The sequence below is a fragment of the Zalophus californianus genome, chromosome 9, assembly GCF_009762305.2.
Source record: "Zalophus californianus isolate mZalCal1 chromosome 9, mZalCal1.pri.v2, whole genome shotgun sequence".
Classification (NCBI taxonomy): domain Eukaryota; kingdom Metazoa; phylum Chordata; class Mammalia; order Carnivora; family Otariidae; genus Zalophus; species Zalophus californianus.
In genome coordinates, this window is record NC_045603.1 from 66,512,925 (window position 1) to 66,585,013 (window position 72,089).

A 72,089-nucleotide genomic window follows, 5' to 3' on the forward strand; every position below is an offset into this window, starting at 1 on the left:
AATTTTCCATATTCTGAATTTTGTTGATTTCCAAGACTTTTAAAATGTCATCCTCAAGCTTCAGTAGCCTGCCTTCTTAAAATCTAACCCTTATAAAATTGCTTCTCTTTTAAAGAAAAATTATACCTTGTCATTCCTTTGCCTGTTTCCTTGAGGGTCTTCCAGCCTACATTTTGCTCAATTTTGTCCAAATATCCTCCCTTTTAATACCTATGGCTTACCTAACACTCCTTCCTTTTCTTTTTCTTTTAAAGATTTTATTTATTTATTTGACAGAGAGAGACACAGCGAGAGAGGGAACACAAGCAGGGGGAGTGGGAGAGGGAGAAGCAGGCTTCCCGCGGAGCAGGGAGCCCGATGTGGGGCTCGATCCCAGGACCTCGGGGTCATGACCTGAGCTGAAGGCGGACGCTTAACGACTGAGCCTCCCAGGCGCCCCCTAACATTCCTTCCTGGTAGAACCTGGCCAACCTGAAATGCCCTTCGGTCAGGTTTCAAAATGTGTACCAGCCGCCTCCCCCAGGTGCTTACTCAGCTTTCTCTAAATTGTCTCAAGACAACACCAGTAAACAGTAGGTTGTTTTGATTTTAAAAATTGTGCCACATGACTACTTTCTAAAAAGTACTTTCTGATTACTGACATACACAATATATTTACTAGGAAATTATATACTTGGGATTTGCTTTAAAATAACGGAGGAGGGGGAGGGGTGGTTTGGAAGTAATAAGATTGGCCATGATCCATATTTGTTCAAGCTAGATAATGCATCTGTGAGGTTTCACTATTTTATTCTATCTCCATTTGTATACATTTGAAATTTTCCATAATAAGAAATAGAAATGAAATATCATGTATCACCTAAGCTACACAATGAAACATTTCATTTTAGGGGCCTATGTTGTAACACCTTTGCTAAAGATCATAAGAAAATCGTTCCTAAGGAACAACGCACTCACTTTTCCCATTCCATAAGTCTGGTTTGCCTAAAAACAAGTCAGTTTTAAAGTAAAATAAAATAATCATTAAATAATATTTAAATAAAAGGGGGACATGGTTTGGAATGACTGAAAATAGGACACAGGGAGAGGTGCTCCGTACGTTTGTTATTCATCTAAGCTGCCCTTCTTAAGATGCTGGCGTGGCAGAATTCATAGACATGCCCCTATTCTCTACTGCTGACAAAAGACGCCCAGAAGAGGAGTGACCCAGACTACTTGATTATCCCATAAGAAAAAGGTTCTAGAATAGTCTAGAAGGTCACACTTACTAGTTCTCCCTGCTACTATGCCAGAAGAATGTGCAGGTCCTAACTCCCAAGGTGAAAGTCAAACACAGAGCTTTTCAGAGACCTATCAGATTTTAACTTTAGTCTGATTGCTCTTTGTTTTGTTCACCTGTTGAAAAGATAAGCGAATTTAACACCTTATGCTTACATTAGCCATATATACTAGGGGGTGCTTTTTAACAGACATACAGCCTTTATTAATAGTTTTCTATTGTTTCATTAGTATCATATTTAAATGATTTATAAGGGTAATTTTTAACTGTAACCAGCCATGCAACTGCAAAACTCATCACATAAATGGACCTGCTTCATGACATCTTTTCCAAAGTCACGTGAATTTGATACCATGCAGTACATACAAGTCCCAGACAGTCCAGCTGAGGATAATTAAAGGGAAAAGAGTAAGAACTGAGGCTGAAAATGGGAAAAGAGTAAGAACTGAGGCTGAAAATGGAAAGGAGAGATAAATGGATACACAGTAAGAAGAAATGCTTTTGTGTGAAGGCTTGGAACACCTATGTGGAACATAGGGCTTGGGGTCAGGTCTGTTGGGTTCTCGCTTCGAAGGGAGGGAGCTCCAAGCAGTTTGTGCCCTCGATGTAGTTTTCATGTCCCAGGTTAGAAACACCTGCTTTGAGAGACAGAGGAATAGGCTTGAGAAACATCTACACATCTAGGCCGAATAGGTTAATGAAAACTTCCAGAAGTTTCCCCATCTCGAGCATCTACGTTCATCCTGTTTCTGGGCCCACACTGGGAGATAGCAAGCAGGAGACAATGCCTCTAATCCATAAGCTCAAAAAGGCATTAGACTTTTTATGGGAATAAGGCCATACACTAAGAATGGGTCCTGGTAGATGTGTCTTTATGTACAACACAGCAGTATGAGTTCGCAATTGTTGGAACTCTGGGATAGGCTCTAAAGACATTTTTGTGAGCAAAAGGTGAGGAATCTAAATTTAATTGTCTTTATTTTTACCAATTTAAAATATGTAATAACATCATTGGTAATATTTTTACTTTTATGAGAGTAAAAATATTTTACAGATTCACACAGACTTGGCCCCACCATACACTATATCTTCTCTGTAAGCTCTGTAAGGTATTAAGTTACGCAACCTGGAATTCCCTTAAGAATTTGATCCTCTCAACTGGTGTGAGGTTATTCTATACCCAGATCTCCCAGTTCCTCTGAGCTTTTACTTCCTACATAGTCTCTTAAAAAAAAAAAATTAATCAGTATTAAAAAAAAAGCCGATTGGTGCCCCTTTGTAATTCTTTCAGTAAAACTATTGTATCTGTATATATTTCTGTGCTTGTAGATTTGTAAACATTTTAAGTTTTGCAAAAAATTTTAAAAAACAATTCAATAGCCCATGTGAGTACATTTTTCTTACTCTTTTATTCTCCACCAAAATTAATTGAGAAAAATAACAGGGCAGTACACTTTTGAGTAGGAAAAGTAAGGAAATAGTCAGGGATGATGGCTTCAAATTCCATGGGATTTGGGTCACCAAATACACTAACTGAGGCCACAGAAGCCCCAGTTATCTGCCCATCTGACATATAAAGTACAAATAATATTCTCACAATAAATAAGGAAGAAATGTTTTACATTTGCTCCTTAGAAATTGGTATAGAGCGTTTGGGGTTCTTTTTTGGATTCTTCAGCGTTCACTTTTAGTAAATAATCTTCAAACATATATAGAAAATATCAGACCAAATAAAAATAAGGCGTATTTACATATTGTGTTTTGAATAAAATGATAGTCATTAACCCCAATTCTTACATTGCTAGGGTTGTGTCTTCTCTGCCAGAGTCACTATTATGTATTATGTACATCTAACATATTTTTGAATGTTCCTTTAAGAAAAAAAAGTTCTCCTTATCTTAGAAACACACATATATACGCTTTGTGTTGCAGTGGTTGCCATGGCAAGTTTGCATATTTCATTAACTACCAGACCAGGGTAAACAGACATCAGTAGTGCTGGCGGTATCAAGACTTTGTCAGCGTTTCTGTAATAAATATATATTTTTTTCAGGGTTTCCTACACGTGAAATGTTAACTCCGTAACAGGTTCACACAAGACAACAAATGCTGATGCCCGAGAGGCTGAATGTTCTGAGGGGCCCTAAAACAGGAAATAAAAGGAAGCCATTTCTTCTGGAGATCTGTGAGGATTATAAATAACAAAAGTTTGGAGACCATCCCGCACTGTTTACCAGTAGGCCTAGAAATTAAACTTGCCATTTGGTTTTCAGCCAAGAATGCTGACTAAAATTTTTGAATTGTGGTTTGGTTGGTATATGAGAATTATTCTTCTAAATCAAAAATAATCTACTGCTTAAGAGTAGGTTCTCACAGAAGCACGTGGGTGGCTCAGTCGGTTAAGCATCTGCCTTCAGGTCAGGTCATGATCTCAGGGGCCTGGGATCCAGCTCCACATTGGGCTCCCTGCTCAGTGGGGAGTCTGCTTCTCCTTCTCATTCTCCCTCTGTGCTCTCTCTCTCAAATACATAAATAAAATCTTTAAAAATTTTTTTTAAATTTTAAATACCTAGGCTATTTCATGTGGTTCACATATTTAAAAATATACAACCAGCAACAACAATAAATAATGTTTATTTAGCTCTTACTATATCCCAGGCCCTGTTCTAAGCTCTTTACATGTTATTATCTTACTTGCAGAAAAGTAAATAAAGAATACACATGCCTGGGCGCCTGGGTAGCTCAGTTGGTTAAGCGACTTCCTTCGGCTCAGGTCATGATCCTGGAGTCCCGGGATCGAGTCCCACATCGGGCTCCCTGCTCAGCAGGGAGTCTGCTTCTCCCTCTGACCCTCTTCCCTCTCTCGTGCCCTCTATCTCTCATTCTCTCTCTCTCAAATAAATAAATAAAATCTTTAAAAAAAAATCCTAAAAAAAAAAAGAGAATACACATGCCTTCTTCAGTAAGTTACTGGTCTGTGCAAAAAGAAGGAAGGAACTAAAAAATAAAAAGAGGTCTTAATTTACCCATCTACTTATGACATAAAGTGAGGACCACTTTCATAGGATTCATAGAGCTATTGAGAGTGAGACAGACCCTCTAACTACTAAGAGCCCTTGAAAAATTATTTTCTGCCCAAATCTGGTCCATACATGCATACTATCTTATGTATCAATTGTGCCAATTCTCAAATGATTTCAGTGACCATGACAGAATAACTGTGGTTAGGTGAGCTAACTTAAACATTTTAGGTGAAAACACATGCCACAAAGCCAGGTGATCTCATCTATCTCTGCATACTAAAAATGAATCTATTTATACACCTAAATATTCTTCTTGGGTATATCTAAACATTTATGGTAGTATATATAATAAAAACTGAGTGCTTTTATTTGCTGAAATCCCAGGAAAAAGAATAAACAGAGCCCCCAGTTTTTCACTCCAGCTGGAATGATTTAGCTAATTGAGGTCATCATAAGGAGATTTCTCTAAGACATTTGAAAATGTGTTTCATCTTTTTGCCACATATTTCTCAATCCTTGTATTAGTGTAATAAAAATAAGCTGTATTGGCTATTTAAGAAATATTTAAGTAATGTTTCTTGTGATCCAAAACATGACCAGAACGCACTGAGTAAAATCCTAGGGAGTCTTCCAGCAACTCACTGCGGCCTCATTTTCTCTCCTCTTTAATACTGTAGTTCTTGCTCCTATTGTTTCTTTTCTTAATCTGGCTTTGGTAGGGACAGTGGGGCACAGGAGTGATAGAAACATTGTTTACTTATCAATTGCCCCAGGAAAACCAGTCTATACATTGGACAGTGATGAATTCAGCAGACTAGCTATGGTTATCCTACCACCAAATAGCAATACTGATTTTTTTTTTTTAACTAAATTTACCTTATCAAATTTATAAAGTGGGCTGTTGAGACCATGAATCTTAGTAGTCTGGGTAGGTACCAAGCCTAAAGACATCTATATTTCTGTAATAAATATACTTCAGTATTATTCTGTTTTGGAGGACAACAGGGACTTGTGCACGTAAGCATATGCACACTCGTGTGAGCACAGCTCAGTATGTCAGCAACTGCAAGACCAACTGTTTAAAAGGGGAAGAGGTAGAAAGAAAAGAAAATACGAGAGTGCACATCTCTGGCTTCCATCAGTGTTACGCTTATTCACATTTATACCCATTCCACCTGATGGCTAAAAAAACTGGCACGTTTCCCAGCTAGTGTAAGAATATCTTAGAAGAACTCTGAAGATTTTAATCAAGGTTCTTTTTAATTTCTATAAAGCATTCTGTTGGAAAACATCTGCATGTATGTTTCCTCATGTCTAAATCGCAAAGAATGAATCGAACTGGAACTAATAAAGGATTTGACAGCACAGTCTTTTAGACTTCAGTTCAAACTCTAAGCAGTTGTATCCAGGTTAAGCTTGAATTAATGAGAAGTAGCATCTATGCATGCTTGTAAAACTTCTTTGGATGTAAGAAATGTAAAGATGGAAGTTATGGGGTTTTGTTTGATTAAGAAGCTGCCTCAGAGAGCCAGTCATCCACTCACGTTGCCCTCTCATCCATGCACAGATTGATAATGATGAAAAGGGTCTTGCAACTGAATTAAGTGATGATGATTAGACAAAAACTGGGACTGGCCAAGTTGAGAATTAGTACTAAAATGCCCGGCAATCTCAAATCCTAGAGTGTAAGCAAAATGTAGATCACTTACTTTGGCATTCGGAAAATGTGTTCTTGGTATATCTTTGGGTCTTCATGTTTTCTCAGTCTCACCAAAAAGAAAAAATAACCCAAAGCAAAGCCAAACCAACTCCCCCCACACCCCGCCCACCACCACCCCTGAAATCTACAACTAAGTTTACATGTTTAAACACTGCTTCTGAGGACAGGTTCAGGGATAAATATGTACGGTGGTGCTGTTCAGCTTCACAGGTTGGTTAATGTTAAACAAACACATTGCAAATCGTGTCTTCTTACGAGGTTGTTTTCTGAGATTCCATGGGTCAGGGTCAAAACCTGCCGTTTTCTAGCTTTTCTACAGTGCTAATCAATAGCTTAACAAATGGAATAACGGTCTAATTAAACAGTGACAATACGCTTCTAAAGCAACTGTGCTGAAATTATTTCACGATCAATTTTGCTAGTGTCATATCGCCCTTATAAACGAACAGCAAAAAAAAAAAAAAAAACAACCAAAAAACAAAACCCCCCCACATATACCTTTTACGTTTACAATGATTGAATATCCATTATCTCAGTTACACCTCATAGTAACCTGGTATAATGGCTTTTGTCACACCAGTTTTAAAGAGAAAATTGAGTTCCAGAATATTTACATGACTTTACTTATTCAACAAAGATATATGAAGTAGCTACCATGCTAGGTTTTGAAGTTAGAGACAATCCTTTAAATACACAAATACTTACATAATGTTTACTACATGCCACTCTTCTAAATTCTCTACAAATATTAACTTCGTTATTCCTCAGAACAGCAGTGCGAGGTGGGTACAATTATTACCTCCTCTTTACAGATGAGGAGCCTGAGACACAGAAATGGCAAACAGCTCGCCCCAAGTCGGACAGCTAATAAAGGACAGGAATCGATGTAAGTCTAGGCATTCAAGCCCCACAATCTATACTAGTTAACCTTGTGCTATGCTGAATAAGGCACCACACCTGCTCCCAAGGACTTCAAAGTCTAACAGGGCAAATGTGTAGACAAATGTATCCGTGCAGCTCGTAGGAAGCAGAGAGTGCGGAGAAGGAAGGATTCACTCTAACTTGTCTAAAGGCTCTCAGCTGGCAGGCAGAGGAACGAGAATCAGATTCGAACCTGTGACGTTGGACTCCAGAGTCAATGTGTTCTTCCATTTCCTAGGGCAGGCCCATATTTGATAAGAGTTTGGAACGACAGTGAGAAAACAATGCACTTATGGGAACACAGCCTATGAACCAAAGGATAAAGGCTCGGCTTCTTTGAATAGGAAGAAAAAAGCACTGTGGTTCCTAACGGATAAAAATGTAGACCAGAGGGGCGCCTGGGTGGCTCAGCTGGTTAAGCCACTGCCTTCGGCTCAGGTCATGATCCCGGAGTCCCGGGATCGAGTCCCGCATCGGGTTCCCTGCTCAGCAGGTAGTCTGCTTCTCCCTCTGACCCTTTTCCCTCTCGTGCTCTCTATCTCTCATTCTCTCTCTCTCTCTCAAATAAATAAATAAAATCTTTAAAAAAAAATGTAGACCAGATATAGGTCTACAGATCTCCCTCTCTTCTATATAACATAGAAAGCATACATGTGTAATCCATGTAACACATAATATATATGTAGATACCAGCAGAACTCTTATGTATATCAAGTCAACTGTAAAGCTCCAATTATTCTAAGGCTCATGGTCAATCAGAAAAAAAAAAAGAGTCCGACGTTCTGCTCAAAAGTAAAAGGAAAGCCTAAAGACATGGAAACAGTAATGAGCATCATTCTGGGCATATAATAGATGGCTGATTGAATGACTGCTTGATTGACTTACTGAAAACAGGGAAAAGAAAAAGACCGGAGACGAGGCAGTCTCTATTGTTCACCTTTAAAGTTTGGTGAAAATTTTGGTGAGGAGAATTAGTTAAATTGAAACATGTAGAATCAGGATTTTATGTAAACATATCAATTTTATGTCCAACAGGTCTCTCCCGGATAACCATTTTGGTGTTTGACTACTATATAAGTGCGGCTACCAAGTACTTATATTTCTAAGTTTTGTAATCCAAGCAGTGGCCAAAGGAGCTCCACAGGAAGAAATAAATATTTGGTCAGTTTGAACCATAGTTGTGTTTGTAAGTGTGTTCTTGGCACATAGTAGGTCCCCAATAAGTGAATGGGTGAATTTCATTTGGTCCTTACAATGGTCCTGTTATTATCCCAGGAATTATATACTTTTTTTTTTTTAAAGATTTTCTTTACTTATTTGCCAGAGAGAGAGCACAAGTAGGCAGAGAGGCAGGCAGAGGGAGAGGGAGAAGCAGTCTCCCCGCTGAGCAGGGAGCCCAATCGCGATGCGGGACTCAATCTCAGGACCCAAGATCATGACCTGAGCCGAAAAGCAGCTGCTTAACTGACTGAGCCACCCAGGTGCTCCAGGAATTATATACTTTTTATAAATGAGAAAATGAAAACCCAGAGAGTTTACCAACTTGATACTGCCCATAGCTAGTGAGTGAGGGAGTTAGAACCTGAACCCAAATCTCCTGAAAGGTCAGCCAATGTCAGGTGTTAGCATAACAAAAGAACAAGAACTTGTTCAGCCATTCAGATCCTTTGAGGGTCAAAAGCCTTCTGGTGTAGATTGGAAGGGATGAATAGGGACAGTTTCAAGACAAAAAACTGAAGCTCCTTTCAGGCCTCCTCTGAAAAAACTAATGTTAAGGTCTTATGTAAGATTCAAAGGAAATGCCAGCAGCCTTTTAAACCTGAGAGCACAAGCAAAATTGAGTTAATGTGATTGTCTTACACACGTAAATATCAGATCACCTGTAATTAAAAAGTATCAGTCTTCAAGTTGTTACTTATCACACTACACTAGACACTATAAAAAAGGAATTTGACTATAGATGCTTACAAATTAAGGTGTTAATATTACTGGATAAATTACTCATAGTTTACTTAAGCATCAATCTTAAATGTATTTTAAAATAATAAAGTTTAAATATATTGAACCTTAGATTCTAAATTTAAATATAATTTTCAAGTACCTAGGACAGCATAGAAAGAGTCAAGATTTCTATACTTAAAACTTCAATTCCTCTTAAGACGTGTAATTAGCTCCTTTCTCATGTATTTTATACTATTTGAAGCAAAACACCTCACAAACCTAAACTTTTCTGTTCTTAGCCAAATTATGCTACAACAATCCTGACGGTCCAATCACAAAGCGGAGACCCCAACCCACCTGAACACTCTCTCCAAGAATGTAATGCAGGCAAGAATTACCCTGGGCTATACTCTGGTGGGTTTTTTTTTTTTTTTTTTCCTGTTTGCAGTCATCTTTATTATCACAATTTCTAACACATTTTCTTCACGTGTCTGAAATTTTGACACTGCTTGGCTGCTCTTCTTTATGAGCTCATTTGAAACAGAACAACAACAAATAGACGTGGCACCCAATGCCCCCTGTAATCACCTCCTCACCCTCCACACCCCTCCCCCAACCTCTCCCATCACCTGCCTCAGCATTCCAGGAATGGGGTGGGGGGTGGGGGCGGGCAGCCAGGAGCTCCTTCTCGCTTCCTTTGCATTTGCACCCCCTGTCCCCCTGCTGGGGGTCTGCTCCCCACTCTTCTGCTCCTGGCCAGCTCCTGTTTATTCTTTTAGTCTGAGCCCAGCCGTCCCCTCTAGGGCGTCTGGCCCGTCCCTTTCAAACAGAGTTGGGGGCCACACTTTTCCTACCCCGCAATTCCTAGGATCTCTACATAGACACTATAAGGTAGCATCTCACCCGCTACCTTACAGTGTCAGGACCTACGTAAGCAATGGATTCCCTTGGGAGACCAGGGCTTCAGAGAGTGGGTGTTCTTTTCTTACTGTCTCTATTGCCTTAGCCCCTACCACAAAGTCTGGTACGTAAGTGTTCGATGCTATTTATTGAGTGAATAAATGAAAGATGACTCCTTCCACTATAATAGAAATTGACTATCTCACAGCATTATGAAAAAACAATCGATGTCCGTTTTTCTCAACATCACTTTGAGATCTATTAGTGTACCTCCTGCTGGTGGAAAAGAAAAACAATCCCTCCTTTCAGAACAAACTGGACATGTATATTTTTGTCTGGACTCTAAATAACTCCTAAGTGACCATTCAGAATCAAAGATTTTTTTTTTTTTTTAAGAGAGGTTGATTGCTGCTGGTCAAGCACCCAAAATATTCTCACTAAAAATAGACATTCAGCTAGTGGTTAATATCTAGGATTGATTAGCAGTTGTTGTAAAACCTAGGAGAGGAGCTCTTTGTTTCTGTTGCCTTTGTTTTTAATAAATGTTTACCATTTCTCTTATAGGGAAAGTAATCCATAATTTTTTAAAAAGATTTTATTTATTTATTTGACAGAGAGAGCTATAGCGAGAGAAGGAACACAAGCAGGGGGAGTGGGAGAGGGAGAAGCGGGCTCCCCGCTGAGCAGGGAGCCCGACTCAGGGCTGGATCCCAGGACCCTGGGATCATGTCCTGAGTCGAAGGCAGACGCTCGGCTAACGACTGAGCCACCCAGGCGCCCCAGTAATATATAATTTTTAAAGTTTAGTTGCAAATATAGATGAGGGAAAAATAAAAGATTACCCACATTTCCACAATTGGGAAATAACTGCTTATTTATATTTTGATAGGTATACTTTCAGGCATTTTTTTCCTTCCCATGTTTGTATATGTTATATATCCATAATTTTAAAAACATAGGGCTCATATTACTGTTAGATCTTGTATCTCGCTTTTAAAACTTATATAATTTTCCCGTGCCCTTATTCCTTGAATATTCTTTGAGCACATTATTGGTAATTATTGCTTATATTCTGGGCAGGCAGCTCGATATAAAGGAACTAATGCGTATAGTATGACCAGTCATTTTACCATCTCGCCATTGGCTCTGAGCAGAAGGAACTACTGCAGGATCCGTCAGTTGAAATAATTATTACAATGTTGCTTGTTGCAACCTCATATACAAGTTCCAAAGAAAGGTTTTGGATGCACAGATTGAATCAGTGTCCTTGGTAGAGATTTTCATTAATTCAGTATTTATACAGTACCTGTTATAACCCAGGCAGAGGCTAAAATTCATCAAGGTAAACAAGCAAAAGAGTTTGTTTACAACTAATCTAAATTGGCCCTCTAAGACATACGCGAACCCATCCCCAAACCTCCTAAACCACCTGACCCAATGTCTCCAGTTTGCTGCTGTCCTGCTAAGTAAGGTCAAGACATTTACTTTAACAGAGTCAATTTTCCTACATTTAGGGAAAGACTGATGCTACCAACTTTATACCCAGCCCTCCAGGATTTATAAATCCTCACTCAAGTGACCCATAAAGTACAAAAAGCTCGGGTCGTCTTGCTGCGCTGGGCACCGCTAACCCCTGTAGCAAGGTGCCCTGTGAAGAGTTCTGACCATGATAGCCCTGCCCTAGAGTTGCTTACAGCCGGCAGAAGAGATAAGCATGCCTGGCAGAAACCTGTCCCTCTCATTTACCGCACAGACCTGACTCAGGAAATCCTCTGTGTTCACTGAAAACTGTCACTGAGTCACAGCTCGAGGTAACGTTGGGAGTCCCAATGCAAGCAAGAGGGCACCAGGCTTGCAATCTCCAATCACTGATGAAATTACAAAATCAAAATGTATAGAATTTGTTCTGCTAGAGAATTTGCTTTTACAGGGAAGGGATCGATAGGAATATGAAAGAGAGCAATGGAAATTAACGTGTTTTGGCCCCCAAAGAATATAATTTTTAAACCATCACTTGCTATTCATTAGAAAGGCAATCAACTCAAGCTACCATTGTGTTAATACTGCATTCCGTACAAAGAACTTAAATTAACAAGGTCATTAACTGGAAGTGTTGTTATCATTATAGTTACTTACACGTCTCCTTCCTTCCCAGTGCTGTTTATTCAAGCAGGCATCGTAAAGGGTAGGAATCATTCTTTAAAACAAACTTTTAAAAGCTCTAATTTAACATTTAGAATTTCGGTGTATTATTTGAGTTGTAATCAGTCATAAGGCTCACAGTCCTCGTTACTCTTTACCCTGATAGACCTGCTTAGGCAGAAGCCTGGAATGAACTTTTGATACGTTTTTCTCTGCATCATATCAACGCACAATCAAGATAAAATTGGACAAGAATTCGAGTTGCTTCAAAGGCAAATGGCAGAGAACAAAATATCAACGACATGAGCTGTCTTCTAACTAGTTTTTTTTTTTTTCCATCAGCTGAAGCTAAAAGGAATTTTCTCTTTAGATCGGTGACAAAGTCAGTTTGTCCACCTGCACCAAACTTGTTTGCTAATTTTGCAACATAGTAGTTGACTATTCAAACATTTCCAAAACGCTCCATTGTATAACTGTAAAGGCACTTTCAGCTGGGGTGAAGAAAGGGGCATGCCATCGACTAGGCAATTTCCTCAGAATGCAGGGGTCATTGCATTTCTCTTGGCCAGGGAGGTTTATAGAGCAGAAAAGCAAGGCCTCTCCCAGGGGCCTGGGCTGGGAAGACTTTTGGAGCCTCATATTTGAGAGTGTCCTGAATTTAGACTTTTTGAAGGTATCCTCAAATGAGGCTGTTGAAAGTCACTTGTATTGTATGTGCGTTTAGGTGTTAGTTTGCTAAATGGACATGTTGACAATGTAGTACAATTTAGTGACACTGTATTGGATTTAAGTAGATTTTTAAATATATTTGGAGACTCAAAAAAATGGAAGTGGCCTAAGAGTCCACGGATATCTGAGAGGCTGTGCTGAAGGAGAATTAGAAAGGTATTAACCTTTCCTTCTGTGTCTACAATTAATTAGGCAGGTGGCTCTTTGGAGTAATATCCAGTTTTATCTTCTTTTATTCCATATTTTTTATTCTGTAAGTTGAGGTTAATAATTATGTAACCATGAAAAGAGATACCTATAGCAATATCTAAGCTTTCGTCACTCTGCAAATGATACAAAGACTGCAGTAGCACAAGGATATAAGTACTCAACTCACCTGCAGGATAACGTGAAATCCTGCTATTTGAATAATTTAGGAAGATTTCTGTACCATTTCAGAATGGCATTTTTCCCCCTTTTTACATGTATCCATATTAAAAAAGATAAAGAATTTGGAGTGTTAAAGCATGACATCAAAAAAAGATCACAAATTCTCTTCAACACTGTAAGTTTGAAAATCAATATCCAGACGGTAAATCCTATGTCAAAAAGAAGTAATCAAGATCTTGTTTCTAACTGCAGTTGTGCTAGTATCTTTCACTTGGGGGAATGACTTGGTAGATCCAATAGACATTTACCTACAATATGATAAACAGTTGGATTAATGTAAGCGTCCATATTTGGAAGCACTAATATTGACTGTAGGATGACAGACAGATAGTCTTGGGACTTGATCTATTTTCTTAGATTTTGAGTTTTGGAAGCTAACGGCTGAAAATGATAAAAAGTAACTCTTCTTGGGGCACCTTTGTGGCTCAGTCAGTTAAGTGTCCAGCTTTTGATTCCGGCTCAGGTCATGATCTCAGGGTCGTGAGATCGAGCCCCGCATTGGGGTCCATGCCAGACAGGGAGTCTGCTTGAGATTCTCTCTCTTCCTCTCCCTTCCCCCTCGCCACCCGACCCTGTGTGCATGAGCACTCTCTCTCTCTCTCTCTCTCTCTCTCTAAAATAAATAAATAAATAAGTAAATAAATTTTTAAGTAACTCTTCTTAGAAAATAAGACATCACAAAAAGAATGCAGTATAGGAAAGTTAAAGAGAAAGAGAAGAAAAAGGTAGGGGACTTAAAGAGAAGTTGAAGTAGGAGTAAAGAAAAGGAAGTAAATGCAGATACAGACACAATACAAAGTTACTAAAAATTAGGTAATTTGGTTTCTTAGTCATTATTGTTTCTACCCATCATCTTCCAATTTGGCTATAACCAGGTCCTATTTCCAAGTGCTGTTTTGTCCCATGACTAATATTAGAAATTTGGGTGCAGTCCCGATGAGAACAAGAGGTTATCTTTCCCAGGGTCATTGCAAAATGCCATGATGGTCTGGCTAAGGCATTTTTTTTTTAATTGTTGACTCATTTTGCCCTAATCCAGCTGGAACTTTCTCTTTGAGGACATCATTAAAGGTAGAAATTTTAAACAAGATGATCAATGATTTTAAAGATGAGCAAGAAAAATATTAAATCAGTGCACACGTCTGATCTGAATTCATTTTGAGCCACCAGTTTTGTACTTTCAATAGATAACATATTGGGATATACACTCGTTTAAGACCTTCTCTGTACTATTTGAAAATGATACCCCAGATGGATGGAAGGGGTGCTGAAGAGGATGAGTAATCACCATATAGTCTCTTTCAGTACCTAAAGGAAAATGAAGATTTTATTGCAAGTTTCTTGTTTTCCATAGAAGAGTCACATACAATTGGTGGCCTGTATTATGAGCCAGTGAAAGTGATAAATGGAAACAGTACAAGAAAGAATCAAACTACCACTGACCTCAGTCTAAATCCTTTCCATCTGCCTTTTCATTTGCCTATCTGAGAAGAACAGCGGACGTAACCAGAGCCGTACTGGCGCTCAGCCTCCTCACTGTCTTCCACGTCCCTATCTCCATCTCCATCACATCCTCCTACCTGCATCCCTTCCTTCCCTGCTGATGTTATGATTCTTTTTTTCAGAAGCTTTCAAGAGATCCCTGTCACTAAAATCCTGTGCTCCCTAGACTTCGTGGCTTTTGCAGTCTGGACTATTCTATTCTACTCTGTTCCTTTTTCCCCCCGAAAGTCTCTGTTGCAGCCAGACTGGTTCTCACTCTCGCCAGAATATGCTTTAGCCCATCTACAATTTTCACCCAGGATGCCTGTCCCTTTTCTCTGTACCTACTGGGATCTCATGTGGACTTTTAAGGCCCCCCTCAGTGTCCGCGGGCACCCTCATGCCTTCTCGGATGGCCTCTCCAGGGGACTCTTCATCTTCTGGAGTCCTGGAGAATACCGGGCAAATCTGCTGACATTAACTGTGCTGTAGTCTGGGATGCCAGGTATCCCTTTATTTGGACATATCTTACCCTTGGGCCCCCTTTCCCTCTCCGCCTACCCACCCACGCATCTGTTCCTGGTGGTACTTATATGAATTCCTTATATGAAGGATCAGTTAAAGGGTTTGTCGTCTTCTTGTTCAGACTTGCTTCATTATTCACTATCCACATATTTTTCGTTTTATTCATTTTTGTAAGTTGGTACCTATTCTGGTTCATTACTTCTTTCTACAGTGGTCCTGGAACCAAATCAGAGACGAAATTACTATGTTGCATTTGCCATGCTTTAAAAATCAAAAGAGCATAGACCTATTACCAACTGTATATGAAATTACATCATGTATGATTTTAAGAAATAAGCAGAACATTAAACTAGACTGTTAAGTCTGTTTTCCTTATGAATGGAAACTTAAAATGAGTTCTGTCAAGACCAGACTATGCATTTATTCATTAATTAACACAGATAAACATTTCAAAAACTGAGGGAAGAAAATAGACAACAAAATTCCTAAGCTATTTTAATTCAGCTACTTTTGTCAAATTAATTTTCAAGGTATGTATTTGATTTTTAATTGAATATTAGGAAAGTTTGTGATAAGAATTTTGCAATTAGAATAGGTTCAAAAGAAATATAAGACCCTTCATAGAACTCTCTTAAGTGTGCTCTTTATTTTCATCTAATATGCTAATTAACTATAATTTAGCATACTTGAAGATCTAAATTATAAATGAAATCTAAACTCAAAATTTTAAGAGAGGTAAAACTTTAGGTACTTAGACATTTATCTCTATTCTTTTTTATATGAAGATATCATAGTATGAAATTCACATATTAGAATCCTTTTTTTTTCAGTTGACCCACTATGAAATGGAATTTTACTAGAAGACAGGTATTTAATCTTCTAACAATTAGTGCAGGTTTTTGTTTGCTTCATCATTAACTTTGCAAAAAGAAAGAAATATTAAGTAGGAAAGCTCACAATTAAATGATGGAAGTAATTTGAAAAGGAATATTCTTTAAATTTTCCTGAAATTAAGATTAATACATTCATTATATTTTTTTCTTAGACCATAATAATTTTCATCCAATAAAAGACAAATCTACAGAGTAATTTTGAAAAATAAAGAACAAGCTGGGGCACCTGGGTGGCTCAGATGGTTAAGCGTCTGCCTTCAGCTTGGGTGATGATCCCAGGGTCCTGGGATGGAGCCCCACGTTGGGCTCCTGGCGCAGTGGGGAGCCTGCTTCTCCCTCTCCCTCTGCCTCTCCCCCTGCTCATGCTCTCTCTCTCTCTCTGTATCTCTGTGTCTCAGATGAATAATTTAAAAAAAAATCTTAAAAAAAAGAAAAAGAACAAGTTAAGAGAAATATACAAGCAAATATACCATATAAAAGTTAGTAGACCAAATGGGCACATTTGAAAAGAAAATAAGAAATAGGTAACTGGACCTTTTACTTAATATTTAATGCCTTGCATCAGCTTAAGAATTTCTTACTCAAAGAACAATGTTTACTTGTGTTTTTATGGAAATCGGGAGTTGACTCACCTGTTGTAATCCAGCATTTCTTCTGATTGGTCATCAGATTGTTCACTCATGTCATAAATATTTAAAAGGCAAAGAACCCTTAATTCTGGATTGATTTTTAATCTTTTTCTCACCTCACTGATACATTTTCATAACCGAATAAATTATATGCCAACACATTTTAACGCCTTCTCTGATGTTCAGAAAGCCACATAGATTTTTTGAAAAGGACGAAATGTTCATTTAGAAATTCTTTAAAAACTCCAAACAGTGTTTTTGCTTACTCAGCACATTGCCTTTGAAATGGTAACAGTGGTGGATAGAACCGACAATTTTCAATCTTGTGGTGCCTTGAAGAGTTGGTGCCATTTGTAAGAGTCTGTCATTCCATAAAGTTTCCTCTGAATAAGCCAGCAATTCAAAGGAAAATAACTCTTCTCCTCTATAATTAATATTTTCTATGCATTCTGATTATAATGTTTCATTAAACAATCTGACTCCATAACTCTTATTGTTATTGTATTATTATACTTTGCCTTCAGTTTGTAAATCTAGAAATGTTAATTTTCTAAAAGCTTTATCAACTAACCTATAGCATCTTAATGCAGAATGATACCAATCAAGATAAAAATTTCAGTGAGTATTTTGCTGTATAAAAGCCAAAATTCTAAAAACAAATAGAAATTGGTGTAACCGATGTTTAATCCAAATGTACAACAGTAAACTGAGTTAGCTTCTCTCTTTTTTTTTTTTTAAGAGCTGACGCAAGTTGGACAGAGGGAGGTATTGGGGCAAGGTGGTGGTGGTATGATTGGCTTGTCTCATTCACGCCCACTGGTCTTTAAATCATTGTCTAGATCCCCAAAGGTTCATATAAGTCCACACTGTTACAGGGGTCTGCCATTCCAAACAATTCCAGAAAGATTGCACAGGACTGGATAAATAATTAAGGTAAAGCTCTCTTTACATGAATAGTTGCAGAGTTAAAATAATGCTTCCTTTCTTCTTTTTATGGTGTAGAGTGTTTATTTATTACAAGTTAAATGTTTGAAATTTTTTCTCATTTTAAAAAAGATAAATTCAGTATAATGTCAGACATTGAAATGATTTACCCAGGTCTTGATTGCAGCTTTCTTTTGCAGATAATTTTAGGTCTGAGCATAAAATTAGGACAGTGGATAATAGAAAAGGGAAATATAGCAAAAAGAAATTGGTAGGTAACAAGTGTTTAGTTATTTACATCTCCTGGTTAATCACCGAGTAAAGAGTGGACGTAATTTGTCTTAGAAAAAAATATAAGGTTTTAGAAGTACATTCTCAGTGCCATAACATTAAAGATTTTCTTTATCTTGAAAACAAAAATTCCCACAAAAATTAACCAAAGGAAGGCTATCCCATGACTGCAGCAGATATGAATGGCTAAGAGTTTGTGCTGCACCAGGATCACATGAAATAGAAAACAGAGTTGTGACTTACTTTGTCTTCTTATGTGTCCATTTTAATGAAGGAGTATTTTTAGGGTAAATTTATGAGAAGAAACTGGGAAGTTGAATAGAATATAAACATAGCTTTAGATTTGGAAGGACTAGAACCAGTTATCTAAAAATAGAGCTGTATTCCTCAAATTTATCAATTCTAATTGATAGGGGAGAATTCTTGGTGGATTTGAGTACCCCCATATTTTTGGGTATCTTACAGAGCACATAGTCATGGTTTAACTAAGTGCCCAGCTGATAGCAAAGAGTGTTTCCTAACTCAGTGAAAAAAATATCTAGACTGATGATATATTTCGCATTCATGGACAGTTGGCTGAAAGTTTGATTTTTGACACACTCAAGAAATTTAGGTGTGTTTTCTAGAAAAGACTACCATTTATTCTACAGGCCAAGATCCTCCAGTTCTTCAGATTTATATTTAGATCATGTTTTAGGGTTTTCTTGAAAGTCTTTATTTTCCTACTCCTAAGAAGTAGATCAGCAAGTCCTGAGAAGTGTAGTTTTGAGGACTAGACTCTCGAGTTTTCTGTAACTATGTTATACAGGATGCTTTGTAGGTTACTAAAGTTCTTATTTTTAATACGGGAGTTACTTTAGAGAAAGTGAAATAATTTATTTAAAAAAAAAAAAGTACCTCTGGAGGTAGTCCCATATGTATTAGACAGAATGTAGACATTTTAGAATTTACTGCATCCACAATTCAGGTTCTTAAATATCATGCTTTGATACATGAATCATGAAGAGTTCACTATGATAATATCATACATGGTACATATCTTTCTGCATTTCTGGAAACTACTGTTTGGGAACATGGGAACTGAAATTTGTGCACAAATTTAAGATGTTTCTCAGCGTTTAAGATGACTAGAGAATCTAGGTCACCTTCTAAGAACAGAGCAAGAAATGTTATTTTGTTTATATTTCATTTTAGCCTTTATATTATAGTTTATTATATTATATTTTAGCCTTTATACCCCATCAGATGGCTGCTGTAACTCTCATATTAGCAAGTATTTATTCTTCTTAGCAAAAGGAAAAGACCTCAACATAGGGTTATTTCTTTTAACTCTTCTAGTTCTCCCAAGATATTTCTAAGCTATGTCTGAGTAGGGGAAAGGAATGGAAATGCTAGAATATTAGCACCAGCAATAGGAAGTAGTCAAGTAAATGCAGTTTTGCTGTCATTAGTAGTTTCTTTTCTAAGATGTACCTCAGACTGAATGATACTGAGTGTTTTTATGGAAGTTAATTTCTGCGAAAAATCATGCCTCAGACTAACAACCATCTAATTCTTGATGTGTGACTAGACTGCCATTGTTGGGGAAATTGTTCAAAAGAATTTAATATAAAGGTAATATTAGATTGACTTCATTGTTAAAGCTGCATTCATTTACCTAAGGTACATTTGGGATGTGGAGTTAAATCAGTTCCTTGGGTGCAAAGATCATTTGGCTTTTAGAGGTTGTATGACCAGCTACTTCCCACTTGTCCAACCAAAAGGTAAACGACATGGGAAGCGATCTGCTAACTAAGCCTAGATTTCAGAGTAGATTTGTCAGAAATAGGTAGGCATGAAAGGAGATGGTGGGAAATGCTCTGCCAATGTCAGCTTCCTCTTCACATTTGCTTATCAGGTAAAATAAATGTTTGCAGTCACTAGGGAAGGTCGGAACTTTTGCTTCTTGACTCAAGGACAGTTTTGCTTTCCAGATTTGAGGTCTTTCTTTGAAGTTGAACTACCTAAGTAAAATAGAAGTCTGCTTTTCTGAGAAGCCCCCCACCCTACGTTTCCTGAGTACCTATTCGAAGAACAAGACATAATGTTTAATAACTAGAATTTGGCTATCCATTAGGACATTTAGATAGCTCTTAATAAATATGAAGAAACAAAGCCTTCTGACAATGATAGTATTCTAAATACATTTGTTTCAAGTTCTGATTTTTTTTATCTTCATGAATAAGTGAATTGAAACAACAGTGCAGATGACCTATGCACTGAAGATCTCTTTGTATCGCAGAGAAACTTCACTGCATTGAAGAGAAAAGCTAGACTACAGACAGTTCTGACAAACCAAATTTGCTTTTTCTTTTAGAATAATTTTGAACGTTCTTTGTGGAGCAAAGCTGTTCTTTCTCCTGGTAGCCAGAGGGAAACACTTCCATTTCACTTTGAAATATTAACCTTTAAAGGTGTAACAAGAATACGTACTTGTATCTATAAAGGAGAACGTATAAGATGCAATGGTCTTAGTAGAATATAACACCAGGCACTGTGTCACTTGCTGGGAATATGGAGGGTCTACAAACCCAGCACTCTTCCCACCTTCATGAAGCTCTCTGCCTACTAGAAGAGACAGCTATTTATCAAATAATCACATAATTTAAAACGGAAGCACAAAGTGTGATAAGGATGTGAAGGAGAGGAGAATATGGTACCAGAGCATATAACAGGGGATCTAGTTTAGATGGGGGGCCTCTCTGACCACTTGGCATTTAAAGATTTTCAGGTTCTTTTTACTTTGGGAGACACCCGGGTTTAAGAATGTGAAGAAGAACATTCCAGGCAGAGAGAACAGCATGTTAAAAGTTCCCGAGGCGGCAAGGAGAAATGAAAACAGCCCAGTGTATCCAGTGAGTGAGAGGAGGTATGGTTCCATATGGGCCTAATAAAGAGCTATGTGTGGGTTAAAGTATGTAGAGCCTTAGAGCATATTAGGAAATTTGACTTTATTCTAAAAAGTGATGGAAAAAAACCATTTCAGGGCCTTTAGCAGGTAGTCATTTGGAATAACATATTGGTCGTGGAGAGAGAAGTAAATGAATTATTTTTAAATGTTGAAAGAAGGATTGCTAGGACTTGGTGATAGATTGGATGTGGGTAGGGGATTCAGGATGGAGAATGAGCGGTGTCAATACCTATAGCCAGATTTCTCCCGTGAGCAACTGGGTTAACGAAGGTGCCGTGTACTGAGACGGGGAGCAGTAGAAGAATCTCTGCCTATGAAAATTTCATTCTATTATAATGTTACATATCACATATATTACACGTAATATATTTTTCAATAAAGGTGTATGCCAACATCATTCTTTCCTAGCCTACCCATGCAAAGATTCACTGATTCTTAAGTAATTTAGAGAAAAAAAGTAAAAATGTAAATTATGTTGTAATAGTTTGTTCAAAATCTGTTTTTTCTACTAAGTAGTTCGTCAGGTGCAGGGATCCTGTCTTTCTTTTTTAAAAGATTTTATTTTATTTTATTATTATTTTTTTATTTATTTATCAGAGAGAGAGCAATGAGCAGGGGGAGGGGCGGAGGGAGAGGGGGAGAGAGAACCTCAAGCAAACGCCACGCTGAGCACGGAGCCCAACATGGGGCTTAATCTCACAATCCTGAGATCATGACCTGAGCCGAAACCAAGAGTCAGATGCTGAACTGACTGAGCCACCCAGGTGCCCCGTGGGATTCTTTTTATTCCTGCTTTCTCTTTCATAGTTTCTGGCTCATATTTCATTTTCAATATTTGTTGAATGAATAAATACCGTCTGTAAAATACCTCCACACTGAGGTATAATCATGTTAATAAATTTTAATGATTATGATATGGTCTGAATGTCTCAAGGTATGTACTTTGTGCTGCAGGCAAATGATGCAGAATATCTAGTTGCTCATAATGTTCTAATTCTTTTTAAATTTTGTTTTAGCTATTGTTTCCTCAAAATAGGTCAATAATAGAATCTTCAGAGCTAAAGATATAAGTTATGAAAATGTGTTCCAGCTTTTCCTTGGCCAGGGCCAAAATTAGGATTTGGGGCTGAGATCTTAAATCACTGTTTAATACTTCATGGGCTATATCATGTCATAGTCAGAAGAGAACGTAGTGTTTTATATCTGGTATAAATAACATGAGATTAGGTCTCAATTTCCTTATTTGGGAAGCATATCTACCTTGCTTACATTTTTTTGTGAATTTTGAGAATTGTAAAGTCCTCTTTTATAAAAATTGTAGATATGTATATAAAATACTATATATGTTTGCATGCAGATAAAGACAGTAATTAAATTCTGATTATTAAAAGAAAGAAGGGGGTGCCTGTGTGGCTCAGTCAGTTAAGCATCTGACTTTGGCTCAGGTCATGATCTCAGGGTCCTGGGATCCAGCCCCACATCGGGCTCCCTGCTCAGCGGGCAGCCTGCTTCTTCTTCTGCTCCTACCCCTGCTGGTGCTCTCTCTCAAACAAATAAATTTATTTATTTTTTAAAATATATCATTTAAATCCTCACAATGCTGCTTTATGGTAAATGATATTACCCTCATTTTACATATGGTAAGACAGAAAAGTCAGAAGTTAGTTAATTTGGCCAAGATTTATACCCTGTTATATGTATCACCAGAGCCAGAGTTTCTGTTCCGTGTCTGCGCATTAGTTCTCTGTGGTAGAGACGGCAGAACAGAGGTGGCGTAGTAGGGAGGCTACATTACCTCTCTGTGCCTCCATGACTTCATCTGTAAAATGGGAATAAGATTCAAAATAGTACCTATCTCAGAGGGCTGCTGTGAGGATTAAATGAGTTGATAGATGTAAAGCTCTGTAACAGTGCCTGGCATGTAGTAAGTGCCACTGTGTTGGATATATTTTTTTATATATATCCAGGATATATACCAGGTTAGCATGGCTTAATATGAATGAAATTGGTGAGGTTCCTTTGAATAAGTACGAAGTGAAATGGAATTTGAAGCCCCCAGGTCTACTGCCATGTATATTCCTATAGCCCCCTAAAGGGGTTGACTGAGTAAAGCATGGAACGCAGAGCATTCCACGCACTGTGGCTCAGATGTGCAAATGGCCTGAGGTAGTAGAGAACCTGGGCAGTTCCCGAAACTGCAAGAGGGCTACTGTAGCTAGAACATCGAGCTGGGGAGGAGAGGAGACCAGAGAAGAGGGTGGGCCACACAGAGCCTCGTGGGCATGTTGAGAACTTAAACTTTCTCCTAAAAACAAGGAGAACACATGAAAGAGTTTTAAGCAAATAAATATGACCTAAGTTTAGTTTTCAAAGGAACATTCTGAAAAATAAAATAAATAAAAATAAAAAAGGATCATTCTGGCTGTTGTGCAGAAAGTAAATTTTGGGGGAGGGAAGACAAGAGAGGATTCAAGAACATGGATTAGGTTTGCTGCAGTTGATAGAGTAAAAGCAACCATAGTAGTTGGAGAAGAGTGATGGTCGGAGAAATGGAAAGTAGTAGATTAACTTGAGAATATACGTTGACGAGTTGTGGAATCAAACGGACTTTGTAAAGGACTGGATGTGGAGGGTGGGGTAACAGAGGAAAACTTATCATAGAAGATTCGTGCTTCTGGTTTCAGTACCTGGATAAATGGTGACAATATTCTTTGGATAGGAAACATTGGAAGAAGAGGAAACTGTTGCAAGTTAGATTCTGGACACATTGAATTTAAACTGCCTCTGAGATATGCAAGTATATACATCAGTTAGGAGGCTGGACATAGGCGGCTGGAGCTCAGAGGAGAGGCCTGGCCCAAAGATCGACCTCGGGATATGAAGACTTGGGAGTCGATGGTAAGAATGGAGGATTGGGACCTTGTGTTGAGGAATTCAAGCAATGAAGCTTTACACAAAATAATACCTTTTAAAAGAAAAAAAAACCCACAAAAGTTCTAAAAAATAATAGCAGTGTTCATAATAAACACAAGTTTGGAAGAATTCCTGGAAGCCAGAAAGCAGATAGCACTGGAAAATCTGTGAAAGAGAAAAAGAACTGGGTAAACCAGGGTAAAAAATTCACGGGGTAAGTGGGCTTTTCTTCAGAATGAGCCTGGCAACAACTCCAAGTGAAATGAATGTATACAAGGAGAAGGTGTGTCTCATAGGCAAGCAATGACCAGGTTTTCGCCAAGGAACCTCAGTTTGGACATTTTCATCTGTTTGGGCCACCACCTTTGCTCAAAGTTTAAGCCTGTGATCTAGTCTGGAAAGAAAGCCTGACTTGGGGTGCCTGGGTGGCTCAGTCATTAAGCGCCTGCCTTCGGCTCAGGTCATGATCTCAGGGTCCTGGGATCGAGCCCCGCATGAGGCTCCCTGCTCAGCGTAAGCCTGCTTCTCTCTCAGCCCCTGCCCCTCCCCCTGCTTGTTTTCTCTCTTTCTCTCTCTCTCAAATAAACAAAATCATATATATATATATATATACATATACATATGTGTGTGTGTGTGTGTGTGTGTGTGTGTGTGTGTGTATTTAAAAAAGAAAACCCGACTTTACAAATGGCACCGGGGCCTCCACAGCATACAAAGAGGGATTACAAGCAGGAACAGAAGCTCCAACCAAGAGGAAAACACATGAGAGCATTTTGCTCCCATAGAAACCTCTCCAAGAGTGCCTGCTGCATCCGGGAGTGGCGTTCTCCAGGATGCTCCACATAGATATCTGCAGAGAAGCCACTTATGGGACCTACAAGGGAGCAACCCGTTAATGAAATGGGCCTGCAAAATTTAAGAGAAACCCCAAGTACTACCTAAGTTAACCACCATACTCTTCATTCATAAAGAAGAACAGACAACCTAGGATCACTAAGAACTTAAGGAAAACCAGCAAGCGAGAGAGGGACCAAGATGGACAAACAGAATTAACTCCAGAAAAAATACATAATTCAGGGGACAAAAGGAGCTTTTGAAAACTTCCAGTCAATGTCTCTAGAAAGATTTGAGAAAATACTGCCTCTGTAAAAACAAACGAAAAGGGTAGGATGAAAAAGGAGGGAGAAGATGAAGACCAAATTATTACAAATTAAAAACATGATTGTGAAAAATAATTAGTGGACAGGTTGGAAAATAAGATGGATATAGCTTAAAAAGGAACTGTGTTATGCAATGGAATATTATTCAGCCCTAAAGAAGAAGGAAATCTTGCCATTGGCAGCAACACGGATGGAGCTAGAGAGTATTCTGCTAAATGAAATAGGTCTGAGAAAGATACATATCATATGTGTTTCACTCATGTTTGGCATTTAAGAAACAAAACAAACGAGCAAAGGAGGATATCAAGAAGGAGAGGCAAACCAAGAAACAGACTCTCAACTATAGAGAACAAGTTGGTGGTTACCAGAGGGGAGGGGGGAAAGAGGGGGTGGGGATGAAGGAGGGCACTTGTCCTGATGAGCACCGGGTGACATATGGAAGTGCTGAATCACTATATTGCACACCTGAAACCAATATACTGTATGTTACCTCACTGGAAGTTAAATGAAAACTTAACAAAGTAAACTGTTTTTCTACTCTACTCAATACTTCTTCAAACAAAGTTTAAGGGCAAAGTAAAGCTTCTTTTTTTCCAACATGAAACAACTCAGAAACTCTGTTTATAAACCTGGATACATTGTGTGAAAAGAGTTATTCAAGGTGGATTCCGGCACCATGCAAAATGAATTGAAGAAAGGAGATGGAATGGTGTTCAGAAGACATTGGCAGCTGAGTGAGATTCAGAGGGTGGAAAGTAAAAGGATGGAAAATTCACTTGCAAAGTTTTACTGACAGAGGACCTCTAGATCATGTATTATGTAGTCAAATTTACCACTTGATTCTTTAGAGCATACCATTTACACAATCATAATGTTGCCAATGCTGATTGTTGGTTGGTTTTTAGTGTTCAAAAACAACCTACAGAAAATTAGGAGAGACTTCATTGTTTTACAGAATAGTATGGAAGTATTACGAATCTCAACATTGTAAAAGTATTTCATTAACTAAAACAATTAGGAGCTTGTGAGAAGGACGGGTAGAAGGAAGTATGCTAATTTCCTCACTTGTCATTTGTCTAAGTCTAGAATTGATAAACCATGTCAGAGAGGTTTTAGTGAATAATTTAAATTCAGAATAACTAACAAGAACTAAAAATAGAGACGGTCATTCATAGGTCCTGCTCTTCGGTGAAACTGGTCTGTGTGATGGATGGAGGAAACTTTTTTACTCATTTAATACAAGTTTCTATTTCTTCTTTAACAGTAGGCATATCTTCTATCCTCTCCGTTGGCTTTTATAATTTTTCTCTTTATCTTTATCATATCAATGAATATATTCATTTTTATCCCTTCTGCTTGAAATACTATGTGCTTTTTTAAAAATCTTGAGAGCTACTCTCTTTTTTTTGGTTCTGGACAATTCTCTGCCATTATGTCTTTTCTATTTTGATTCTCCCTGGCCTCATACTTTTCTCATAATAAGAGGGCCAGTGGAGTATGTTAGACTTCTTATTCTTGCTTCCCCACCATGTCTCTTAACTTCATATTTGTCTTTCTTTACCTATTTGTGATATAATTGAGTGATTTCCATGGATCTGTCTTTCAGTTTCATGACTCTCCCTTCAGCTGAGTTCTCTTTATTTCAATGACTATTTTTTTTTTAATTTTTAAAATTCCTTTTTTGGCTCTTTTCCAAACCAGCCTGATCATCTTTTATAATGTTCTTATTTTATGGATGTTAGCTCTTATTTTGAATCTTCCTATTAGTTTTTATTATATAGTTTTAAAGTCCCTTTTAGATGGCTTTGCTAGCTCTAGTTACTCAGGTATGAATCTTCTTTCTCATGCTTACTGACACTCATCCTGAGTTTCCATGTGTGTTCTGTGGCTTTTGTACTTTGTGGTTGTGAACTCAGCAAGTGTGAGTTGCCTTCCACAGATGTGCTGCCCAGGGGCCGGATTGCGAAGGCATTCCCATGTGGTTTTATATTTGTCAGGGTACTTTTGGATTTCCTGAGTTCTGGAGCAATTGTTATGTTAGTTTCTGTGCTTGGGATATTCTTACCAAATGGGTAGTGCGTATTCAGAACCACACCTTCCAAAACTGATAGTACTTCTCCCACTATAACAGTTCAACAAGAATTTTATCAACAGCATATGATGGATTCATAGCTTTTTTTTTTTTTTAAACCCAATGCCAGTCCACCCCTTTTCACGTTATAGTTGAGGAAAATGAGGTTAAAAAATAAAGGTGCCTGGGTGGCTCAGTCGGTTACGCATCTGCCTTCGGCTCAGGTCATGATCCCAGGGTCCTGGGATCAATCCCCACATTGGGCTGCCTGCTCAGTAGGGAGTCTCCTTCTCCCTCTGCTCCTCCTCCTGCTCCTGCGCACATGCACTCTTTCTCTCGTGCTCTCTCAAAAATAAATAAAATCTTTAAAAAAAGTTAACTTGTGCTGGGATCCAATGAATTAAAGGCAGAGCAGAACCTAAAAGCTGAGTCTCTTTGCTGTTAAAATGCATTTTAATTTTATATGGATGGTAACAGATGCTGATTCAAAGCTAAACCTGTACTTCCTTTTGTTACATTCTTAGCTTTGGCTTCATGATCCAAGTGCCTGGAAAGCATCTCCCTTGGCATGATCCTACCCTGTGTTGCTTGTCATCAGGCGTTCTGGTGATGTGAATTCTTTTATACCCAATTAGCAAATTCAAGCAGTAATATTCCTATCTTACTGCTGGTAGAGACACTGTTAGATTCTGCCTTGTCAGGTCTTTGTCAACAATTTACTTTCATCTTCTTTTCTTTTAAAATCAGGCAATTTGCTTACAAATTGGAAAGCCTCTTGAAGATGGCTGCCAGGTCGTATTTTTTTTTTTCTTCCCACAGTGACTAGCAGAGCACCTGCCATGTTCATCTACATAGGCACTCTATAAATATCCGATGATTTAGCGATTTATTAAAGGACTTTCCTTCTTCTCTTTGATTTTCTGTTTTTGTATTGGGTAAAGGAACTTGCCAGAAATAAATTTATAGGACATTTTTCAGGAGTGTACTTTCTTTCCATGTTTCTATAGAGACCATACACAAAGTAGGTGATTCATATTCATTTATCTAATTTAAAGAAAATTATGATTTATTTCATGTTCTTCTTGCAGGAAAGAGTGTTCTGAATACCAGCCTAAAGTGGAAGAGCCTGAGGCTGAAGGTGCAGTATACTGTTTACACTGAAGGGACTTGTGTGTGGACAAGAGGTGCTGGCAGCTCAAATGGATCCCATGGAGCTGAGAAATGTCAACATTGAACCTGATGACGAGAGCGTCAGTGGAGAAAGTGCTCAAGATAGCTACACCGGGATGGGTAATTTAGAAAAGGCAGCAATGAGCAGGTATGGGATTAAAAATGACCAGGTTCCATGGAAAAATGACAGGTTTATGGATGTGAAAAACAAGGTTTTTGTCAGGAAGAATTGGACTCATTATCTATTTGCAAGATAACCATGACATTGATGTTCACACATCAACTCTGATCCTGAAGTTCATTATTATATCATCATTATATGTCAGTCTGATTTAGACTGTGTGTGACTAATTTAGAATTGAGGTTACAGTGTTCTAGTCCCCATTAATACAGAACATTCAAAGTTATATAACCTATCACTTCTTTCACCTTTTGGGCTATTTTCCCCTGAGATTCCTCTTCCTTTGACTGCCCCTTCGATGTTGCCGCATCTCCAGAATTCTGTAGCGATTCTTTGGTCACTAAAAATGACCTGTGAGCAAGCTCATTGACAACTCTCACAGTTCCACTCACCGAATGTGTGCCATGTCTTCAGCCTGTTAGACTACTTCTCACTTCGTTTCAGGTCACTCTATCCAACTATCTGCCACACGTCTCTCTATAGGGTGCCTCATGTGTCTGAATTGCCTCATTTAAAAGTCAAACTTGTGATGTCTAATATTGAACTCTTATATTTCTCTTCAAAATCTCCTTTTCGTCCAGTAATTGCCATCATGGTGAAAATCACCACTGTCTTGTAGCAACTCAGTCAAAAGACCCTGACTGTCAACCTCGAATCGTCCCTTTTCCCAGCCACACATCGAGTGTTTGATTATATCTGATTGGTTCTACCTCTTTAAGGTCTCAAATCCACCCTCTTCTCTGTACCCATTCTACTGCCATCTTACTCTAGGACCTCATCATCTGTCACCTGTTAGAACAGCCTTTCCTGTCCCTTGGTCTCCCTGTCCTACATTTTGCTCACCTCCAACTAGCTCTTCACATCCCTGCAAAAGTAATCTTTTACAGTTGAGAGTAACTCAGCTTCCATCCCTTGGTAAAGCCTTTCAGTGGCTTCCCATTAGCTATAAGACAAAGATTGGGCCATACATTGTTTGGCATGTAAGGCCCTTCTTGGTTTGTCCCTGATCTGGCTCTCCTGTTCATATCTTGCTCTGCTCCCTTTTTGTAGGAAAGCCTTGTTGAGCCATTTCCAGCTCCCTGTGCCTTCACTCATTCTGCTCCATCAGCCTGGAATGCCCTCTTTTTGTGTCACTCATCCACCTTCCCCTTCCTCCATTGATACCATTCATCCTCCAAGACACAGCTCAAAGTCAGAACTCCGATGAAGCCCTCCCTCGGGTGAAAGTGACCACCCCTCCTTTGTGTGCCTGCTCTCCTCCATCATTCCACCACAACAGGCTACTGGCTTCTGTGGACCCAGCACATAGCATACTGCCTGGAATGTAGTAGCTGCATAATAGACTTTTGATAAAGGAAATTCATTTCTCACAAAATGGTATAGAACACAAATGATGCATGATTTCAGACACTTAGAAGGAAATGTTTGACCAAATCTAGGCCTGATGTAGAGAATATGACCCTCAAACAAGGACATCTCATTTCATTTCATGACATCGAGGAAAGACCATCAGGAGGAAGCCCTGTTCTCCCTCCATAGAGCCTGTGCAGTCACCTTGTGTGCCGATGGACTAGAGAGATGATGGAGATGTAACTCGTGGCATTTTCTAGGTTGAGCAACTCTTGACAAGGCACAGTGTGGCAGAACACAGGGCTTTGGGATCTGCAGAGTGGTTGCCTACGTTTGGAGAAGATATTTATCTTCTCGTGAGCTTTAGTGAAAAATGCAGCACGAGCAACTAGCACCTACTTTTCTAAGGATTAATTCCATGAATGCCTGAAAGATAGCTGATCCCCAATAAACTTTGGTTCTTTCCCCTTCGCTTGTCACCTCTAGTAAATTGACCAATTCTGAGAGCTCTTGTTTCTGAGAAGGAGGCACGTAGATATGAACTCGGCAGAGGTGGCTGAGCGGAGGGGGACACCATCCCGAGAACAGTCCTACAGGGTCATTCGATTTGGTCCTCTAAAAGCCACAGTGGAAAGACAGGAATGCTTCTGTTAAGCTTCATACAATGTGTTCAGGACTGCTTACAGTGACTTAGCTTTTAACTCCTGACTCAGATCCAGTCATCATTTTGCAATTTTATAATCACTTTAAAAAGATGGGTTTTGCTTATGTTTGGTTGGATTGATCCCTTCAATGTAAATTGTTGGGAAATTGAACATAGTTCATTTATTTGGAATCATTATACTTATGTTTTCAATACATGCTGTGTTCAGTATCAAAACATTTAAGACATTCAAAACATTTCTCATATAGTTTATCCAGTCTTGTCATGTTTTATGATTATAATTCATCTCATGCCAAAATAAAAACATGCAGATGCCTTGAGAGAGAAAAATCTATTTACTTTCACATTTTAAATTTTAAAATCTACTCATGGACTAAAGGATTCTAAGTTATTGATTGAGGTAAAGTAATAGAATGTTGGCATTCCAGAGTTTAAATCCAGATGACACTTTTGTTTGCTAATCCTTAGGCGTGTTTTAGGCTCCATTTTATCTGATTTTGTCTGTTTCCAACTATGAACATTATGTCCCAGTCTCCACATAGCAAGTCTATTAACTACAGACTATTAAAGTAAAGCACAGAAAGGGAGCAGGGGGCGCGGGGTTTCATGCAGGGATGGAAGAAAGCATCGGCGGGCATTATGCTTCCTAGGAGAAAGAGGAGAATGCCGGGAAATGTTCCTAATTTGTCCACAGTGAATATCTAGAAAAGCCCATCAAACTTAGTAACTTCATCTGCTGGTTCTACCTACACTTGACATTGTTCTATAGTCTCCCAAAGTAACCTTGTTATCGCTTTCTCACAAGATATTTTCAAGATTAGCTTGTTATAAAGGATAATTTGTACAGATCTCCTGTGATTACTAGTCAAGCCTTCTGGATACTTGGTTATACTAGACCCATTTCCTCAAACCCCTGGCATATAACCGCAGGACCTGTACAGAATAGCCATGGGCGGTGTCCAACCTCTGCCCAAGTAGACCACAGTCACAGCGTTTGCTGATGGCAAAGGTAGAAAGCCCTACTTCTTCCCAGCTCTTCTACCAAGTCATGGTTTTCCTTAACATTTTTCTCAGTTTCTCATTGTCTAAATGGCTCAAGTATATCTTCAGTCATGAAAATCTGTACACTCACACACAAAAACAACCAAACACAACACAGAGCTACCACTGAACTACATTCCAGCAAGGGATATGTGAATACACAGGTGGAGCCAAGAAAAAAGGAAAACACTAGCTATGGGGTCCTGCCTGGGACTGCAGGGCACCATGGAAGACCCTAGACTTGGAGTTGGGTGGGTGTGGGCATGTTACTTCCCTTTTCTGAGCCAGGGTCACCTCATCTGTAGGGCAGGGGCTTGAAAGTTCCTCTCATAGGGATATTTGAACATCGAATGAGATGAAGATCACATGCTTAGGCACTTAATATTTATTGAATTAATACAATCGTCTGATTATGGTGTGGTAGTAACGGAGAAAACTCAGTCACCACTCTATACCTTCTCTTTGGGAGGGCCCAAAGTGAAAACAAAAATTAGCTGTAATTATTCATTTTTTTTGGGCACAATTCTTGTGGAAAGAAGAAATATGACTTAAAAAATTATTTTCTTCCTTCATAACTTTTCTCCTTCCCAAAGTATATTCATGAATAGAGCTCAGTTGTTGGTCTGGAAGGAACACTAGTATGAAGGAACAAAAGAGAGAAAAAAAAAAAGTTTTAAGTGCCTTGTTTTTCCTCCCCGATTCAGTGACTTAGATCACCAGAAACATAAATATAATTCAGAGCATTTACTTAGCTGTTTTTCCTTCATTTTCTTTTTTGTATGTGCATCCAGTCAATTTACTAATGAAGATGCTGAAAGTCAGAAATTCCTGACAAATGGATTTTTAGGGGAAAAGAAGCTGGCAGATTATGATGATGAACATGTAAGTGAATTTCTGCTTTTGGGCAGTAAACAGGACTCAAGGGTGCCTGATCTACCTAGGTCTCTGTGGGAAAACAATGTGACTGAAATTTTCCAAGGCTTGATCAGCACATTCTCTGTTTATTCAGGCCCTTACTGGAATAAGGACTTGTTTTTCCTGTTCGCCATATGGCTACATAAATCATTTATGAAATTCATTTGTTTTTTGGAGAAATCATTCTAACCCAAATGTAATCTGCAATCAGACATGCTTTCCCTTCTTTACATTACCCAACTTGTATTTTCTATTTTTTCCCTGAGACCCCTGCTGAAACCAAGCATTCCTTTGAAAATTATATGCTTTTATTGAAATAACAGCTTTTTACTCACTTGTGATTTTATCTCACTCTTCAATTTTGAACTGTAAGCTTCTCCAATAAAAGATAATGTGAGAATAAGAATAATTTGAAAAGGGTTCCTCCTTTGGCAAATATTTGCTTAAAATGTGCCCTTTTTTCTTGAAGCATCCTGGAACCACCTCCTTTGGAATGTCTTCATTCAACCTGAGTAATGCCATCATGGGCAGTGGAATCTTGGGGCTGTCCTATGCCATGGCCAACACGGGGATCATACTTTTTATGTAAGTACATCTGGTTCAAAGCCCATGCACACCTGGTGTTCTTTCAATTAACAATCTCAAGTTTGATCTTTGTGAACAGGAATGATCTGAGAAATTATTAGCATATTTTCGGGCATCTAGATAAAACAGCAACCTGAGGACTAATCAGAGCAGACTAATCATGGTGTTTTTTCAACCAGCTGCCCCTAACCAACTGGCAGAAACTATATGTGCTCAACCACCCAAAGTACTGGAACAGCCCTACCAGTTCAAAGAAAGCATTTTACAAAGTGATTCACCGTAAAAAGATCTTTCCCCGAAGCAGATCCGACTGTATCACACTGTGAGGAAAAGAATCCCATCCCAAACCAGGCCTAGAGTCCTGTATGCTCCGGTCCCATCTTGTGCCCCATCCCCTACACCCCCTAGATGCCTGATGCAATGAGCACACTGGCCTTCTCTCCATCCCAGAAGGTGCCATGTTCCCCTCTCACCAAAGGACCTTTGCACAGGGTCCTGGAATTCTTTTCCCTTTCTTCTTCATCTAGTTGACTCCTCATAGCACAGCTCATCCTCACCTGAGTTATGCCTTTGTTGGCCTCCATGCCCAGGACAAACACCTTACTGTACACTCCCCATAATTTTAATATTTTAGTGCAGTAGTCCAATTTATTTGGTTAGTATCTCTCTCCCTTGCTAGATTATAATCTCCAGGGGATTGAGCCCACATCTGTTTTCACTCACCACATGTCTGTATCCCCAAGACCTAGTACAGTGCTTGGCACAGAAATATTTGCAGAGTGGCCAGAGTTTATTCCTAAACCTATGTACTTGGTCAAATGCTGCTTAAGGGTAGCAGGGTCACATGGCCGACCTGGAGGATGGACACCACATCGTCTGTGACAAACAGCCACAGACGTTTGTGTGCATCACGTACAGCCTGGTATTTTCTAAGACACAGTTGGCAGCAGTGGAATTCTTCACAGGAATAGTCTAATATTAGGCAGGCATCAGCGTGAATACAGATCGCCATCCCTAGTGCAATGCTAGAGTGTTAAATAGCTGTCTATGAATGCAATGCTTATGTTATAAATATATGCTATTTATGTTTTGAGCATCATTTATGATTAGATAATCACACAGCTATTTGAGGGCTAAGGAGCAGGCAGGACTATAAATATTTATATTGTGTTACTGCTCTGATCTGTTTTGGGTATAATATTCTTTAGCTGAACGGATTTTTATATCAACGTCATGTTTGAAACGAAGTAGTTTTTTTTTTTTTAATTCTCTGAATCTTAATGGCTTAGAGATGTATTCATACACACAGTTGTATACTTTTGTAATAGGCACTATCTCTAAGGCAGACTGCCTTCTCCAGTTAGGAAGTTATCATCAATCACTGATGAATAGAAATAAGAGACTCTTCCCCCGATCCTAGGCCTAGGGTCACAAGATCATTTTCAAGGGAGTAGAATATTCCACTTTTAAAACCGAGGGCTTCATTTCAGACCTAAACATTTAACAGATTAAACTGTCCAGAGCAATTACATTGTTGGACATCGTGAGGTATGTTCTGTGTATCCAAGAAGCACAGATTGAATTCGGCTAACCCCCTTAACTCACAGCGACTGACACAGGATTTCATTGGTTTTACTTTTAGTATTTTCTGCCAAAGAAAGTATGTGTTTAGAATACAGGGAATGCTCATTATTTTTGCAGGAAATAAAATTCTGTAATCTGAATCTCATCTTTAAAAACAGGTAAGTTCACAAGGCATATGGAAACATATATGAATAAGTCATTGATTAGACAGTTCTGGTAAACATTTTGTGGAAAACAAGAGCACAAGATAGCTAGAGTAGTTGTAAAAATTTGTAACTCATGGCCCAAATATACATTCGCAACATTGACTTCGTCAGGAATTACCGAAGAAGAATTAGATCGATTGTGGGGAAAATGTTTAATGTGTTCTGGTCATGTAAAACAAAGAATAAGGGTTTTATTTTTGTTTTTGTTTTTGCTTTAGATGTCAGGTAAAGTTTAGTATTATTCCTTTATTTGTTATATAGATGCTTTTATTTTTGCTTTCCCAATTCTTGTTTTTGGAGAAACACTGATCACTCTCTGCGTAGAGAATCCGTACATGCCTGTGGACATTGTAGCGGGTCCAGAGCCAGAAATGATTCTTTCTGACCCCAACACAAAACGGCATTTTTCTGCACCCTATCCTTCCCCTTCTCTGTTCTATTATACGGGCAACGGCCTGACCCTCCGGCTCACACGGTATCTTGTTATCTCATGTGCAGGGTCAGTAGTAATGCAGGTTAGACTGCATGCTCCAGCCTCGGTATTTCTAGATTTTTACATTAAGGCTTAGCCAGCTTGTCAAATAGTCCTTCAGTTATAAAAGTTGCTGAGAATAACACCCAAATATGATGGACATATAGCCATATGCTGAATAAGTAGAGAGAGTATTTGCTAATTTTGCTATACATTTAGCATCTAAGTTATGAACCAACCTCGGCTAGAGGGGAACTTCTGGTGGTATGTTTTAGCACATAAAATACAGCACATTCCAGTTGTGTGACAGCACAGGGTATGCGTGGAGTTCAGAAAAGAATTTCTCAGCTTCTCAAAAACCCACATACTTTCGGAAAGTTAATGGTTGAAAGGACCAGTGCGATAATTTATAATATCGAATGTGAGGATGTCTTATTTATTATAGAAATTTACGGTCTACTCTCTGTTCCCTTCCCAGAACCCTGCTGCTTGCCGTGGCAATATTATCCCTCTACTCAGTTCACCTTTTATTAAAGACCGCCAAGGAAGGAGGTATGCTACCCCTCAAGTCCAAGATGTTCCGTTTCGATTCTTGTTAAAGGGTAGTTCAGTCTATTGCTCTCTAACCGTCGGAGGATTTTAGTCAATTTCACATTTCATTTTCTTCTGACCCCAACGACATGGCCTCTCAATGTTTTTAGTAATTAGGTAGCTAAGAGAAGTGAAAGGCAACTGGCTGAGGTTCAAGCCAAATAGGAAAAAGGAGTCTTGATGGATGACAGAAATAACAGTTCTGACTTGCTGCACAGAGCTAAGATGAATGAAGCCATTGCTTCTTGTCTGGAGAACATTTAACAGATTTTGTACTGGCTTCTGAGATTGCATCTTTGGGGTTTATAATTTCTATGTGGTGTTTATGTGCACATTTGAGACTCCAGTGCACAATTATAGAAATATTCTAGTCATTAAAACAATCCTTTTAAAAGGTTGTTCTTTTGTTTTTTTTTGCTTTTACTTCTTATTACAGGATCTTTAATTTATGAAAAACTAGGGGAAAAGGCATTTGGATGGCCTGGGAAAATCGGAGCTTTTGTTTCCATTACAATGCAGAACATTGGAGGTAAGGGCATATAATATTCACTACCACTTGAACTTTCTAAAGAATGTTCAATAAACCAGAAAACTCTTACGGCAATGAACAAGTACTTTAAATACAGAAAAACAGCTGCTTTATATTCAGAAATTTTAAAAATAAGGATTCTTAAGTAGATTTGCTGTCTTTCTTTAATGAAAAAATAACAACATCTAAAAGAATATTATATAGGATCCCACCAAATGAATTCTAGAAGTAAAATAGAAAATAAAAGCTTTCTTGATATCAAATGCTATTGTGGCTTTCATTTAAATTTTAAAAATGAAATCGTTAGTGCTTATTTCTGTCTTTGTCAGAACAGTTGATGTTTCATATGTATGACTGAGTTTATTTCATAAAACTGAAAATTAAGTATCTGAAAGGCATAGCCAAATATGGGGGCGGGGGGTGGTTCCTTGAGACAGCCTTCACAGAGCCAGCCTATTGGAGTATGTCCTGAGAAGTTGTGCTAAAGCAAAAATCTGACTAGGTAGATATTGGGAGCATTATAATAAAACCACCAATTCCTTGGTTCTACAGATTCTTATAATTCCTACTAAATGATAATTTCTAGAGTGGAACCTAGGAATGTGTATTTTTAATAGTGTTCCAGGTGATATGTTTGCCCACCAGCTTCACAGGTCCTATGGAGTCTTTGACCCTCAGAAGGCATCCAGACCCCTAATTCCTATGTCCTACTGCCTGTGTCCTCTTGCACGGCCTGGAGTCTATCATCACACAGTGGTGCCTACTTCTTCACCTCCTCTCCAGTCCCCAAACCTGCTATTCTGTTCTTTCTTTCTTCTCTCGATGAACAATACCAGGAGCCTCCAGTTTTTTGAGCCAAACATGATAGGTGTCATCCTAAACTTCTCCCTCCCTCCTTAATCCTGATCATTCAATCAGATACCTACTCTTGTCCATTCTGTTTCTTACCTGCCTTGAGAAGTTCTCCTCTCCTCTAGTCTCTCTATCACAGTTCAGGTGGTCACTGTTTCTGCTCAGACTCTTGCAGGAGCCTTCTAACTGGGCTTCCTGCCTTGAGTTTCTCCTGCTCCTATCTCCGATTTATCCTCCAAATTCACTTTCTCAAATGCAAATCTAGTCTCGCTTCTCACATGCATAAAATTCTTCAGCATGCCCTCATTATTTTCAGTTTAAAACTTAAACTCCTTGGCTTGTTATGTAAGGATCTTCATCTTTCTTCTGCCTACCTTCCTGATACCTTTCCTACTACCTCCAGACCTAGCTAGCTAGCTAGCTAGCTTTTATATGTCCTGTCATACCGTAACAAACATACTCAGTTCCCCTACTCTGGGAGGCCCCCAACATCCCCCCAAAAGACACATATTCTTTCTGTTTGCTCCCATGACCCATCGCTTCTCTAGACTAGTAGGTACTAGTCCCTCCAGGTTCCCTTGGTCCTGTTTGTATGTATCTGACATGTTACTGCTTTTAAAAAATATTTTAAAGCCCTTGAGTAGAGAATAGACTTCTGGAGTCTGATGCACCTAAATTTGAGTCTGTTTCTGTCATTGTCTGTGACCTTACTCGTCTGAGTCTAATTTTTCCATCTATGAAAATGAGAATTATATTCCATCTCACAAGGTCATTGTGAGGGTGAAATCAGACAACATATGGCACATAAGAAGGGTTCAGCACATCCTTTCCTCCCTAGTTCTCAGATTCAGTGTCTCTGGAGCCCTCCTGGTTATTTTTTAAACGGGCGTTTTTATAATTGTAAGACAAATATATGCTAATTGTGAAAAACTAAAACATTACATAAATATATTAATTGTAAAGAAATATTTATATAAGTCACCCTTAAAAATAGCTACTCCAAGGTTTTCCTCTACGCAAAATTTAATAAATATATTGTTACTGATAAAATTGGACCATCTTATAATACTGATTTGCAGCTTCCTTTTTTTACTTGACAATACGCCTTGAATGTATTTGCATATTATTCTTTTAAATGGCTTTTGAATTTTCCATTGTGCAAATGTACCATAATGGGTTTACTGAATCCCTTATTGATATTGGATCGTTTCTAGTTTTTCACTATGACAAACAATTGCTGCAATAAATAAATTTGCACAGAGATCTTGCAAGGAGGTAACTCTTTTTAAACAAAATCATTGGAGTTACCTAGGATTTCTGGAATGCAGCAATTCTTTTAATAACTTTTATCCAACTATACCTCCTCCTGCTAATGGATGGTTGGTAAGCAGATAAATAAAATCCAGGCATATCTTAATGATTTGTATTTATTTCTTTTCATATTTGTATATATTAAGACGATAGACCTGGGTAGAATTTGGCAGTAATACCAGGATTGTTTCCTACATTTTACTGGTTTCAGGCCACAAGGGTATAAGCTCCCCATCCCCCACCGAATAGACTGCTTTACATTTGGTTCAAATTTTCAGCCCTTTCAAGACTTAAACTGTCAGGCATTTCATAGGATCACCTCATAGTTGATCTAATTTACTTGTTTGGATAACTGAAATAACTGGACATACACATATTTAGCCCTAAACCCAACGAGCTGAGGAGAAACAGCACTGTCTTTTGCTCAAAGTATAACTACCATTATCCTTCTAAATAATAGAGTAAACTATAAAATGGTCTCTCAATCAAGATGCATACACATGAAGGAAGTGTGGCTTTAAGGGAGTAAAACAAAATTTCATATACCGTTCCTGAAAATGCTCTCACTTTGGTTACTCTATGTGATTAGTAGTTATATTAGTCTAAGGGAAATCATTTGTATTTCTGTATTTAGCAACTCCACATTTAGAAAGTTTAATTTTCTCAATCCCCTGAAAAATTAACATTTACCACAGATGTTTCAACATTAGCAGAATAATGTTGACATTACCCAGACAGGTCTGGATCATTCTAAATTTTCGAAGACCAAACACATTAACAGTGGTGACATCACTGAAAGTCAGCAATTAATAGCTCTAAAATTGAATGGTACCTCACTGAGCCAGTTAATCAGAAATATCTCCTCTGTTTGCGCTCTGTAAGATTTAGTGTTAGCCAAGGTCTTTGTAAAGATTAACCAAATAATATTTACAGAAGACACGTCAGGTATTGTAAAAATCATTTCACTTCACAATAGAGAAGAAACACTGGCCTGAAGTCAGGGATCTTATATTTTGGATGTGGTCTGTTGTTTTCAATCTGCGAGATCCTGAACATGTCAAGAAAGCTTTCAAACATATCTATCCTCAGCAGTGGAATGAAAATAACCTATACCTTGCTGTTTTACGTGGCTTTTTAGCTGATTGAATGGAGTAATCTGCAGGAGTAAACAGTGTAGGGAATCATTATCACCATATCACCCCCACTCCCCACCAAAAGGGAGAGATTTTTTTTTTTTTGTAATATCATGGATGCCAATTACTACTTTTGTTGGAGGTTAAAAAAATCCTTTGAAACTATTAATAGTACAATTTGCAACTTAGATATCTGCTTTCACAAGTCTATGAGCAAAAATTCACCAGAAAGATGTAGCACACACTTACACATTGCATTGCAAAACTTGTCAGTCTTATTTTTAATTTAAATTAATAAAATGAATTTTATTTTTAACTTCCTGGATCCTGTGTCAAATTAACATTATACTTCACGGCATGGACGGACTTGGGAAAGAGAAGTTGCATCAATCCCTACAACTTTAGGCAACGCTATACGTTATGAATATGTATACATACACGTTTTTCCAGGGAGAGGGTTTACAGATTATATCAACAGATTTTTCAGAAGAGTACATGATAACATATCACTTATCACATATCATATCACTTATGTAGAAGCTCAAGAATTTTGCCATGTTGTATAATTTCTTATTTGGCCAAAGGGAGACTGGGATATAGAGAAAAAAATTCACTGACCAAGGTGGGAGAAGCTGTCGTCTCTTACATTCTTTTATCAATCCAGTCAGCCTCTAGTTGCGACGATCCGTGCTCTGAGGCGTTGGGTGCCCTCTGGGGAGGTTACAGAGGACTAGACCAGGGCCCACCTGGGGAACTACCCTCTCTCCTTTTGTGGCCAGACCCCTGCCCAAGTGATGGACACTAAAACAGGCCCTCCGTACAGGCCATGATGACTTATAACTAATTAGGGGGAAACTTTGAAAAAGCAGCATCACTGAAAACCTCAGAGCTGGATTAAAAACAGAATCAGCATTGATACTGTTAGCAAAGATCCATGTGCAAGAGTCAGAGGGCCAAATATCTATTTTTGAAAAGAACTTGGAAGCCGTACAAAACACACTGGGTGGCTTTTCTTTCCGTTTGGGGGATTAGATGCTCATCTTACCAGAAGACTGAATGTCCCAAATGCCGGGACTTCTCACAACTTGCCTGCGACTTTAGTGCTATGTACACCACTAAGCTGTCACGTTTTCCATTTTAGCAATGTCCAGCTACCTCTTTATCATTAAATATGAACTACCTGAAGTAATCAGAGCTTTCATGGGACTTGAAGAAAATACTGGGTATGTCTTATGTTCTCTCTGTAACATCCGTTGACTCATTCTAATTGGTCTTTTCTGATCCTGATTTTTTCTTTCTTCCCTTTTTTTTTTTTTTTTTTTTTTGAGCGAGAGAGTGGGGTGGGGAGAGACAGAAGGAGAGAGAATCTTAAGCAGACTCTATGGCCAGCATGGAGCCCAAAGCGGGGTTCGATCTCTTGACGCTGAGATCATGAATCAAGTGTTGCACATTTAACCAACTGAGCCACCCAGGCGCATCCTAATATTCTTGCCACCCTTTCTCTTTCAGAGAATGGTACCTCAATGGCAACTACCTCGTCATATTTGTGTCTCTTGGAATCATTCTTCCACTTTCTCTTCTTAAAAATTTAGGTAAAGTCATTTTTAATTTTTATTTTCATATTCTAATAGGTGGGCCAATTGTAGAGACCATATTCACCTTCCAGAATTTCTCTGCTAACTTTTAGGTTACCTTGGTTATACCAGTGGATTTTCTCTTACCTGCATGGTGTTTTTTGTCAGTGTGGTAAGTGATTTATTGACATGATCCCTGCAGGTTGGTGAGCATGAGACATTAGTCCCTGAATTAGTGTCCTCATTTTTGTTCAAGCACTTCACTAGCATGAAATACTTCTTGCATCACAAACCATTTTCTTGTATTCTAATTTGGAATGAGGAAAGGACAGTCATGAGTTTAAAAATAGTTGAGTTAGAATGTCAAGGCCATGGCTAATACTATGTTCAAAGCACACAGGATGTATATTTGGACAAAAGGAATCCTTCAAGCAGTGATATGACAACGACCTTCCATTTAGAAAGGTGGAGGAAGAAGTGAAGAGTCCCAGAAGAGAAATGAGTAGGCTATAGAATTACCCACATCTACATCAATCTGTCATTTTCTCCTGCGTATTCCACCCATGAAAAGAGGGCGACCCCAGTGGAATTAAAAAAGAGATTCTTCTCCCCACTGCCCCCACTCCCCACCAAAAGGGAGAGATTTTTTTTTTTTTTGTAATATCATGGATGCCAAAACGTATATGCATTTCTCTAAAAAGGCAAAGGAGAATTTTTTATATTTATTTATATTAGTTTGAAGAATTAAAAGATATGAAGTGTAGCAAGGCAATGATCACCTTTCTCACAGAAGAATACTTAGGATGGATTCATGCAAAATACCGTCCTGTTGACTCTCAGGGGCGACCATCGTTCCAACTGTTTCCTTAGAGCAGAGGCTAGAGGGAGTCTCCGTTGTCCATTAGCCTAGAAGGAATCCTCAGCAGACGCTCTTCACCTCTACCCCATAAGCCACATATATGGATTTTTGTTTCATTGTTTTCCTCAAAAGGCTGATTTTTTTTTTTTTTTTTTGCCTGGGCCTAGGTGATTTACAAGAAATTCCAAATACCCTGCCCTCTGCCTGTTCTGGATCACAATGTTGGAAATCTGACATTCAACAATACACTTCCAGTGCACATGGTAATGCTGCCTAACAACTCCGAGAGTAGTGGGGTGAACTTCATGATGGATTACACCCACCAGAATCCTGCAGGGCTAGATGAGAACCAGGCCAAGGGCTCTCTTCATGGCAGCGGAGTAGAGTACGAAGCACACAGTGATGACAAGTGTCAACCCAAATACTTTGTATTCAACTCCCGGGTAAGTGATGAGCCTAACACTACAGCTGAATCTCTATTTTATAAATGGAGATGGTTTGGGGTCGTCGTCTGTGTTGGAATGCTACACCAGCATTGTTATCTTTGTTTTTCAGACGGCCTACGCGATTCCTATCCTAGCATTTGCTTTTGTGTGCCATCCAGAGGTCCTTCCCATCTACAGTGAACTTAAAGAGTAAGGCAGCCTTCATGTTTGCATTCTAATTTGTTTTGAAAATGTGCTTCGTATGTTCAAAGGTGCTGTATATGGAAACATGGTTAATGGCTTTTTCTCCAGAGAAAGTTTGTGGTACATTCCACTCATCAGGGATGTACTTTAACCAAAAAAGGTGTGAATCAGCCCCCTCACTGCACTACCTTATTTCCTTCCTTCCCTCCCATTTCTCCATACTATGATCCACAAGAGGGGCTTAGGGCAGGGGGAGGAGGAGCCAATGGCTAGAAGAAATTTGGCAGGCATGAGGAATCTGAATTTGAATTTTGCTGGGAATGTCGTCACCTCAACTGGAAGTGACCATAGCCATGAAGACCAAAAATTATGGTTAGGGTTGCCTTGCTAAGCCATTGAGTTCACTTGTGATCAGTCCCTAACCCTCGTCTAGAAGACATTCACCACAAGGATGTGCCAAAACCTGGCCTTCATTGTCTTATGTGGAGACACTGGCTAACCAATCTTGTTTCTTGTAGCTGAAATTCTGTGATTCATTAATAGTCTTTTCCCTTTGAAGTTGTTGACCTCTATCTACTTAGGTATGAAGTATGCCTGAGCCCACTAGCACAGTTTTCCCCTCTACCTTTAGAGAAGGGTGTCCTATAATAATTCTAAATTTATTTAATCCAGGTATCAATAACCTCACTCTTTACTCTCTGTAAATAGCAATAACTTGCCTCACAAAATCTGATTTACCTTGTAAGAAATTTTTGGAATACTTTCAATTATTTTGATGTCTTTGGTTTACTTGGAAAATCACATGTAGCAGTTACCCTACACTTGACTTTAGCCAAAGATCAAGAAGTGATAGCAGTTACTTCGGAGGCCTGACAGTTGACCTTTAGCAGCTGGCTGCTCTCCAGAATGGTTTTCAGAAGCTGTCCAGGCTTCCTGGTAGTCTGGACTCATGAAAGCTGTGCTATGCTGATTCTAGTAGGTTTGTGTCCTCATTAAACCCATCTCACTGTGAAATATTAACGCTTTCCACATTAGGAGCCAGTTTGATCTCTATGTTAATTATATTCTTGAACACTCAGTAGACAAGTATATTTATCAACACAAAATAAATTAGTCTTCTAGGAAAACGGTTGTCCCTAAGACTGAAGGAGTAGTGCTTAAGAAAAATGGAAACAGGGGCACCTGGGTGGCTCAGTCAGTTAAATATCTGACTCTTGATTTCAGCTCAGGTTATGATCTCAGGGTCGTGAGACGGAGCCACGCATCGGGCTCTGCCCTCAGCGGGGCGTCTGCTGGAGATTCTCTCTCTCCCTCTCCCCCTCCCCTGCTCGTGTTTTCTCTTTCTCTCTCTCTCATTCTCTCTCTCTCTCAAATAAATACATCTTAAAAAAAAAAAAAGAGAGAGAAGAGAAAAATGGAAACAAATCCTCCATGGCTCTCAAAGACAAGTCTAAATAAGCTATGTTTCTGCACTAGAAACATGGTTTTATAAAAGCAAACACAGGCATACATTCTTTCACTATTTTTTAAAAATTTTAATGATAATAAGTGGTACTTTCACAAGTTAAAAAAAAAACAACAACAACCCACAAAGCTTGGTGTTTTCTTTTCAGTCGGTCCCGGAGGAAGATGCAGACAGTGTCCAATATTTCCATCACGGGGATGCTCGTCATGTACCTGCTTGCTGCCCTCTTTGGCTACCTAACCTTCTATGGTAGGTCACTCTGTCAAAGTCATTCTCTTCGTGCAAATCCTAGTTGGACTGATCATTAACCTGGTTGGGTATAATTCTTTTAATTGCCCTCTCTAAGCAGCATGATCTCTAGTACACATAATCAATTAACATGCTATGTTAGCCTTGTCACTTGACCTAAGAAAATGGGACCTGAACCAGCCTGGCCAACAAGTTACAACCATTTGTGAATTCACACATATTTTATGAAAACCAGCCCTCTTATTTAAATTATTTTCCCTAAGAGGTAGATTATATTTCTTTGGCTTGAGTCCCTAGGCCATCTCAAGATAGAAGCAATGACAGTGAGTCCAGTTGTATACTGTAAAGTTCTTTTGGTAGAATAACTAACTACCAAACAAGTGGTAGGAAAAGTACAAAGTCCTAGAGTTGGAACCTGCTTTTTGTTTACCAGGCAAGTGGAATCTGGGGGCTTGGAGCGTTAGGCAAGTTTTTTGCCTCATCCCGTTCTATTCTGTTATGGTGAATGGTTTCCCGAGAAAAGAAGACATGACAGAATTCCCTCCAATATGGGAATGTACTACCAAAAACAAAGAAAAGCAACTTATGGACACATTAGATTATGCCTAAAACAATTTGCCTATGGCATCTTAATGGACACAAAAGAAATAGGATTGTTACAGCCCCTATAGACATATTTCAGGGATTCTAACATTGACCTGTTGTCACAAATCAATGTTAGCAACGTAAACCTATCTTTTATATAAACCTCTTTAACTTTTCCGTTTAGTTTTCTTTTTCCCGATTCACTAAGTTAAATTGATTCAAGACAAATTGTGGAGCAAAAGACTAGGGAGGTGGCACCATTTACTTGGGTTTTTTTCCATTTGACTAATATTTGACTATTAACCAAGCACTCACTTTAGATTGGGCACGAACTCTTTGTTGTACCGTGAATTAATAAAACTCAGATCAAAACTATGGAAGGTATTTATACCCCCCTCTGTCTGGTTTGGAGGGGGGTAAGGAGGAAAAAAAAATCAAACTACATCTGATTCTATAAGCATCTCCATGTCATTTGTGTCTGGAATTCTGAATGAATACGTTTTCTAGGTGGGTGGCATCTTAATCTTAGATCAACATCCATTAAGAGACCCTGTAAAAATCATGCTAGTTCATCCTTGCATGTCCTTATACTGACCCTAATGAGTCTCTTAAGACAAGCAAAAGCTTGAAAAATCCCCAAAAGTCTGTATCAGTGTCATGATGAAATCGTCATAATTGTTGAACTTGAAGAAAAATGTTAGAGTTCATTTGTCCTAAGGTTTCCATACTAGGTTCAGAGAAGCTGCATCAAAGCTAACTGGGAAGGTGGGAGTGGAGGGGGGTTGGCAGGGTGCGAGGGACAGGCTGGTGGGGCTTGGCTCTTTCAACCCCTTCAACAGAGCACCTCAGCCTGTCACCTCTTTTGCAAGGCTTCCCATACAGCAGAGATAGACTTACCACGAAGTAAATGAGCTGGAGAGGCACCTGCATAATTTGATTCTAGCTTCGGCAACTTTATGAGCTTCAGGGTTCCCTTGTTCATTTGAAGAAAAGTCACAACTAATAAGCTCAGAGACAGGATTAAAACAGAGGTATCTAGATTCCCACACCTGGGGGTTTGTTTGTTTTTCTCCCCATTGAACTGTGTTCCTTTTGTAAAATGTTACAGTTGGTATGGCCCTGACAGCACCAAGTGAACGCATTCTCTTCTTCGTCTTTGTAGGAGAAGTTGAAGACGAATTACTACACGCTTACAGCAAAGTCTACACATTCGACACCCCTCTCCTCATGGTACGCCTGGCGGTCCTTGTGGCTGTGACACTAACGGTACCCATTGTCCTGTTCCCAGTAAGTACATGAAGTTTTGATGGAAGAATCCTGCTTAACCTCAGCTAGTATATATGTTCCCATTTGATGTGGCTTTCCTTGTGATGCGAGTTTGCAATTGTAATGCCTGAAGACATTTTTATATAGCACTTTGGAGCCATTTAAAATGGACAATTTAATATGTAAGTTATAACAAATATTTTTAGATGTTAAACACTTTTAAAATATAGGAGGAAAAAAAATCACCAACTGTATTTCTATATTTATTTTCCAGGTTTATTGAAGTCAAAATTTATTGTTAGGCTCAAATTCAAAAAGCAGATCCTGAGTTTCTATCTTGTGGGTTAGTAGAAATGAGTAGGAGTTCACAGAACTTCTGAAACTTGAAAGCCAAAACCACATTTCTTTGCAGTTCATTGCGTTTTCACCAGTTCTGAAGGTATTTAATTCCCTCCCACCCCCCAGTGTGTTGTGCTGCGGTAACATTAGAAAGTCACCTTCATCTGACTCCTTGAAGACCCATGAGAAGGGGAATCCTCTTATGTAAATTACATGCTAGAACTAAATTTCTTGAAAAATAGTTATATTACCCCTCATATATCTCTTTTACAATCCCCAAAACTGTCAGACTCCTACTGGGATTCCCCTTCTTGGCATTTGCCTTTGGCATCACTCATTCTGAGATCACAGGGCAGGGCTGGTTGAAGAGATTTGGGCTGCGTGAGTTAAAACCACCACCTATGGATAAACACGGGTCTGCATTCTCCTGCCAACTGTTCTCCTTTCATAAATACTGAATTTACTCATTCATTTTAGGGGGAAAAATAAGCAACCTAGTAACCAGCGCCATCCTGTACAGAATGTTCCATACGGGGCCCAGCATATGAGGACTACTCCTATAATGACACTGTGGTCACTTTAAATGCAGCTTGTGTGCCGAAATATTTTTTGACACATTCCTTTTTCATGAGTGCATGAAATCAGATCCTTATTACCAGGAGGGCTAATATTTTACTCTTAAATAATATCTTGCCTCTCATGTGTCTGAAAGTATTTCAAACGACATGCACACAGCTTAAGCCTAAAATCAGCTCCATCATGGGTACAAGGCAGAAGACAGCTGTAGACAGAAAGTGTACCATAGGGTAAAATTTCCAAGCAAACACTGTCTCTGAGGAAAGAATGTTGAAGCCCTTCTTTTTGTGTGTAAAGATATCACCGACTAATTTTTGGCACACAGTAGGCACTCCCATCATTATCGAATCAAAGTAATGTACAAAAGAAATCTGTTATGTGCTTCTGTATTGTTTTCTTCATAAGCCCTAAATATAGTGCTTTCATGTTGTGGTCTCGGGAGATTAACGGACTTGGCCGTGGTCATGAAGCTAGTCAGTCACAGTTGACTAATGCAGTGCTCCTAGCAGGACCCTGACGGCTGGTGTCAAGATAATGGGAAGTGGAAGTCAGCCTTTCATCTACTGGTGGTCATTTCACCTCAACATTTGAAATCTAGATCTCCCCACAGAAGCTCTTTCTCTCATGACAGATAAGGCACTGGTAGAAGTCAGACCATCAAGAACAGTAGTAGGTAGGAAACCTCTCCATGAGATGAACCTTAGAATCAAGACTGACTAGGAGAACCAAATTTCAGAAAAACAACTGTTCTCCTTAAGTAAGAGTTTTCACCCAACACTGACATTTATGAAACATTTTGCACCTCATTCTGTCTCTCACCTTACACTGTTACATTGAGATCATCTGTGTAAGTGCCCACCTTCTCCCCTGGGTTAAAAGTCCTGGAGGTTAAGGATGTGCACAGTGGCTGGCTCAGGAGCTCAGCAATGGTTGCCAGGAAAAAATGGTCTCCAAAAGAATCTTGCCTTTTCTGGAGATGTATAAACTGTCTTTTCTGGCAAAAGCAGAGGCTGTTCCCCTTACTGACATTTGCCATGAACTTCAGTTTGGGTGAGGATCTGGGCTAAATGAACCAAGCCTCCATGGGTCTGATGGAGGGCAAAAAAAGCCTCCTTGTCCCAGTCAAACCCACAAGGCTACGTTCAGACACTCTACCCCTAAAGCATGAGAAGTTGATGGTGTGTTTGTTCCTTACGACTTGCAGCCATGACTTTCAACGTGGCAAACACTGAGTCATGCATGCCAGGGTTCTCCTGAGGGTTTCTTTGAATTAAGAAACTCTTGACCAGTAAGAAATTTATTTACTTTGCTTTGATATCCCCACATACAAATAATAAAAACAAACAAAACCTAATCTATTAGGATTAAAACCTCTCAATTTTAGGTATAAATTTATATTCTACTTCTTTCAACAAATGATAAGTGGGCTCTTTGTCTTAGGAATCCAAGAAGAGACAAAGGTGTTGCTGTTGTTGGGGGGTTGGATGGATCTTCCTTTGATTATTCCATTTATTATCTTTATTTTCTCCAGTTAGGTCAGTTTTTTTCCTTCTTAATGAAAGACACATATTGAGCACAAAAATGATTATCGAGCAAATGAATAAATGAAGTGAACTGCTTTTTCACTAGTGTCCCAGTATTTCTGTTTCTAGTTTTGGGGTGGTGGTGGTATAGGCAAGGTTGTCCATTATGGAACTGCACTTCCTTCCCAAAGACTATGAACACCATTTTCAGATTATACTTCTCTTTATGCGGTAAAGTTCACACATCACCGTGAAAAACAGAAAATCAGATAATCCTAATGAGTTTATTAAGAACACAGACTCACATTCTGTTTGCCATACCTTAAAAAAAAAAAAATAATCACACCTCAGATTTTCTAGCTATTTATATTTTACAATAGTGACGTCATTCTTTTCATTGATGTTGCCTTCAGATCCCCCATTAGATATAGGCATAGAAATATTGCAAATATTACCATGAACTGGAATAGACTAGTGATCCACAGATATTTCCAACACACTTGTCCTAAGCAATGTTACAAAGTGAAACTGTGATTCACTTCTAAACCATAGGATTGATTTATTTTTACAAGTTCAGACCTAACGAAGGTTCCCACTTTCTACTCAGCCTCACATTGGGTCCCCGGATTCAAACATAGCACCCCCTCACAGACTCCTATTCCGAATACACTCTCTGGAAATAGATGTTTTTTTCTAGAGCTGCCAAGGACCTTTCTGGAATCATTCTGGGTCAGAGGCCATGGCCGTTGCTATGGACATTCCCCCCACCTCCCATGGCATCTGACCCACATTTCCAGGTTCTTATCAGTTTGTGTCAGTAGAGAAAAGGCGCTTAGATAAGTGGAACAGCAGGCAGTGCACTGTGGGTAACAGGCCAGACTTACCTCGCTCCTGACATAGTAAACAGAACTGCGGAGGACCTATTGATCCAAGCTCACCTCTCAAGGCAGCATTTTAACATAGAATGACCAACAGGTTTTCTTTTCCTTTTCCACCACCACCTCCCACCAGCCACAGCCTGCTGTCTCCCAATTTGCCCTCTTATCCTTCCTAGGAATGCACTGGCAGCTCCAAATGCCTTCAGTTCTGTTGGGGATTTTGTTCTTCTTTCTTTGCTGTGAGGAGCCAGCTTTCCCCATGTGTTCTGACCATGATTCCTGTAAACCTTCTGTACTCTTCCATCATCAGGCCCTAGTCTTTCCAGGAGCGATGAGACCATAGGAAACTGCATTCACATTCAGGGACCCTGTACATATAGGTTTACCTCTTAACTCAGCCTCTTGAATATACAATATTATTTTAACAAAAGACAAAAAAAAACCATACATATGACCTCTGCCTGAAAATAACCTGCATGTACTTGTTCATTCTATACATTTAGCACTTTCAGACAAATCCTTCAGCCATGTGGATGTACCGTAGAAAGCTCATTTTTAAGCCTAATGAGACCAGTTTGGACAAGATTGATTAAGCACAAATTGTGGATCATAATGTAGAATTTATGGGCAGCAGAGGAAAATGTTCTCAAACCATTTGCTTTCTTCAGCCTACTTTTCAGAGCAAGTTTCATAATTTTAACTAATCCAATTTTTAAAATCCTTTACAAAGTCACTCTTAAACCATTTCCAGAGACTATCTGGCTTGCCATTCTGGAAATGAAATTGCTTTTGAAACCTAAACAGATGGCTTTAATTTTTGGTGCAGTGGTATGAAAGGAATGTCCCATTAGACACTACAAATTTTTGTCATGCATACATGTGTTTCTAAATGCATTTTACATTTTCTCTCTCAAATGAGTTCCCATCTCTCCACCAGTAAGAGACTTCGGAAGTAAAATTTTCAGAAGAAAAATCAACCCCAGCATTTCTAAAAATGGGAAATCCTAGCTTAACTGAAGTGTTCACTTAGTGGAATTAGTCTACTGGCTTTTCAATAAGTCAAAAAATGTCCTCTAAAAGATTCCAAAGATAAGAGTATTTTCTACTTTGTTAAGCTGTTCAAGCAGGCAGGGCAGTCCCTCTGCCCACAGGATCTTTTTATCTGGTTACAGCACAGTAACTTGAAAGGCTGCTACAAATGGAGCCTCTCTTGACCCTTCACCTACTTATTGTAGCTGCCCAAATAGGGCTGATGTCTGTCAAGGCTCCTGAAGGGAGGGCAGGGATTTGTCTGTTCAATTTAATTCAACATTTATTTAGGCCTGCTGTGTGCAAGACACCAAACTAGAAACTTTGAAGAATGTTAAAATTATTAGGTCCTGTTCTTTGACTTTTGTGCATTTATAATCTATAATTAGGAAGGGGAGAGATAAAAGGGGGGAAAAAGGAGCAAACACAAAGAGTATCATATTTTTAAAACATCATGTGGCAAAAATGCTAAATACAATACTAAATTTTAAAAAAAAATCCAGTAAAAATTCTGTTCACGAGCAGTATATAAATCAATTTAGTGCTTTCCCTTAATGCTTAATCCAGTCTAACGAGACATGTTTAGAAATCAACAAGGGTTTTACCATGTCCCTAAATTCTATGTCTTACCTGTTATTTTATCTCTTTCTGAGATCTTTGAGAAAAAAATCTGAAAGCTGAGAAAGTGAGCACAAGGCAAATACTCTTTCAAACACATGTCAGCATCAAGGTTGCACAATAATATCAATGTACTTAATAATCGACCTGCACGCTTAAAAATGGGTAAGATGGTAAATGTTACGTATATTTTACCACAATAATGAAATCTTGAAAGGTAAAAAGCATCGAGATCTTTCTTGGGAGAAAAAGGAAAAATGCAGAAGATGCTTTAGAGAGATGAGAATATTTGAAATTGTAGATAAAAATCAACTTTGAACTTTGTTGTTGCAGATTCGTACATCAGTGACCACGCTCTTATTTCCCAAAAGACCCTTCAGTTGGATAAGACATTTCTTGATTGCAGCCATACTCCTTGCACTGAATAATGTTTTGGTCATCCTTGTGCCAACTATAAAATACATCTTTGGATTCATAGGTAAGTTTGAGAAAAGATTTTATTTAGTCAGCTCGAGCTGATACCTTCCTAAAGGGCAGACAGGGAGCCGGTGGATGGGAGGTCAAGGATCCCTCGTCCATCTTAGGCTCATGGGATTCCTATTAGCCCAGCCGGGCTCCAGCTTGTCACCTCCCCTCCCTCGCAGGTGACTCTGGAATTATTCATAGGATCAGGAAAACAAAAAACAAAAAACCTTAGAGGCCATCTAATCCAGCTGCGTCTTCTGACGGATAGGAAATTGAGCCTCGTAGAAGTCAAGTCATACACAGCTTCTCCACCCACCCCCACCCAAAAGTCGAGTGTTCCTATGAAATCTTTTGTAAGCCTCAAAGGCATAAAGCAAAGAAGCAATTACCATTCATTTATATGGGAAAATTTTTGAGCATCCCAGACACAAAAAATAACCTCTTTGGGCTTTTCTGATACCTTAGGATACATATTGGTAACAAATGCAGAAAGTAAACGGAGATAAAACCAAACCAATCAAAACAACAACAACAACAACAACAAAACAGATATTCAGACATAGTTCAAAAGCTATGAGAGCTGAATGCCGAGATGGAGCGTAGCTCCCAGGGAGAGAACTTGGTGACACCACTCTCGCTGCTCAGGGTGCGCTGCCTCTATTCACATTCACTGCAGAACAAAGTCTGAAAGCTCTGTTCCCTTTTTTGCCTTTTTCTCTGAAAGGCAAAAATTCTCTTCAGATTTCTTTCAGTTAGTGAAAATGGGTACTAACGTAGGTCTTTCCTAAAAGCGAAGTGGCATAACATGACCTTTCAAAATTGGGGAATACCTGTGACTTGGAATAGATCCAAGCTTTGGATTTAGGTCTTAAAGCTGCATCAAACAGTAAGGAAGACAGATTTTTATCTACAGGATGCTTTCTCAGCTCTGTCCGCATCAGCTGAGCATTGACGGTTGTCTTTGGAGGTGGAGGAGGTTGGTCTTATAAAGCATATTCTCTTTTAACGCTGTAGCCTATTAATTCAGTTTTCATCTCCTGATTGGAGAGACTACTCAAATTTTAAATACAATATAAAATTTTTTTTAAAGATTTTATTTATTTATTTGACAGAGAGAGACACGGCGAGAGAGGGAACACACAGCAGGGGGAGTGGGAGAGGGAGAAGCAGGCTTCCCGCGGAGCAGGGAGCCTGATGCGGGGCTCGATCCCAGGACCCTGGGACCATGACCTGAGCCGAAGGCAGACGCTTAACGACTGAGCCACCCAGGCGCCCCTCCAATATAACATTTTTAAAAAATTCGGTGTGAGCCACTTAAAAAGCTAGAAGTGGATAGGAAGGGTATGTGATGAGCTCAGCTTCCTTAGTAGGTGTTTATATTGTCAATTTCCTTTGAATTTTTAACAGGCGGCCTCTTATGGTTACTTGTATGTTATGTGCACCTAGGATGCAACTGTGATGTTGGGTATATTTTAAATTTTCTTGATAAACAGATATTTGAATAAGCAACCAAGACGAGTTGATGGTACTTTTAGTGCTAAGATTAGGGTAACGTTAGATTTTGTTTCTTTAAAGTGCATGACCTTGGGTCTCTGCCTTGCTGAATAAGACATTAACCTGTCCTTTGCTTCTCTCCTCAGGGGCTTCTTCGGCCACTATGTTGATCTTCATTCTTCCAGCAGTGTTTTATCTCAAACTTGTCAAGAAAGAACCACTTAGGTCGCCACAAAAGGTTGGGGTAAGTAAGGCTTGCAATTTCCACCATTTTAAGTTGCTCTTCGACTACTTAGAGCAAAACCGAAAATACACGATTCAAAAACATTGGTGAAGGAGAACCAAAAATCAGAGATGGGCTGGAACTCTAGTGGAGAGAAAGCGGGGTGGATTTCTGGTACTGAGATGATTCCAGGAGTTCTTCCCTTCTTATTATCAAGTATCTTGTGTTGAGTCCTTCCTACCTGTCAAACACTAACGGAGTTTTCCTACAGGCATACATGTCTACCAGTTTCCACTACCAAGACTGCAGCACTATCTACGGGAAATTACGTGGGAAGGAATTGGGCTCCCTGGCAGTGTTATGACATAACTTAAACGTCTTTAGTCATATCTGTTAGGTTTGTCAGGCCAAAAGATATTGCTTTGTTTCCCCCTCCATAGTACCTTGGTGTAGACAGAGATCCAGAACAGAACCATTCCTTTTCCAGTTAATCTCTTGAGATATAAAATATAATCTTATTAAACTAGAGCATGTTTCTTTTCCAAAGTGCTACTATAGAAACATATGCCAGAACTAATTGTTTTCCCAATAATTAAATATTATCAATGACTATTTTATTATTTTTATTATTTTTTTAAGATTTTATTTATTTGCGAGAGAGAGAATGAGAGACAGCATGAGAGAGAGGAGGGTCAGAGGGAGAAGCAGACTCAGAGCCCGATGCGGGACTCGATCCCGGGACTCCAGGATCATGACCTGAGCCGAAGGCAGTTGCTTAACCAACTGAGCCACCCAGGCGCCCTGGCAATGATCAATGACTATTTTATAAAGTCTTCCATTTAAGGCTGAAAAACAATACCCCTTAGTGAGTGACACTGAAATTTGCCTGAGAGTCCTTCACCCCTCAGGACTGTCAGGGACTTCACGACAGTTTGGTATCAAAAGTTCCTCCCATCATCTCACCCCTGAATACCTACCCTCTTTAGTCCATCCTGCTTGGACTTTTAAGCAGTGTGACCTTGGCAGATTACTTGTCCTGTTTGTAAAACAGACAAGTTTGACCAGATGTAAAAATGAGTAAAAGTGTCTCCTAGGTCCATTGCCTTTTTTATTTTAAGGAATGTGCGATATAGATTAGGCTTTTGTTTTCGTTTTATAAAATTTAATCCTATCATATATACTATGATACGCCCTTCTAGGGCTTGCCCTTTTTCACCTAGAAGATTGTGAGCACACCCAATGTCATTAAATCTTTTTCTGTCTCTTGATTTTTAATGATTACAGGGTATTCTATCATTTCAATGTACCAAATCAACTATTCCTTTATTTTGAGGATTTGGGTTAAATCACTCCACTGGATTCATCCTTTTTTCCCAACTTGGGTTCTAAATTCACTGAACTGCTAGGCACGGACATCCGAGCTATAGGAATAATACAATTCAATATGTCAATCAGATTGCTACCCTAGGTAAACAACTTATAAGAGCAAACTGTGCGAAACATGGTTTCTGTGTGCCCTAACAAGTTCTCTCTGATTGACAGGCTTTAATTTTCCTTGTGGTTGGAATCATCTTCATGATTGGAAGCATGGCACTCATTATAATTGACTGGATTTACAATCCCCCAAATTCCAAGCATCACTAACCCAAGGAAAATACTTTTTCTATTGGAAATGGTTGCAAATTATGCTGCAAAAGACGTTTGAGTTCTATTGATTGGAATGTTATTCATAGGAAATAACAGGAAGATTCCAAAGATGTTTATGGTAACATCACCAGGCACCTACGGAAGAGAAAAAGCATCATTTGTGTCAAGAACAGCTGTTTATATGTTTAAAACCTGTGGTGTGCATTGCTACCCATGTTTTCCCAGAGCAGTATAAGAGGATGTATTTTTGCTGTTGTGCAAACAGAATAAGGGTAGCTGCAGGGAATGGTCATCAGATAAGACCCTTCCCCCTTACCCCCAAATTACCAAATACTTGTATTCTTGGAACATCAAACAAAAATGCCCTGGTGGCAAAGCTATCTAACTGCTTAATGCCTTCCCCCCATCCAGCACCCAATACTCTGGGTTAATTGAATAACAGAAGCAAAAGGCAGGTCTTATGAACTGTCCCTGTAAGGTACATAAATGATCAGATAGCAGGCTAGAACATCTCACTCTCACCAGTAAAGGAGTATCTTGCCCATTTTGTTTGTGACATTGAATTAGTGACTTCTTCATTCAATAGATTTTTTGGTAAATGTTAAAAAACATCTGACTAAACACAGGCATACCTCATTTTATTGTGCTTAGAAGATATTGAGGGTTTTTGGTTTTTTTTTTTTTTTTTTTACAAATTGTTTCGCAGCAACCTTGCACGGAGCACCATTTTTCCAACGGCATCTGCTCCCTGTGTGTCTGTCACATTTTGGTAATTCTCACAGTATTTCAAACTTTTTCATTATTATATTTGTGATGGTGATCTGTGATCAGTGATTAAGACTTGCTGAAAGCTCAGATCTGGTTAGCATTTTTTCGCAATAAAGTATTTTAATTAAGGTATGTACTTTTTTTTTTAGACATAGGATTGCACACTTCGTAGATTATAGTGTAAACATAACTTTTGTATGCACTGGGAAACCAAAAAATCCATTTGACTTGCTTTCTTGTAATATTTGCTTTATTGCGGTGGTCCGGAACTGAACCTGCAATCGCTGAGGTATGCCTGCATGGCTTAGGATCTGTCCCTGTAAGGTACATACATGAATGATCAGACACCAGGCTAGAACACCTTATTGTCAACAGTAAAGGAATGTCTTGCCCATTCTGTTTGTGACATTAAATGAGTGCCTTCTTTGTTCAATATTTTTTTTTTATAAACGTTAAAACATCTTGCTAAACAGAGAGAGGGGCTTTATTGAAATGATAGAGCAACAACAAAAATAATGCTTATTGCTAAACTGCCTGTTCTGGAAGCATTTGCTTTTCAATATTATTCCTAGTCCTCTTGTCATGCTTTTGTCATTGAACAATGCTCTCCCTCTCGTCTTCCATTGTCATCCAGAATTTTTAGATAGACCACAATTCGTGTGGAGCTACACTACCCAGTATTGTTTGATACATTTTTATTTGATAAACATTCAGTGCAGGAAACTGTGATTGCTATATGTTTATGTATATAATCTTATTCTGTAGTCCTCTGAACTTTAATGTATGGTACATTTGATTTTTATTTTTTACATGTGTAGTTTTCTCTCTTCACAGTCAAAATGTTTATACTATTGAGGGTGGGGGCAGGGAATTAAGTTGATGGACTCAGAAATCCATTTGTACGTATCTGTCTATTGGGGATATTTTAAATTTGAAACCTAAGTTATATATAGTTCAGTAATGCTCTCCAATGTTTACAATAATAACACAATCATCCACAGGAAAATAAGTTCCTTGTTTGCAAATAATTATCAGTACCAATGTTGTTCTTTTAACTTAGCATGTCTACAATAGGATTTAGTTCATTTTGGTTTGCACAGGAGTTTGCTGACATTCATTTGTCATTTAACACAATGTTAAATGGCTCTCCATAAAAATAGAAGTGCTAACACTACAGAGAGATGAAAACTATTATTCTTGCTCACTTCTGCAACACACTTACATGAAATGGATTTAAAAAACTAGCACTCACTGCCTAGAATTTCTGGAGTTTGCCACCTTTTTCCCCCCAAGTCAGTAGCAAGAACATTTATTTTATATTTTTTTTATTTTAGTAAAGCCAAGTATGAAATACAAGTATCATATCAGCATAATATTAAATCATATTTCAATAGTTGCTTTGGAATGTGCCTTAATATACATTTGTTTTATGTATCATTTTCTAAAGGCATAATAATGTCAAATGGTGCACTTTGTTATGGAAATTGAGCATTACTAGAAACTATCATAACTTTTGAGTCATTATTATAACTTGCCAAAGAGCATCTTCAAGATAGGTTTCCATTTATGTTCACCAAAAGAGAGTATCAAAATAGAATGTGGAAAAAGGTACCTTCGGAGTATTAAAACAAAAAGAAAAAAAGGTTTAATCTGAATGTATTAAAATGTAAATATCAAAGATTAATTCAAAAGAATTGGGAAAGTATAAAATCTGTATGTATTTTGAATGCTTTACATCTTTGAAATGACTAACTTGAAAATATCGACCTCTGTAATTATACAGATATTCAAGAGCAATACTACCATGCCAAATGATGAAGCATCATTTTTCTTCTCATGGCCATTTTCAGGATTAGAGCTCACACAAACTGCAGGGCAGACTTACATATATGGTATCTTGTACCAGTTAATTTAATCCCATTTATGAACAGATAAAAATTTTATTTTCTTATTTCATTTATAAGATGGTTCAATGTACGGGGAGGCTTTTTTTTATTACAGAAAGTGTATATTGGTATATAATAAATGAACTTTTCAAATGACTATGATTTGATTTTTTTTCTATTGTTGAAGGCTGTAAGTTATTTGTACATGAAAAACATCTTAAGTCTAAATATGGTCTTCTGTCTATTGGCATATGTTCCATTTTCATTGTTACTCTTGACATGTAAATAACCTTGATAGCTGTCAAAGAAAAATAGTTGCCGTCTTCTTTTGGCAAAATACACAGCTAATCCTCATTTTCATTTATGTCATCACATACATACCTCCTAGAATGGATGTGGGAAAATGCGTCTCTTTATGGTTAATTAGGGAGAATTCACTTGGGATGGAAAAAGAATAGAAGAAATACGAAAGTAGTCAAATAAAGACATGGAAGATGTGGAAGAAGGAAAGCAACGTGGGAGTGCAGAGGATTGGGTCGAGACTGACAGGTGGTGGGACTGACAGTACTTGTGCTAAGTTATGTGCCTGACTTTCTAGGAAACTTCCAAGTAGTTCTCCAAAGTGTTTCCACCATTTTCATTTTCACCAAGAATATATACGAGCTCCAGTTGTTTCACAGCTTTGCCAACACTGGGCATTGTACTTTATAGCCTTTCCCATGGATGGGAAATGGTATCTCTGTGATTTTCATTCCATTTCCCTGGTGCCTAGTGTTGGAAATTTCCCATGTGTTTCATGGCCATTCGCGTTTCCTTTTGTGAAGTGTCTGTTCCAATATTTCACCCATTTTAAGAATGAGGTTGTTTGCCTTTGTATTGTAGATGTGTCAGCTCTTTATATATTCCTGACACATGTCCTTTGTCAGATGGCAAATATATTTTCTCAGGCTAGGACATGCCTACTCATTTGCTGAATGGTATCTTAATTCTATCTTTCTTCTGGGGCCAGGTCTTTATAGCTTAAAGCTCTGTAATTCCTGTCTTACTGAGATAAAATTAATTAGGATGGTATTGTTAAAATTAATGTTTAGATTTTCAAATATGAAGAGTAAGTCTTCTTTTTCTCTTTTTTTGGGTGGGGGTGAGTAGTATGTGTTCTTGCCTTATAGTCAGCTTTATCGAATACATGTGAATATAGTTCTTGTTTTATAGGTTACAGGTAATGGACTAAAAATAGCCTTTGCTAAGTCACTTTGACTCTTGGCTAGGAGACCCAGTCCTACTTAGATAGGCCCAGGACCTCAAAAACCCTTTGTGGCTACTTGTAATCAACTTCATCGGTTTCCTCAGCCCTTGTTAAAGGCACATCCAGATGAAACAGAAGAAATACTCCATGTGGCTCTTACGCACCAGCTTGGAAGTTGTATCGTTTCCTCTCGACTCTGCTTTTATCCATGTGGGAAGCTGTTCCCAGGGCCTTTGCTTCTATGGCATGTACTCTCGTGACTATCTTTTCCCAAGAAAATATTGGGTACTAATTATTCAATAGATTGTATTGAAGAAAGTGGAAAAAAAAAATCAGTTTAGAGCCTTTCTTCACACCACACAGCAAAGTGGAAAAACGAAATAAGAAAGGCAACACATAAACGACAGCATTTTAGGAAGAACGACGTGACCACTGCCTGAGGGAGTAAGACACAGTGGAGGAAATTACAAGGCCAACAATCGATCATGGGACTATACAGCAGTACATTAAAAAGCAATTAAAAATAGCTCCTATAAAATACAGGCCAACATATCCTTATTGTGGGAAGAGATAAAAACCAAGAAGGGAACTATTAAGAATCTAATAGATGAATGGGCAATGGATATGAGATCACTGAAGAAAAATAAATTGTTTGATCTCACTAGGAGTCAAAGACATGCAAGTAAAAACACAAGTACAATTGTTTTGTCTGCCGTATTACTAAAATAAGAAAAGTTAATCCTTTGTGCTGGTGAGTGTGTGGAGCTGAACACTTATTCGACGCTGGTGGCAGAAATTTTGGCTCTGCGTCCCTGGAAAGCATGCTGGCAACACTTGAAGATCCCTAAGGATGTTTGTAGTAAGCAGAACAGCCCCCCAAAGATCTAATCACATGAGCCCTCAAAATCAGAGAACTTTCTTCACCTGAAGTCAGAAAGAGTTGAAGCATAAGAGGGACTCAAACTGCCACTGCTGGGCTTAAAGATAGAAGAGACCATGTGGAAACAGAAGGAAAGGAGTTCTGCCAACAACTTAAATGAGCCAAGAAAATGGTTCTCCTCCTAAGCCTCCAGCTAGGAGCCCAAGGCACCACCACTTCGATCTGAAGCTTGAGAGACCTTAAACAGAGTACTCTGCTAAGCCAGCCAGACTTCTGACCTCCAGATCTGAGAAGTAATAAAGGAGTGCTGTTTTAAGCTCCTAAATTTGTGACAGTTTGTTACCGCAACAGGAAACTAGGAAATACTATGTTCATGGCTTTTGATCCCCTAACTTCTCTTCTAAGAATCTATTCTTAGGAAGAAATCAGAGAAGCGAATTCACTTCTGTCTACTAATGTATTCTTTCACCATATAATGAGCTACATTTTTGAAGCATTCCAAATGTCCAAAACTGTGGAATGACTGAATAAATTCTAGGACCTTCATAGGCTGGAATAGGACATAGCCATTAAAAATGTTTTTGAGTAGGGACTCCTGGGTGGCTCAGTCAGTTAAACGTTTGCCTTTGGCTCAGGTCATGATCTCTGGGTCCTGGGGTTCAGTCCTGGGGTTTAGTCCTACATTGAGCTCCTTGCTCAGCAGGGAGCCTGCTTCTCCCTCCGTCTGCCGCTCCCCCTGCTTTTGTGCTCTCTTTCTGATAAATAAATAAAAATCTTTAAAAAAATTTTTTTGAATAATCACCAATAAAATGAAAAACTATGGTATAACATTAAAGTGGAAAAAAAACGGGGCGCCTGGGTGGCTCAGTCGTTAAGTGTCTGCCTTCGGCTCAAGTCATGATCCCTGGGATTGAGCCCCATATCGGGCTCCCTGCTCAGCGGGAAGCCCACTTCTCCCTCTCCTACTCCCCCTGCTTGTGTTCCCTCTCTCGCTGTGTCTCTGTCAAATAAATAAATAAAATCTTTAAAAAAAGTGGAAAAAACAAGAATAAATGCTTCATTATACCAGTTTTACATATTAAAAATGCATGGAATAGAAACATAGAAATAGGAAGAAAGGAAATAGACATAAATGATAAAAGTAGATATCCTAGGTAGCAAGATAGTAAGTGATGTCAGTCTTCATCCTCCAATATTTCTGTTATTTTCTAAATTTTTTACAGACTATATATTCTTTTATAGTTATAAAAAATGTAGAGAGATATTTTTCTATCAGTTTATATTTTCTGGAAAAAAACTAAAACATGCTGCTAATTTCTATACATTTTTATATTTTCAGCTGAGTCCAAAGGCAGAATTGGATGAGAGTATGATTCACAATTAGGGAACAGTCATTGATGACTGAGCAGAAGTTGAAAGGATGGGGCAGCACCTCTCCAGAGGTGGGGCATGTGAAGGACTTAAAGAAGAATGGGGTAGCATAGCCAGTAGACCAGAGTTTCAGATCCATCCCTTGGGCAAGTCATTTAATTTTACTGAGCTTCAGTTTTTTTCCTTTCTGTTGGTATAATTTCTGTGTGATGCAATTCCCAAGATGATTTAGCTTGGAATTCATTGGAAATTAGAAAGCCTTTATAGCAGTCATATCTCTAGTACAAATGCTTGATAGTCATAAGTCAAGGATCATCGGAGAGCTCCAAAGTACCTTGCAGCAATGACTTCGGCAGCTCGGTCCTGAAAGTAAGTTAGATTAAGTCAAATGCTTCTGGGGAATACTCTGCCTTGCCACTCAGGCAGAATAATTTTAAAGGACATTCAGTGTAAACCATGCATCAGATACTGTCCTAGACACAAGAATAGAGTAGTCCTTGCCTTTAAGGAGCTTATTCTAAAGAGGAGGGGTCACATGTATCAAATACTTATAATATCAAATGGTAAATGTTCTACTATATACCCAGGATTCCATGGAGCCTCTAAGGAGAATGCCCAAATCAAGCTTGGGGAAAGAAGAGTAGTCAGATTTCAGGCAGCAGATGCCCATTAAGTTGAATCCTAAAGGACACACTGAAGTTGTAAGGCAAGACGATGGAGAAGCAGAGCGGCATGCACAAAAACATGATTCCTCCCATGACTCCCCACTCCACACATACACAGACACATATATGCATACACCACCTTCCACATACTCTGTATTAGATTCCTTTTGCTGCTATAACAAATCACCACACACTTAGTAACTTAAAAGAACACATTTTATTATCTTACAGGCAGCTCCAGCAGGGATCAGTAGAAGCCCCAGCAAAACCATATAAACCAAGCAGACCAAGTAAAACACCAAAGATTCTTAAAATTAAGCCGATTAGTACTACAGCCACAAAGTAGGCCAAGACGTGTGTGCCAAATCTAAACAGAGTGACTGCTTGCTACAATAAGAGATTTTAATAGAATGTCTGATACACAATTAAAAATCATCCACCATACCAAGAACCAAGAAAATTACAACTTGAATAAGATAAACTGATGTGAACACTGGGTTGAATCAGATATTCAAATCAGCTAGCAAGAATTTTAAAGTAGCCATCCTAAAATTGCTTCAATAATCAAATTATAAATTCTCTTGAAACAAATGAAAAAACAGAACATCCCACAAAAAGACTGAAGTTTATAAGAAGAGAATCAACTGGAAATTATAAACTGAAAAATATAATAACAGAAATTTAAAGAAAAATTCATTGGCTGTGCTCAGAATGGAGATGGAGAATTAGAATCAGCATACCTGAGGAAGTATCAATAGCATTCATCCAGTTTGAACAAAAAAGAGGAAAGAAACTAGGGGAAAAAAATAGAACAGAACAGGGCTATAGACCTGTGTGACAAAAACAAAGTTAACATTTGTATTATCAGAGTCCCAGAAAGAAAAGAGATGGATTAAAGCTAAAAGACAATTTGAAGAAATAATGGCTGAGAACTTCCCAAATTTGCTGAGAGATACCAAGCTACTTACTTAAAAAGCTCAGTGAATTCTCAAAAGGAAAACCCAAAGAAATACACACAGATAATCATCAAAATTTCTGAAAACTAAAGATAAAGAAAAAAAATCTTGAGAGCATCCTGTGAGAAACACATTACCTGTAAGGGAACACTCATTTCAATGTCTAAGGATTTCTTAACACATGGATATCACAAAGAACCAGCACACCATTTTTCAAGTGCTGGGAGAAAAGTTTCAACAATAAACTCTATATCCAGCAAAACTATCTTTCAGGAATAAAGGGGAAATAACATTCTTAGAAAAAGGAAAACTAAGTGAATGGTTGCAGGCCTACCCGTAAAGATGCACTAAAGAATGTTCTTCAAACAGAAAATGATAAAACAAAAAACACAAATGTTAGAAAAATCAGGAAAGAACAAAGGAAAGACCAGAAATATGGGTACATACAATAGACTACCCTTTTCTTCATGAGCTTCATAAATACATTTTCTGATTGAAACAAAAGTTATCATCACCTAATACTCAAGGCAACGATTTTTTTAAGTGGAGAAGGTAAAAGGGACTTCTAGAAATGAGGTTTTCACAATTTGCTCCAGGTGGTAAAATGTTGATACCAGTACAGTGATGAGTCTTATGTGTATCCCACAATACCCAGAGCAACCACTACAAAAACTATACAAAGAGATACACTGAGAAATGCTATAACTAAAGATGAATTTCTCAAAAATGTTTAAGTAACCTATGGGAAACCAAAGAAAGAGAAACAGAGGAATGAAAACGAGAAAAAACAAAGAGACAATCATAAAATGGCAGACTTAAGCAACAACATCAATAATTACTCAAATGTAAATGATCTGAGTACACCAATAAAAAAAAAAAACAGATTAAAAGAATAAATAAAAATGACCCAAATATATGCTGATAAGAAACTCATTTCAAATTCATTGACACAAGTAGGTTGGAAGTAAAACGATATAAAAAGATATACATGCAAAAAAAAAGAAAAGAAAAGAAAAGAAAAGCAGGCGTTGCTATATCCACATTGGATAAAGTAGATTTCAGAGAAAAGAAAACTATTAGAGACTAAAGGTGTTCCTTTGTTCCTTTTATTACGTATCTGACAGGGGTGATCCAGCAGGAAGACATACCAATCCTAAATTTGCACACACACCAAATAGCAGAGCCTCAAAAGACATTACCTTCTCCAGTCCTTTTGTCTTTTGAAACGAAAACTAAGCGGAGAAAGATGAATCCACAATTATAGTTGCAGACTTCTACACCCATCTCTCAGAAGTTGATAGAATTATTAGACAGAAAATCAGCAAAGATACAGAAGATCTGAACAATACAATCAACCAAAAGGTTCTAACTAATATATAGAGAATGTTCCACCACCAGGGGCACAGTACAGTTTTGTTTTGTTTTGTTTTTTGTTTTTCAAGCATGCAGGGAACAGTTACCAAGATAAATCATGCCTTGGGTGGCATGACCCTCAACAAATTAGAGAACTGAAATCAAACAGAGTGTGTTTGCTGGCCATGATGGAATCAACTAGAAACCAAGAGCAGAAAGGTATGGAAATGAAGTAATACACTTCTACATAATTTTTGGGTCAAAGAAAAGGTATCAAAGGAAAATTAAGTACCTAGAACTGAATAAAAATGAAAAACCAACATATCAGAATATAAAGGATGCATCTAATGTGGTGCTGAGAGAAATTTGTAGCACTCAGTGATTACATTAGAAATGAAGAAAGGTCTCAAATCAATAATTTAAGTTCCTAGAGTAAAAAACTAGAAAAAGAGCAAAATAAACCAAAAGGAAGCAGAAGGAAGTTAATAAAGATAAAAGCATATATCAGTGAAACCAAAAACAGGAAAATAGAGAAAAATCAGTGAAACAAAAGCTGGTTCTTTGGAAAACCCCAAATTGATAAACCTCTGGCAAGACTGATGAAAATTAAAAAAAAAAGAAGAATGCATTATGTCTCAACCGGCAGTTTTCCTCTTCTAGTCATACATGAAATAATGGTGCATCTTAAAAATGTAAGAACTCTTAAATTTAATAAAATATACTTTTTGTAAGACAAAAAACAAAAACAAAAACAACCTTATTAACATACTTTGGTGCAAAGGATATGGGTTTTTTTGTTTTTGTTTTTGTTTTTAGAGTTTCTGTTCATAGTACAAAATGTTATGGTTACCATCACCGTGTGCCACTTGAATTCTAGAATGGTTGCTTGTGTACGCACGCATGCATGCATGTGGTCTGGACAGGTCCAGGCCAGACCAAAGGAGGGTTACGAAAGATGACCAAAGAAAACATGAACTCGCTGCAATCTGAATTATTCCAAATCAGTGTAATTTTGGTCAAACTGGTTAGTTTAGTGGACTCACAAGAAAATATATCTATTTTGCCAAAGGGAAACTGAGGCTCCAGGAACGACAGGGTAATAGTAAAATGGCCTCCACATTGCACTTGGCCTTCCTGGTCTCTACGTCCTAAGCCTGACTCAGGCAGTGTGTTGCTCTAGCAATAAGGCTCCTAGACAACAATCTTTACACTTAGTTTGACATTCAGTTTAAGTGTCCCTAAGCTGAAGCTTTTCCACCAGCCCTGGGAGGTGCAGGGAGCAGGACAGAAACCCAATTCTTCCCTGTTCATCATGGCACAGCCTCCCTGGCGCTGGGTCATAGAACATCTTCCCGGGGTCATTGGTGAATAAGCTACTCAAGATGGACTATTTCATGATCTAGTCCTTGGTATTCTCTTCTCAAAGGAAAAGTTGTCTGCTCTCCAGACAGTGATGGACATACTTGTTGTATTACTGCCAGCGTTGGAACTTAAAATTTTGGTAAAACCACCAAGTTTTACTAGGTAAGAGATTGTCTAAACCTGGTCTGCAGCCCCAATTTTTTCCCCAGGTGGGTAATCAGCATTTTTTTTCAACCTCTGCAAACTCGGCAATTTAAGGAGGACGAAAACCAGTTGCCATTTTGCATTTCGCTCTTTCCCTAAAGGTGTACATCTTGGCCAGCCATTGCTAGGAGGGTATAGCTACTGCTAACATGGCGGTATCTTGTTGTACAGAAAAATGAAAAGAAAATGGACTGTTTCATCAAATAATTTACCTGTGAAGGAAGTTCATCACATGGTTCATTTTCTCTTTAAATCCTCTTATGGAATGAAGTACTGTTTAGTAGAGCTTTATGACAGTATTTTGGCGACTTGTTTAGATCCAGTGGTGTGCTACAGTTGGCTTGTGCTGGCTTGTGCTGGCTTGCAAAAGCTGCATCTCTTTATAACTCCATTCGGTGAGATCATGTTGGTGGCATGAAATTAATGGGGAATCTTTACACCATGAAAACGGACAAATACTGCAAATCAGGGGGTTTCCTTTTGGTTTAGTTTTGTTTTGTTGGTAAAGCCAGTTGTTGAAAACAGGAGCACCCCACTTTTTAGATCCCTCTGCAGTCTTCCAGTAGCATTTCCCTCTATCATACTTAACACATATTATATTTGCTGGTTCCTTATCTATAGAACCCACTAGACTAGAGGCTCTATAAGGGCAGACTCAGCCCATCTTGTTCACTATTGGTACATCCAGTACCTTGTGTCGTATCCAGCTACACTGTCCTCACCAAGTATTTTTGAATGGATAGCTTCTTGTTGTCCCCCTCCTCCTATTTGGTATCTGACATGGCCAGTAACTAACTGTGGCCCAGGAAAAACATGGTTAAAGACACCTCTGTTCCGGGCAATGAATACCTCTTCAGAAGCTCCGAGCCAAGCTCTGGGCAGTATCTGTGAATGGAGACCTCAGTCCCTCCAGGGTGACATTACCCTTTTATTCCCAGCCAGCTTTTAAGAGGGTGGAAGAGCTGAAGCACTTAGAAAACCATAAAGTGTGACTCAAAAGCAAGGCTCTGAAAAACACTTCTCCCACTTATTAATGCCTGAACTTGCCTTAAGAGATAAATTATTTCTTGCCATGATCAGAGAGAGATATAAAATATAAATGTCCTGTTAAAATGGTGTATCTGTTTTAAATTCTCAATTAAAGTAAAAGAATCCTATAAAATCTTCCCTTAAAAGCAAGCTTTGATATAGAAGCAGGCGAAGAAGCCAAAAGCTGGATGATGTTAATTGTCTGAAATAAGGGAAGGAAAATGGCGTTCAGTCTACAAAGATGGTGGCCATCAATCCCACAACCACCAACTCTGCCCATATGCTTGCCATTTGTCCCATCAAGAGATGAAGTGCCTTTGAATCTGGGCTGGTCCTGAGACTTGCTCTGACCAAGAGCATGTAGTTGAAATGATCCTATGCCAGTTCTTTAAGAGTTCCGGAAGCTTCTACTTTCACACTCTCAGGGGGAGTTGGTATTAAGAGTTTGCTGTGTATCTTTCCAGACCTTTGTCATAGATAAAAACGTGAAATTGTTTTGTATCATTTTTAAACATAAGTTTATATGCTATGTTTATTCTATAACTTTTTATAACTATATTTTTTTGAAATTTTTGTTGATTCATGTAGATTGAGTCTATTGCCTTAATTCTGATAACTCCATTGTTTAATAGAGCACATTTTAACTATTGCTCAAGTCACACTTATTTGTTGTTTGTCATTTTTTCATTATTACAAAAATCCTGCAGATCATAATTCACATCTACCTATATATATAAGCAGGTATTTTTTTTTTTTAAAGATTTTATTTATTTCTTTGACAGAGAGAGACGCAGCGAGAGAGGGAACACAAGCAGGGTGAGTGGGAGAGGGAGAAACAGGCATCCCACGGAGCAGGGAGCCCGATGCGGGGCTCGATCCCAGGACCCAGGGATCATGACCTGAGCCGAAGGCAGACGCTTAATGACTGAGCCACCCAGGTGCCCCAAGCAGGTATTTTTCTAACTGAGCCAAATAGCACATGCAACCTTAATAGAAACTGTCAAATATTCTCCAAAATAACTATCAATTTATTCTCCCAATGGTAGTAATAATATAGACAGTACTCATCTCCTTATAATTTGATAACTCCTTAATATTGTCATTATTTAATAGTTGCCTTTATGAGGGGGGAAATACAGCATTTTGTTTTAATTTACATAAATTTTATACATTTTAGAAATATGTCTATAACCACTGTTCCATCACTGGAAAGTTGCTTGTTTATATCCTTTACCCATTTTTTTCCTATTAGAATTGTTTTTTTCTATTAATCTGTGTTAACAGTTTTTTATACACACTGTGCTAATGTGAATTTAAAATGACTTGAACATAACCTACCAAAACTGAGACAGGAATAGGAAATTTGAACAGACTAATTACCAGCAATGAAATTAAATCAGTAATAAAAAAAACTCCCAAAAAACAAAATTTCAGGACCAGATGGCTTCATAGGCGATTCTACCAAACATTTAAAGAGTTAATACCTATTCTCAAACCATTCCAAAAAATACAAGAGGAAGGAAAATTTCCAAATTCATTCTATGAAGCCAGTATCACCCTGATACCAAAACCAGATAAAGACATCACAATAAAGGAGAACTACAGGCCAATCTCTCTGATGAACATAGATGCAAAAATCTGCAACAAAATATTAGCAAACCAAATCCAACAATTCATTATAAATCAGACATATGATCAAGTGGGATTTATTCCCAGGATGCAAAGATGGCTCAATATTTGCAAAACAATCAACATAATAAGTCACATCACTATGAGAAAGGATAAAAATCACACGATCATTTCAATAGATGCAGCAAAAGCATTTGACAAAGTACAACATCCATTCATGATGAAAACCCCCTGCAAAGTAGTTCTAGAGGGAACATACCTCAGCATAGTAAAGGCCTTATATGAAAAACCTACAGCCAACATCCTACTCAATGGAGAAAAACTGAGAACTCATCCCCTAAGGTCAGAAACAAGAAAAGGATGTCCATTCTTACCACTTTTATTCAACATATTACAGGAAGTCCTAGGTACAGCAGTTGGACAAAATAAAGAAATAAAAGGCAACCAGACTGGCAAGGAAGTAGTAAAACTCTCAGTAGTAAAACTCTGATACTATATACAGAAGACCTAAAAGACTCCACCAAAAAACTACTAGAAGTGATCAATGAATTCAGTATGGTCACAAGATACAAAACGAATGTACAGAAATCTGTTGGATTTCTATACACTAATAATGAAGCAGAAGAAAGTGAAGTTAAGAAAATAATCCCATTTACAAATGCACCAAAAACAATAAAATATCTAGGAATAAATTTAACCAAAGAAGTGAAAGACCTGTATTTTGAAAACTATAAAACATTGATGAAAGAAATTGAAGAAAACAAAGAAATGGAAAGATATTCCATGCTTATGAAGAACAAATATTGTTAAAATATCCATACTACCCAAAGCAATCTCCAGATTTAGTGCAATCCCTATCAAGATACCAATACAGAACTAGAACAAACAATCCTAAAATTCATAGGGAACCGCAAAAGACCTCAAATAGTCAAAGCAAACTTGAAAGAGAAAAACAAAACTGGATGTGTCACAATTCCAGATTTCAAGTTTATTACAAAGTGGTAGTACTTAAAACAATGTGGGACTGGCATAAAAATAAAACCACACAGATCAATGGAATAGAACAGAAAACCCAGAAATAAACCTACAATTATAAGGTCAATTAATCTTTGACAAAGGAGGAATAAATATCCAGTGGAAAAAAGACAGTCTCCTCAACAACTGGTGTTGGGAAAACTGGACAGCTACATGTAAAAGAATGAGACTGGACACTTTCTTACACCATACACAAAAGTAAGCTCAAAATGGATTAAAGACCTAAATGTGAGACCTGAAACCATAAAACTCCTTGAAGAGAGCACAGGCAGTAATCTGTCTGACATCCACTTTAGCAACATTTTTCTAGATATGTCTGAGTCAAGAGAAATAAAAGCAAAAATAAAATATTGGGACTACATCAAAATAAAAAGCTTCTGCACAGCAAAGGAAACAATCAACAAAACTAAAAGGCAACCTATTGAATGGGAAGAGGTATTTGCAAATGCCTTATCTGATAAAGGGTTGGTATCCAAAATATATAATGAACTGAATCATTTCAATACCTGAGAAACTATTAATCCAAGTAAAAAATGGGCAGAAGACATGAATAGGCATGTACCCGAAGAAGACATACAGATGAGCAACAGACACATCAAAAGATGCTCAACATCATTCATCAGAGAAATGCAAATCAAAGCCACAGTGGGATAGCCATTCTGACGGGTGTGAAATTAGATAAAAAACACAAGCAACAAGTGTTGAAAAGGATATGGAGAAAAGGAACCCTCTTGCACTGTTGGTGGGGAAGCAAACTGGTGCAGCCACTCTGGACAAGAGTATGGAGTTTCCTCAAAAAAGCAAAAATAGAAGTACCCTACAATCCAGGATTCGCACTACTGGGTATTTACCCAAAGAATATAAAAACACTAATTCGAAGGGCTACATGCACCCCTATGTTTATAGCAGCATTATCTACAATTGCCAAACTGTGGAAACAGCCCGAACGTCCATCGACTGATGAATGGATAAAGAAGAGGTGGTGTTTATATACAATGGAATGTTATTCAGCCATAAAAAAGAATAAATATTGCCATTTGCAATGACATGGGTATAGCTAGAGAGTATTAGGCTAAGTGAAATAAGTCAGAGAAAGACAAATACAATATGATTTCACTCATATGTGGGATTTAAGAAACAAAATAAGCAAAGAGAAAGAGGCAAACCAAGAAACAGACTCTTAACTGTAGAGAACAAACTGATGGTTACAGAGGGGAGGGGGGGAGGAAGATGGGTGGAATGGAGGATGGGGAGAAAAGGAAAAAAAAAAAAAAAAAAAAGACAAACATTTCTTGAAGCCCAGAGCAATGAATCTGTATTATGATGTATATAGTCTAGGATTTTGTTAATTTAAAAATGCTTCATCAATTCTATCTTTATTTTCTTTGTTGTAACTAAAATGAGTGTTTTTTGACAATTAAAAGAAATGACCTGAACAAAGTCTCAGATATCTTAGTACAGGTAGTAATTTAGTCACCAGATTTGATTACAGGGGATAAGTTATAAAGAAAATATTCATCGTGAGGAGATAGGAGGGCAGAAAACCATGTCAGCAACACCCTTCTGAAATAAAAGGTTACTTTTTAAATAGTTTGTCCACAGGTTTTAATAACCATCATGTATGGAAAATCTCCCACTCCAAATAAAGTTACAGTTTAAAAATGTGTGTATTATTTTTGTTTTCATGATCTTCCATCAAGTGATAACTTAGTATCTCCTAATTTTTTTCTCCATTAGTAGTTCATTTGGAATTTTGATATTTTATAACTTCTCCTTAATGCTTAGTGTGGTGTTATTACCATGAAATGGGAAGCACGCACAGAGAACAGCAGCATGAAGAGTTATCCTGCAGTATGGAGCTTTTCTAAGTTTAGCTTTTAGCAAATTAGGCAACTGGGGATATAAAGAAAAGCAGGTCAAAACAATTTCTTTTTTTTTTTTCTGATTTCAGTGTTTATTAAGCACAGAATCAAAACAATTTTGTGTGTGTGTGATCCAAGTTCTCCAAGGTAAAGTATCTGAGTCAAGATAGCAGGGTCAAAATGGAGGTGTAAAAATAGCAAGATCAAATCATCTACTCATTTTTATTATGCTTAAGTTTTAATTTTAATTCCAGTTAGTTAATATACAGGGTTGCATTAGTTTCAGGCATACAATATAGTAATTCAACACTTTCATACATCACCCAGCACTCATCACAAGTGCACTCCTTCCTCCCCATCACCCATTTCAGCCATCCCCTCCTCCCCCCACCCTCCATCTGTTTGTTCTCTATGGTTAAGAGTCTGTTCCTTGGTTTGTCTCTCTCTTTTCCTTTGCTCATTTATTTCTTAAATTCCACATATGAGTGAAACCCTATGGTATTTGTCTTTCTCTCACTTATTTCACTTAGCATTATTCTCTCTAGTTCCATCCATGTTGTTGCAAATGACAAGATTTCATTTTTATGGCTGAATATTCCATTGTGTATATATACACCACCTCGTCATTATCCATTCATCAATCGACAGACACTTGGGCTGCTTCCATAATTTAGTTATTGTAAATAATGCTGCGATAAACATAGGGGTGCATGTATGCCTTTTAATTAGTATTTTTGGATCCTTTGGGTAGATACCTAGTAGTGCAATTGCTGGATCGTAGGGTAGTTCTATTCTTAACTTCTTGAGGAACCTCCATACTGTTTTCCACAGTAGCTGCACCAGTTTGCATTCCCACCAACAGTGCAGGAGGGTTCTGTTTTCTCCACATTCTCACCAACACCTATTCAAAACAATTTC

At 38.3% G+C, this 72,089-nt stretch overlaps 1 protein-coding gene across 1 annotated transcript; it reads left to right on the forward strand.

The window, feature by feature from the left end:
- Positions 1 to 17,481: 17,481 nt before the first annotated feature.
- SLC38A4 (solute carrier family 38 member 4) lies at positions 17,482 to 57,736 on the forward strand. The gene is made up of 16 exons (XM_027595144.2): positions 17,482 to 17,546; positions 28,011 to 28,240; positions 32,120 to 32,210; positions 32,713 to 32,828; positions 35,569 to 35,642; positions 36,118 to 36,210; positions 40,648 to 40,729; positions 41,016 to 41,098; positions 41,194 to 41,252; positions 42,107 to 42,382; positions 42,495 to 42,574; positions 44,182 to 44,282; positions 46,030 to 46,154; positions 51,430 to 51,574; positions 53,202 to 53,299; positions 54,821 to 57,736. Exons 2-16 carry the CDS (start codon positions 28,122 to 28,124, stop codon positions 54,920 to 54,922), a joined length of 1,644 nt encoding a protein of 547 aa, XP_027450945.1. The 5' UTR covers positions 17,482 to 17,546; positions 28,011 to 28,121; the 3' UTR covers positions 54,923 to 57,736.
- Positions 57,737 to 72,089: the final 14,353 nt, after the last annotated feature.

What these genes read in the sequence shown, in the direction of transcription:
- SLC38A4 (XM_027595144.2), top strand. Translation starts at nt 28,122, where the DNA reads ATGGATCCCATGGAGCTGAGAAATGTCAACATTGAACCTGATGACGAG. An exon ending in ACGGGGATCATACTTTTTAT is followed by an intron (nt 32,829 to 35,568) that starts GTAAGTACATCT and finishes TTCCCTTCCCAG; the next exon opens with AACCCTGCTGCTTGCCGTGG. An exon ending in ACTTTGTATTCAACTCCCGG is followed by an intron (nt 42,383 to 42,494) that starts GTAAGTGATGAG and finishes TTTGTTTTTCAG; the next exon opens with ACGGCCTACGCGATTCCTAT.